Raw genomic sequence first — 72,089 nt, 5'->3', positions numbered from 1 at the left:
AAGTCATTGCCACCTGTATAAGGCATAATAATGGCATTAGCCATCTAGATATGTCAGGGTGTAATATTTCAGAAAATGGTATTAGCACCATCCTAGCTGAACTTATGAATGTACAGTCATTAAAACAGTTTAAATTCAATGATTTCATCACAAATGATTCCAGCACTAGTTTTTGTGACATTATCGCAAACAATACAGAGTTAATCCATATTGAAATAGCTCGATGTGAACTTCAAGATAACTGCTTTCAGAAATTTGTGGATGCTTTTCCTTTTTGTTTGGAGCACTTGGATATCTCTGGTAACACTATTTCCAATAATGTTGCACTTAAACTTGCTGGTTATTTAATGAAGTCTATTATGATTAAACATCTTAATTTCTCCAATTGTGCATTGACGGACAAAGGAGCACAGCTTATATTTGATTCCTTGCAGTCATGTAATTCTTTAATGCACTTTGATGTCTCTCACAATTCAATAACAGATGAAGCCAGTCATTCATTGGCCAAGGCTCTAAGTAACAACACTACTTTACAGTTTTTCAGTGTATGTAACTGTAAATTATCTGAAGTTAGTAGGCTTTGTATTATAGAAGCATTAAAGAAATTAACTGGTCTAATTAACATTGATTCAAGCAACAATTACATGGTATTTCAACTAACAGCCACTTTGGCTGAGGTGCTCATGAACAACAGTAAACTGGAGAATGTTGATTTAGAAGGCACAAAAGGTTTAGCAAAAAGTGGTAATGTAAACATCTGTAAAGAATTGAAAGGCAGTGAATTATCAAAACATCTTGGTTTGAACATTTCAAGCCAAATAGCTAGACTTTTCACTTCATTATTTATGAGTAATAAGAAGATGATATATTTTGGCTTGCCCTTTACAAAGCTGTCTAATACTACACTCTCTGTTATGTTTGATTCTATTGCAGCCAACCTTAGTGCTTTGACAGCATTGAATTTATCTTCTTGTATTGTTGATGGCAGCTTGGTTAATTACTTAGAAGCTGCTATTACTAGCAATAAGATGTTAAAGACACTCAGCCTGAATAAAGTATGTTTATCTCAGAATGGGTTTTACATTTTGCATCAATACTTCTCAATAATATACAATTTGTGTAGTGCTGAATTCAATGGTGTCACAGTTACTTCATTAAGTGCTCAGTCATTGGCATCTCTTCTCTGCAACAATCGGGATCTTAAGTTAAGTATCAAAAATTGTGTCGTTGCAGTTGAATTATATGACATTATCTGTAATGCACTTGAAGATGTAAGAAAATTACAACGCTTAAACTTTAACTTTACTCTGATAAATGATGAATCTGCAAATAAAATAGCTGCTGTTATAGCCAACAAAACTTACTTAGAACACATTGAGATGGCTGGTTACAGTATGTCAGAAGTAGCCTTTGTGAAAGTAATTGGAGCAATGGGTATAAACATCAGTCGACTACAGTGTATAAATTTAAGCTCTAATGCTATTTCTCATAATGTTAGTTTGCGTTTGGGAAAACTGCTAAAACAGTCTACAATAAAGAAAATTATAATGTCTAACACTCAATTAGAAGAGGATGGATTGACTGCCATTGTTGAGAGTTTGCAAAATGCACCAATAAAGTGTGTAGATATTAGTTACAATAAAATTGCATACAAATCAGCCTGTAGTATAGTAGACATGATTACTTCCAGTAGTTCTCTGGAGCAATTAGATTTGTCTGATTGTGCTTTAGCAGAAATGTCAACTGCAAAGATTGCATCTGCTTTTAAAGGATTAACGTCACTAAAGCATCTTAGTATGAAGTTTGATAGTGATGATACAGCCAAAGAAATAGCCAGTGTGATTTTAAATAACAGTAAACTGGAATACTTAAACTTGGCATCTTGTAATCTTCAAGATAAAGGGTTGTTAGCAGTTTTGAATGCTTCTAGTAAAATTACCAGACTGAAGTACTTCGGTATAAATGTCAGTTATGTTTCAACAAACATTATTAAGTCTATTATAAACACACTTTGTTGCAGTTCAAATTTAGAACACTTTGAGTTATATGGCGAAATTCCAGAAAATGACATTATCAACATCATTAAACAGCTTCAAGAAAATTCTTCACTAAATTTTTTAAATATAACTTCTCATATTAGTATCACAAAAAGGAAGCTCTTGAAATTGTTAATTTCTTGTATGCAAATCCTGCTATTGAACACCTATTAATGCCACGATGTACTCTTCAGTAAGATGGAACAAAAGAAATTATGTTAGCACTCAGACACATGAAGAATTGAAAAGTCATAGATTTCAGCTCTATCCCCCTTACTAATCCTGCTGTAGTAGAGAATATATCAAGTTTGTTCAACTGCCTTGTATGTTTACAGTTTTTTCATGCAAAAGCACTTTTCTTATTTGAAACTGAGTTTTACAAGCTCAGCAATAATTTTAACAAATTTGCTTCACTGAAATTCCTTTACATTGAAAGATGTGTTGTTAGTAGTGAGGCAGCTGCCATTCTAGGAGACACAGTTTCTTCCAATGCTACTCTTAAAGGTCTTAGTTTAGCATATTGTGATATACCAGAGACTGAACTAGTAAAGATTTTTACAATTTTGAATGGTTAGAATATCTGAACATAAATAATTTCAATATCAGAAACCTGATAAAAGAATTTTCAGCAATGATTTCTAAAATTATTAAACTAACTCATCTGGAAATTGCTGGATCTGTTTTATCAGACTCTTGTACTCAACTGTTTAAAATACTGAGTGCTAAGCTAAAGAATTTGAAGCATGTCAATTTCAGCCACAATACCATTACTAGCATTGCTGCTGGAAACATAATAAATGTCTGTAACTGGAACAATGGCCTTGAAACGTTTGAGCTTTCTCACTGTACTATCAATGAAATTGGATTGTGTACTATTGTTGACAGTCTTATTGAAATAAAGAAACTAAAATATTTGGATTTTAGCTTTCATCACTTTACACTTAATGTTGCTGGTAAACTTGTTCATTTGTTACAATCTTGTACTACTCTGGAAACCTTGAAACTAGCTGGTGTACAAGCAGATAGCAGATATAAGTAACTTTACAATGGTTACTTTTTCTTTGACAAAGGCAACATCATTGGTACATCTTGATTTAAGCTACAATTCTTTCAATGATGAAGCTGCTCTGGAAATAGTTAATACTATTAGCAATAATGCACAATTGAGGGAACTAAAGCTTTCTGACTGTGAATTCTCCATTAATGGATTAAAAGGAAGCATTTTCATCACCTAGCTTCTCTTAATTTTAGTTTTACTATTATGAATACTAAAGTATTAGTTGAACTGTTACCCTATCTCCAGTTTGTAAGCGATGCTATGCAATGGGAAGTTTTAATTCTTTCTGGATTAAAGCGAAAAGATTTTCATATATCAACGATACTAAATAATATGAAGCAAAGTTGTACTATGCAGCATTTTGATATCAGTTATGACAATTGTTTTGATGAAGCAATTGATTTAGCAGTATAGGTATTGTGAAAAAGAGTACTGACATACTTTTTGTAAACTTGTCAAGTTGCTGGCTCAGTTTAGATAATATCAACTAGATTCTTAGCCAACTACAATGCATTTCATCACTCCGCCAAGTTCCAGTTGTATAGATGAACAATTGGTTGATCAAATTTGTGCATTACTGTATAACAGTGTCAATTTGGAACATTTGAACTTATCAAACTGCATCTGAACTTCTAAAAATAGCACAGAAATTGAAATGCAATACTCTGCTACACCATTTAGATATCAGTTCTAATGATGTATCCTTTCAAGTGATGTTGAATGTATTGAACAGTACATCAAGTAACTCTGCTATCACATTATCATATTTGAACATATTTAATTGTAGACTGCACCAAAGAGAGGACAACGAGTTTACTGAAATGTACAGATCACCACCCTTAGTTATCTAAATTTTAGTTATAATGTTATTCCTAGTCAAGCAGCCTTTGCAATTGCCAGACTGTTTGCTAAAAGTGTTAATATACAACATCTGAATATGTCTGCCTTAATGATGCAAGATGATGATCTCGACAATATCATAGGTGCTTTGAGAGGACACAATTATTGCAATTCTTCACTGGAGTATATTGATCTTAGTGAAAATACTTTGACTAAAGAAGCAAGTAATGGCCTTGCCATGGTTTTGAACAACAATAAAATACACTAAAACGTCTTGATCTGAAAAACTGCCAAATTTTGGGAGGAACCAAACAGATCTTTGAAGTATTAACATTAGTCACCTCACTAGAGTATTTAAGTCTTAGTAAAATTAACATCACTGATCAAGTTGAAAGTAAATTAAGAGGTACTATAGCTAACAATCCTAACTTACGATTGTTAGACCTCTGTCACTGTACACTAAGGTCAGAATTTTTAAACCAAAAATTATCTGCTGTGTTTAATATTAGACCATCTTTGGATCATCTAAATATTAATAAAAACCACATTTCAACTAGCACTTGTCTTAAACTTGCAAAATTACTGCATACTGTTAAACAATTAGAATTGACCGGTTGCTTCAGAGACCCAGTAAAATTTTCTGTTAAGTTATTGACATTTGATAATGTTACAACTCTAAGATATTTGAATCTGAGTAGCAATGCTTCTGGCTCATGTGTAGAAGGCTTGATTCAGCTAATTGGTAACAACACTGGAGTACAGCATTTAGACGTATCAAAGTGTGAGATAGAAAAAAACTGGGATTAAAGTTCTATTTGATATACTTGGAGTGTAAAATTCATTGTGCTACCTTGATTTCAGTGATAACAATATTTCAGTGCAGCATCCTAATGCAGCTGCACCCAACATTGGAAATAGTGGACTTATGCATTTAGATTTATCCAACTGTAATTTATGTGAAAGAGAAGTTGATGCAATTTGTCTTGTGATAGCAAGGTGTTCCCATTTAGAATATGTTAATTTGAGTTCCAATAAAATTTTGAATGCTGTACAACAAGCAGCTACATACATTGCATCCATGTTCGAAAGTGGCAAATTGCACATTTGTCTGATTGTCATTTAAAAGAAACTGGACTTGTGGCAATTTTACAAGCAATAGATAATTTTAGTGCAATAACAATTACAGAGATTGACCTTAGCTGTCAACCTCTTTCAGATGAGGTTACAAATGCTTAGGACTTACTATCACAGATACCCTTTCTCTTACATACTTGAACTTGTCTGATTGCAGACTCAATGAACATTCTGGCATCACTAGAATTTTAAATTCTTTAGAAAATGTGAAATCTCTTAAAACTCTTGATTTCAGTTACAATGACTTTCCTCAGCATTCAACAACCATCCTTCGAGACTGTGTTGCCTTACAATCAATGCTTTGCCACTTAAATTTAGGTAACTGCAAACTGTCACCTTGTCATGTATTAGAAGTGCTAGATGCTCTAATGGACAAGATGTCTTTATGTCATTTGAGTATCAGTGGTAGCAAGATTGACACTTGAGCAGTAGATAAAAATACCACCTTAATTTCCACCAACAGAAGTACAAAGAAAATAAGACTAAGAGACTGTGGAATGCAAAAAGACAGTGCAATTGTAGTTGTAACTATAGTGCCCTAAAAGTTACCAATATACAAGTAGTTGACATCAGTTGTAATCCATTAGAACACATAGTTGATCATTTGTCAGAGTTGGTAGCCAGTCACAAGCATAAGATGCTAGTAAAAGATAAGAATCAAAATTCACTTAAATTGTTTACATGTATCATAGAAGCATTGCTACATTATGAATAATCATTGTTTGTTTATGACGTATTGTAGCTATTGTTCCTATTATACATTATAATTTTTGTATGTGTGCACACACACACACACATACTTGCATTTAACATTCATTGGAATTTTTCATTGTTAGCATAGAAGTCATTTTAATTACACATCAGATTATCTAATCCAAAACAACCAAGCAGTAAAAAAGAGTGCAGCCCACAGAAAGGCTATGGTGTAAAAAGATGTGAAATCCAAGGTGGCGGCCAAGAAATGGCTGTAATGGTAGGTTAATGGTAAAAATTTTAATAACGACAATTCAGGTGAATTTGGTGCCGCTTAGTTTTTTCCCTAGGAATGCTTCTTTGTTCGAGAAGGAAGGCAAATTCACTGAAAAACGATCGTCGGTAAATTCTTTCGTCACCGCAACGTAAACAAACGTCAGTAACTTTGGAATGATTTCGTGTATGGAGATAAAACAAAGATTTTCGTACTCCCTATGGACAAGCGAACACGATGATGCCCAGGACTTATCCATTGGCGGCTTAATTCGCCCACCAGCGAGGCGATAGAAACTTAACGTAATTTTTTTCTGGAGCTTGCGTTTTTTACCCATAGTTTTTAAATGCGTTTTATTACAAAAGTACTGTTGTGCGTATATCGACGGTTTTCCAAAATTCGGTCACATATGGTTAATTTACTGTATAATGCAGAGGAAACTAAAATTTCATTATCAGTTTATATATAGAACTGTATTGTGATCAGGTGTGACAAATTGAATACAAATTACTTTGTTCACAAAGATCTCCATTCTTACAATCTAAAATGGGATGAAAAGAGATCCTTGATAGCTTAATCGTGTGTTCTTTGTGCTTTTCCTCGATTAAATCACTTGTATTATAGTCTAAAGACAAGAAAAGGTTTGGTTTTGGGAATGAACAAATCACCCCATTTGTAAGTTAATTCAGTGGTGTCCCACGCACTGCGAAACTATACTGCATGGTCTGAAATAATTGAGTATATCTCCTAGAATAAAGATGTTATGGGTAAGAGCTCATGATATATATATGTGACCGGATTTGCGAAAAGGTACCTTTTCCACACATTTGACATACCAGCAAACAAAATGTCATAACTGTTGACTCCTTGCACTGATTGACTTTCTGTTTGTATCAAAATGTAACCAACTAATGTAGGCATATTCATGGAAAATTGCAGATACATGCTTGCAATGATACAAAAGTTACAACGTTTGGAAGTTGAAAGAATGGGTCAAATTTTATGTGTGAAAAAACTACCTTTTCGCAAATCCGGTCACATATATATATATGTATTTAGGAGAGTATCCAACGCCTGCATTACCCCTTCAAAATGCACTGCGTAATAATTGTGGAACATTATGTAATATATCCAAATATTTTAGTATAATTCCAGTAAACTCCAACACATGGCTTCTCCATGAAAGACTTGTTGATATGCGTTGATATATCAAAGCAAAGACCTGCAAGTACCTCAAGGTCCTTATAGCTCTTGAAGCAAGTTAACACCTTTGGTGATGATGACTATTTTGTATTGCATAATATTATTACTCAGTGCATTTTGAAGGGGCAATACAGCATTGGATACTCTCCTAAATAAATATAATTTATTATGAACTCTTGCTATGGGTGTGAACTTTCACAGCAAGAAGGCTTAATAGTTGTTTTATTAAAATGTACAAAAAAATAAATTTAAAAATATTGAAATTTTCAATTGAGCATGTGCCCAAACGTATGGGTTTCCAAAATAGGTCGCAATTAACCTGACAGTGGTTGCCTCTAACTCGGCTTATCAGACTTCACAGTCATACAATAACACAACATGACTCGAGTATCAATTCTAATTATAGAGCTCATTAATATGCAAGTGATTATTCTATAAAAGCTCCTATAGGCACTTATGGACTCAACATGGATGGACGAAATGATAGCCGTGGTGTTTTGTAGGTCTATGTAGGCTCTGTAGGTTTAGCTACTTTGTTTTCTGCTTGTTGCTTTTATATAAGGCCATACCAAATAAATTTTATGTTTCTCGGATTATTTTACCCTCACAGGTTACACAGCAGGTTGAAAAAAAAAGGAATGGCACATGCATATTAAAATACATACGTAGATTTATAACAATACTGTGTACTGACTTCCAGCAGAACATAGCTACATAGCTGCAATAAATTATATAATCAGTGTACATCTTAAAATACATAAGTTTTTTTTTACCTTATGCATGTATATATGCCATGTTTGTGCTGTATGCTCAACCAGAATATGTACATATGTGACTGGATTTTGGAAAAATGATCCAAATCGCACATTAGAAGTTTCAAGATAAATGGTTATAAAGAGTTCAAGCCAGCATAACTCTCCAAGGATAGCAAGCATGCATATGAAATTTACACTAAAGATGTGTCAATCTGTAACCTTTCAGACCACTTCCAGTACTTGTAGCTGCTTGTAGAGTTTCCCACCAAATAAGATAGAAAATCTGAGCTGTTGGATGAGCAAAGTAGTATCATGAATGCTCACAAAGAAGTGGAGGGAGGGGGTGGAGGGTAGGAGGTGGAGGGTGGGGGTGGAGGGGCGGGCAAGGGTTAGACCTCAAAATGGAGGCAGACCACGATTGGAGTCCAGAGACGAGATTACAGGGCTGTGCTGGCTCCTTAGTGATTGATATGTAGCAAAATCCACAGAAGAAATGTCTGGCCAACATTGTCAGGCTGTCCACCAGTAAACCACTGATTCTTTCCAAGCCAGGTCCTTCACAAGGTCTAAAACCGCCATTCCAGCTCCACACATCCCTCCAGAAAAGACGTTTGTTGAAACCAATCTCGAGTAGTTTGAGTGATACTGAGTGTCAAAACTACTAGTATGATAGTGTAGCTGTCCACTGGTAGTGCTAGCTAGATTTTGCCTGATGTGCGATTTGGATCGGTTTTGTAAAATCTGGTCACATATGGAGTGCCACACTATACCTGCATCAGCAAAACCTGCCGTGACTACAAAGCTGAAGAGACAGACTTTATACATTCCATTGATATATCTCTTCTCACTATTAATATCAATTTATATGTTTAAACTCCATTAACATGTATGTTTAGCATGTCGAATTACCAAAGCCAAGTAGTCACCCACTGTAAGCTATATTCTCATTACCTGACTCATCTTTCTTCTTGAAATTCCAGAGCGACTTTTCTAACCAGCGAACCAAATGTCTCTTCACAGGAGCACTTCACTATTGTTCTGTTTTTAACAATGACTACACCTTGTTACAAAACAACACTCACCCATTCGTGAAGCCATGGTGTCAGTTTCATCTGCCATGTGAGTTCACATGAGCCAATCACGTGATTTTTTCAGAAAAAGTGAAATTATTGACCCGCCGCATCCGAGAAATATAAAATTAATTTGTGATGGCCTAAATTAGGTTTAACTTTTAACTAGAGATTGGGGAGAAGGGGAATGCCATTAGGGTCGGAATAGAAAAAAGGCTGTTGCTATTGTTCCGACAGTCACGTGAATAAAAGTAAAACTTAGACAAAAAAGGTCCTCAAACAGAAAAAAAGAAAAAAGTTTTGAGCGAGAATCGAACCCGGGACCTCCAGTGCTTCAGCCCAGCATCCTAACCATCATACTACGTGGCTCCCAGCTACCTAATTCGCTTAGTTTCTACCTTATATGTCTCCGAGTGGAGTAACTTCTGTATAATATATATTGAAGGTGAAGAAGAAACCAAAGCTGAACCAGACCCTACCCCTTACAGTAAAGCTACTTTTCTCGTCTCCTAAAGTTGAATGCTCGGGGAAACCTACTAGACGCGTGCCTGGTGTAAGTTTTTTTTTTGTTGTTGTATAATATTGTGTACTTTGTATAGGGCACTGCTGAAAACCACTTCTTAGAACTGATGTAGTCTCCCTTCAAATCATTAAAGAGTTTTAACCTTTATATATACCTTTACTGATTATTCCAATTAAATGCCACTATCTCAATAGGTCTTGTTAAAATGAGTGAAGTAGCTATTGAGAAACCACAATGGTCAAAGAAGAAAAGGTTTAGGAATTTGGCTAGTATAGGAAGATCTGCAAAGCTGGCTAGAGTTCAGGATAATGTTAGCAATCCCGAGTTAGCACCTGATGGTAGTCTAGATGAATCATTGATTCTACCCAGAGTGGAAGTTTTCCCAAAAGACGAAGACAGTGAAGAAGCTGAAGATGTGCTGTTAACTAAATATACTGCCAAGGAAGTGTACAAAGAGTGGATTGCTTCCCAGTGCAAAGACTTACTGATGCTACTGAAGCTGGAATGGTTGTGGGATTTAATGAGAAAACTGTCCGTACTTGGCATAATGACCTTTATGGACAGGAGGCACTTTTTCACAATCACAGCAAGGAAGGCACAACCATCGTTGTGTATTAGATGACTAAGATTGCCGTAAGAAAGCTTCAGCTTGGTTGCATGAAAATGCTTACAAAAAAGAACCAAATGTCATGACTGCAGCCACTTTTGCAACATACTGATCTATTGCCAAACTCTCATCTTTCCCCAGGTTTCCCTGTTCAATAACTACATGCATCATTGCCAACATCCAAAGTGAGATCCGTCTTTTTGCAGATGATATCCTTATTTACAAAACCATTAAAGCACCACAAGACCATAAAATACTTCAAGATGATTTGTGACCGGATTTGCGAAAAGGTACCTTTTCCACACATAAAATTTGACCCATATTTTCAACTTCCAAACTTTGTAACTTTCATATCACTTCAAGCACGTATCTGTAATTTTCCATGAGTGTGCCTACATTATGTGGCTACATTTTGATACACAAAGAAAGTCAATTAGTGCAAGGAGTCAACAGTTATGACATTTTGTTTGCTGGTATGTCAAATGTGTGGAAAAGGTACCTTTTCGCAAATCCGGTCACATTTAAACTCACTGACAAGATGGGCAACTTACTGGATGATGGAATTCAATATCTCCAAATGTAAAATTTTACAGATAAGAACATACCATAACAAGAGCACTTTCACATACAAAATGTCCGACATTCCACTGGCTACAATATTAGAACACAATTACCTTGGAATCCGTCTCCACCACAAATTATCATGGGATCCTCACATCAATTACATCTGTAACAAGGCAAATCGACTCCTTGGATTCTTACAAAGAAATCTTCACAATGCACCATCAGAAATTAAAGAACACGTCTACAAACAATTGCTTTTACCATCATTAGAATACTGCTCAACCATCTGGGACCCCTATCATCACACTAGTATTAGTAAACTAGAAATGATTCAACACCGCGCTGCTCGTTTCATTTTGAACAAACCCTGGCACAGATCTAACCAAAACCATGATAGCATCACAGACATGTTAACCAGTCTTGAATGGCCTACACTTCAAAACAGAAGAAAAATTGCTAGACTCACCTTCCTATTCAAGATTGTCAGGAACTTACTAGCAATACCTGATCATTGCTTACCGTCACCAACTCCAGTGTCCTCCACCCGTGCTCAACATCCTCTCAAGCTAACTCAATTGCAAACAAGAGTTGTTGTGTACAAATACTCCTTCCTCCCTCGAACAATTATTCAATGGTACTCAGTTCAAATTCCTAACATCGACACAATAGATCTTGAAACATTTAAGAACGTTGTAAGTAATATAATATGATATGTGATTGTAATGCTCATTAGCGTGTTGCCCCTAGTGGGCTTTGCTAATTAACAATAATAAATAATAATAATGCACAGCTGCAAAATGGTTACATAATCTTGGGTTTTCTCCAAGAATGTATAAAAAGGGTGTATACTTTGATGGCCACGAACGGGAGGATGTTATAGAGTATCAAAAACTTTATCTTTGAAAGATAAATACTGCAATCAACTCACTTACCTCCACCATATGGTTTGGGTGGAGAAACAGAAGAATTAATTGGAAGTAGCACAGCAGAAAAGCGTCTCGTACTACTTTACCATGATGAGTCTAGTTTTCATTCAAATGAGGGTCAGACATGGCAATGGGCTGAAGAAAATAGATTAACACTCCGTCCAAAAGGCCAGGGTCGTGGATTGATGATCAGTGATTTCATCGATGAACACCATGGATTCCTGAGATTAACCCCTGAGGAGCATGAATTAGTAAAGTTGTCACACTCTGGTCTACCAAAAGCAGCTACAGTAATTTTCAAGTTTGGTGCTCAAGGGCAAGGCTATTGGAATAATGATCAGTTCATTACTCAAGTTGAGCTTGCAATAAAAAATGCAGTGTTTAAGTATCCTCCATCAAACAATACCCTTCTTTTTCTTTTCGATATAAGTTTTGGCCATTGTGCTTATGCAGACAATGCGCTGATTGCTCACAAAATGAATGTGACCGACGGAGGGAAACAACCATTGTTACGTGATACTGTATGGGATGGTAAATCACAAAGAATAGCGACAGAAAATGGCCAACAAAAAGGAATAAAACGAGTGCTTGAAGAACGTGGAATCAACACAACTGGCTTGAAGAAAGAACAGATGGTCAAAGTGCTTGAGGAAATGAGAGATTCCAAGTTTCAAAAGTCTAGAGTAGAGGAACTTGTACTCAGTGAAGGTCATAGGGTAATGTTCATTCCCAAGTTTCACTGCGAGTTGAATCCTATTGAACGCGTATGGTGCCAAGCAAAAAAATACACACGAGCCAATTGTGACTACAGTTTCCAGGGCTTGAGAGTACAATCGATACAGCCCTTGATTCTGTTAGCGTTGATCTGATGCGAAAGTTTTTCAGAAAAGTGAGGGAATATCACAGAGCCTACAGAGAAGGAGCTGTAATTGGGAAAGACTTGAAGAAGATTTTAAAGCAATACAAGAGCCATCGCCGTGTGCCAGAAAATAGCCTTGATAGTAACCCAGCATAACTTTTATATATTTCATAATATCCTGAAACCCTTTAGTATATCTTTTACTTATCCTTTATTCTCATTACATGTAGTTTTAGAACCAGTGAATATTCCTACAGCATGAAATGTCTGTTCACATGGAGTGGTTCAAAATAATCAAAATGGTAATAAAAACAGAACAAATACGTTTAACAATATTTTTTCTAACAGAACTATAGAGTGGGTCAATAACAACCTCTGTAAGAAAGTTGAATGCAGTAGCTAAATTCTTTATTTATTTATTATTACTTTATTGCAAGTATGCCAAGGGTCTGCAAGCAACTGGTGCTTGCAGCCTAGTGGCTAAAATGTTTGTAAATGATATTTTGACGTTATATTAATCAGATTGGTTAGGAAAGAGCTATGTGCATCCAATGAACCTTAACTTTCTAGGTAATAGGAACAATATCCGTGAGAACATATATTTAAAATATCAAAGTAAAATCTTATTGTGTTCATGAGTTACACTTCACTGAATTAATGACAAATTTATGGACGTTTATGGCTTCTCGCACTGTAGTATACAACTAGTGTGCTTGATACAAAGGCTCACGCCCTAGGCATGACTCTCACGATTTAGCCTTCAATCTCACGCTCTCAAGCCCAACATTTGTATTCTCACGCCTACAAGTAATTCTCACGCCTACAAGTAATTCTCACTCCCCGAGTTTTCCTCGGAATTTTCCAATGCTGACTGCTTTGCTCAAAGTTTCCTGAGGCTAAGAAGTTTGCGGCGAACGCCAGATTATCTATATAATTAATGCTTCAGCAGTCACGTGATCTCTCGTTCAAACTTTAGCTTGGTAGTCTTACTGTAATTCTGAATGGCGGTTCGGGTTGACTAATTCCTTTTAAACAACGACTGAGTGTGCAAGCAGTGTACTGGAACTTTGAAAGTTCACTGGGAATCCTGGTGGAATATAAATTATGAAGTTCAGTGATTCTGTTTACTTTTATTTCCGGGGGTTTTGTTGCTGCAAGATAGCTATAACCTGTGTGGACATAATTAGAAGCTAGGTAGCTGTTGAGCTGGCAAGACATCTCGTAGACACAGAAGATTATTATTGAAGTGTGTACTCCAACGGATCACGTGGTTGTCATGGAAATCGTAATGTAATGTACAGTAGCTAGCACACACACCTCATATTTTACACTAGTAGCTAGTAATACACAACTTCTCAATCGTGTAACTGTATGTGCAAACACTTTCAAATATAACTACCCATGCTATTATAATGTCATGACATCCTGAAGTGCTGGTTATAATATAACTGTTGAATTGCATGTGTGCGGCAGAAGGACTGCATCTCCATTGCTCACCTTTGTCAAAAGTCTCATTCCCAAGAGAGATCCAAGGTTGGAGCCTCTGTTGATAGTGAGAAATCTTGTGGACTGCCGGAACAGTAGCCCTGACAAAATATTTCCGGCTGCGGAACAATAGAAACTTCGTAGAAAAAATATGTGTGCGGTGAAATCCGATCTATGGGAAACGCCTAGCTATCGCTTTAGTATTACGACGACCGCTAACCACATTGAATTTGTGGTAGCCGTATGGCTGTCGCATGGCTGCCGCATGAGAGAGATATAAGTAGCCACGCCCTAAACGCCTATAGAGGACACACCCAAAATCTTAGAAATGAAGCCCTTTGTCTGGCTTGTCATTTTTTTGTTGTTTAAAGATGTATTGTGCATCCCGCTAGCTAATTTTTATCCTTTTGGCGAGGGAGAAACTGATTCAGTTGTTCCAAGGAGTGATGATGGATCATCAATGCTGATTACGCTGAGGTCGAACTTCCCTTTCTTTGATAAAAATTTCAGGAAAATTTATGTACGTACGTAGCTTATATAATATAGCTAATATAAATACACATGTAAAATAGCTATAGCTATAACTATGGTGTGTGTATTTGCATGTACATGCATGAGTGTGTGAGTGCATCAGTGATGTAGTCAACTGGGAGGTAATGGGAAGATTGCGTGTGCCTCACTAGTTTGGCACCACGTGCTAATTCCACAATGGTACTAACAAAACAAACATATATCAGCTGAAACAATAATTATTCTACTAAATATACAGTCAAGTTGGAGGGGCACGAAGCTGCTGCTTTGGTGTCAGAGGTCGCCTATGTCCCAAATTGACTATAAAATATTTAAATATCACCAGCCAGATAGCATACATCCTTAGATTCCTTCCATCTTTGCAGTGTAGACTAAGTAAGCATCCAACCGTGTCATTATAGTGAGGAAGATCTGGTTTCTCTCGTCGTAGGTGGTAGTGCGTGACCTAGCTAGCTAGGTCAGTTTCTAGCTGCTGTCAAAGAAATGGTTTAACTTTTTATTTTCTAGGTGTTATTTAGGCTTTCTATGCTCTGCAAACGTGCATAGCTATTGACAAATGTTTGGCTATATTGCTTGCACAAGATTTCTTTCTTCAAAACATCATCGTAAAAGAAATTGTTTTGAACGCACCACCATCTACGACGAGAGAAGCCAGATCTTACTCGCCACATGGTGACACGGTTGGATGCTATGCTGGAAAGACGGAAGGAATCCAAGGATGTATGCTATCTGGCTGGTGATATATATTGAAATATTTTATCACCAAATTGGGACGTCGTCGATCTCTGCTAAAAAAATCAGCTGCAGTTGCGTGCCATCTGGTTTGATATATTTAAAGTACAAGTGGTTAGTGTTGCAATTAATCCATCCTTAGTAAAGTAATTTCGATTGTACAAGTAGTGGGCTGCGTTATTTTTCGTAAAATCACCATAATATTTCGTCGTCACCAGCCAGATAGCATACAGTTTAGAATTCTTTTCAAAATTGCATTATAAGCCGAGACCATGCTGTGAGGAAGATCTTGCTTCTCTCGTGGTAGGAGCCAGAGCAACTCAAACACATTTTTCATGATTTTGTAGAAACAAAATGAGCCATTGTAAGCCACCCGGCTATATAGACGTTTACTCATCACTATACATGTTTGCACAGCACAACAACTTAAGATAACATACAGCTAATAAGAAAGTTTAATTTTTAGATCTAATTTTTATAGTAACAGAGTAATCAATGACTGGGATTCATTACCCCAATCTATTGTTGATTCTCCCTCTGTCAATGATTTTAAAACACTGCTGGACAGACACTACAGTAATTGCTTATTTGATTTTGTATAGTAATTAGAATAGCTAAGTACATAATAATTATTAATTTTGTTTATGGATGTACAGGCATAAGCCTTTATCCTTAAAATACAAATACAAATACAAGTTCGACTCAGACATTTGCAAGAAATTGTACTTACAATTCCAGCATTTTACTGCAAATCTGATGCAAAATACGCGAAAATACGAAGTGCCGATTTCTAAATCTAAAATACTCGCGACTTCTAATTTGCAGTAGTTCAAATGTCAGTGCAACAAGCAAAGTATCCTGCAGTGGCAAGGAAATAATTTGGTGACAGTCGATATTTTTCATTAGGGACCCTAGCAAAGAGCACTTATTATTATTATATTATATTTTATTTTATTTTATTACTGTGCAAGATCTCAAAATAGAGTATAAGAGATAACTGTAGTTATAAAATTAGTCAAGTAAGGATTTAAAATGTTCTACACCTGATGAATACGAGGAACGATTGAAAGTACTTAACTTGCCATCATTACATTATAGACGTTATAGAGGTGACATGATTGCTGTCTACAATATGCTACATGATAAGTATGATATAGACTATTCAGATTTTTTACTTTTTCACCCATTACCCATACCAGGAGCTCATCGAGTCCGTAGGACGAGGGAGCATGTAACTCCGTAAACGGCGAAATTCAAACATGGCGTCGCAATTTATTAATAGTAATTTAAACAATAACCGTATAAGGATAAACACATACCGCGCATGCTCGCTAAACCTATTACTACTGGCACAATAGTTATACTGTAGTCTTCTTGCTCCAGCAGTGAGCGATGAAACTTGATTCCGTCAGTGTTTACTGCAGATAATCTGTGCTGCCGCCGTGGACTGATAGCCGGCCCACTTACATTACGCGGTAAGCAAGAATGTTTCCTAGCAGTCTCCAAAACATCTTGTCACTATTTCACTCCGTTAGTTAAGCCTTTTCCTCGACGTTTCCTTCCTTGCCATTCCTTTCTTTCACGAATTAATCCAGGCGCTGCATATTTGTGGCATGATTATTACGTAATTCTTTACCCTACGATACAACCTTTACTATATAAGGAATATACTATGTTAATAAAAGTCTGCCATGTTTGAATTTTGCTGTTTACGTTGTGAGTATGCGGAGTTACATGCTTCCTCGTCCTACGGACTCGATGAGCTCCTGCCCATACCAGAGGTCATACATTTAAGCTATTTAAATATTTTTCCAGAACAGATGCCAGGAAATATTTTTTTACAAGAAGAGTTGTTGAACCATGGAATAATTTACCCCAAGAAGTAGTACGTGTAGCATCAGTTGATGATTTTAAGAAATTGATTGACCATTATTCATCTAACACTATGCATAAATGCAAGTAATTAGTCTACTTGTACTTTTTTACCTGTTGATCAAGTGTAACAGGCTGTTTAGCCTTATAAATTACCTGTAATAAATAATAATAATAATAATAATAATAATTAATTACAAATTCTGGGAGATTGTTCCGTTGTCGAATTGCTGAAGGAAAAAACGAGTAGTGGTAGGAGTTAAATCTGGTGGGAGGTAGTAAAAAATCTCAGTTGGTGCCCTCTTATATTATGAATAGATGGTCGGGGGAAAAGGATATTATTATTACTAGGACTGGGTCACACATAACCAAGTAAATTGTTTACGTATAAGACAACTTCTATTTTGTTTCTCTAACTGATGTATAGTAAGTACAGTAGGACCCAAGCATCTGTGTGCCAGTTCAATTATAAAAGTGTTAAGATAAGTGAATGCATTTGTATAAATCAAGCCCATTCATTTATATAGTAAGTTCCGTTCAACTGCTCTAATAGAACATACACTTACTCTAATAGAACGTTCACCTAATAACAGAATACTCAAATAGAACAGTCACTTACACTGTTTGGATAATAAAGAGTTCGTATAATCAAGTCTTACTGTATCACCTGGTTATGTCACCATTGCATAGCATTTATGGTAGCCTTTACCTTGTATAAATAATTTGAGTTTGGTAACCTTCCATGTATATGGCAATGTTATGTACAATGGAAAGGCGGACAAACTCAAAATATTTATTGCTACTATATAGAGAATCTTACACTTTGCTGTATTGATTACCATATACTTCACAGATTAGCATTGAGCAGAAGGTTCACAGATGATGGCACAAATCCCTCTCCTTTCAACCCAATAAGTGAGATGTTGAAGGTTGGCAATCATTTCTTTAGTGTCAACACTTTTCCATTACAACTGCTGGGTTGACTTAACTAATGGCAAAACAAACAGTAGATGTGTTCCCAGGACCTCATCAGTTATCATACAAAAAAACTACTGGCCAGACTATTGCTATCACACAATCATCACCACCCACTAAACTATGTACACATATGGGCACAAAAATTCACACACACACACACACACACACACACACACACACACACACACACACACACACACACACACACACACACACACACACACACACACACACACACACACGCACGCACGCACCCACACACACACACACCATAGGTTTAGCCATGGCCAGGGTGGGCATGAGCAGGCATTGCCCTACCATTGCAGTTCTTTTCCCATCCATCAACCTTTGTCCAGCCATCACAAGCAACTAACTCAATGTTAGTTATGCTACACTAAATTCATGGCAGAGCACACACAAACCTGTGACAGCAATATGGCACGTACCACATTATGATTTTACCAAAGGCCTGAATTCATGATTAACATCACATGATATATTTAGGAGAAATCTCACGGAAAGCTCTGTTTACACCTCAAGTAAATTTACGTTTATTTTGTACATACTGTAACTCTTCATTTGTAGCATTGTGTAATGGACTGAATATATAAGAGCGAAGTGTAATGGCCACCATTCAATCTTGATTAGTTGGCCTTGACATTTCAGTTCAACTGTGCTTTAGTCTACTACAGAAAGTGCTGCACACCCAAGTCGCATAGACTGCCAGTGGAAAACAAGAAAATTCTGCTCCATACATTTATGATATATGCCATGAGGGTCGGATGGAACAGGAAATGGAGAGAAGATCAAGTCATTGTGAAGAGTTCCAACTGTATTTATATAGATACTATATCTGTGCAAAGTGTACATTTGGTACAACTCAGTGGGACCAAACTTAATTTGTTACTAAGAAGTAGGTCTGAGCCAAATATATTCAAAATTTTGCCAAAAATGTTTTCATGAATTTCCGAAAAAAATATTTACCTATTATGCACTTCATGCAGTGTCCCTTCCTAGCTTAACAACATTCCTTACTAAAATTTTAGAATATTTTAATCAGCGAATGCTATATTAGAGCATTTCACTACATACTGACTGTTCATTAGAGAGCATTGATCAAAGGAGGTAAGCCAGTGGCGGATCCAGGGGGCACGTCCCCCCCACACACACACCCCTTCAAAAAATTGCATACAAGATTGAGATACTCTGATATAGCAGTCAATTACACTAATAAAGCAGTCACACACACACACACACACACACACACACACACACACACACACACACACACACACACACACACACACACACACACACACACACACACACGCACGCACGCATACACACACACACACAAGCAAACATACCTATCTACACACAAGCAAAACATGTAGACAAACACTTTCAAAAGAAGTACGCACATGTGTTTTGTGTATGTGCTAAAAGGTATATAGGCCCAAAACATAGGGGTAGAAAATAGTTGTTAGAGCAGTGGCAGAGGAAGTAGTTGATATGAAAGGGGGCTGACCAGAGTATAGAATTTCTGGCAGCAGGGGTCTGGGGGGCACAGCTCCCCCCTCAGAAGTTGTAGCCATTATAGCTTTCACAACGTCTCAAAGTTCACCAAAATTAATTTCTAGGGTAAAATTTGAAGCATTTTAACTAAAACATCAACTTTTAATCAAAACAATTTGAGGTTACGGTATAATCACAGGCAATCATTCGAAATTTTTAATGCCTATCGATACTTGTTGAGAAGACCATAAAACCAATCTACTGAGTCAAGCAGTGTGAAAGGTTTAAAGTGAACACAAAGCCCTTCATATTTAATGTTTTTATGTCACTACAGTACAGTGTAGTTTGAGGCAGGTGGAACACTATAGGTTGTTGTAGCAAGACATGTAAGCCAGCCCGTACATTGCTCAGCTCCAACTATCACTACCTTGTTTTCTGTCGCCAAATGCAGCAAAAGCTGTACGCTTTATATATGGGCAGTTCTGGGGCATAGTGATGCTGTATACAACAGATATGTTGGTGATTTGGATGTTTGCCCACAGATGTTCATAGTTTAGAAGCCCAGAGAGCCTATACAATTTCACTGTTCTTATCTAATACTTAAGAGAGAGAACCATCAATGATGATGAAAATAGTACATACGTATCTTATACAGTAACTGAAAGTGTGTTGTGTCCTCAGGCACACATGACCACAACATGGAAGACCATAAGGTGGGTATGGCAAGGAGTGAAATTACAACAAAACATACAAAAAACTGCTAGCTTTTTAAAGGAACTGTAAAGATGACTATTTTATTAGAGTAGCTGACTGCTCTATTAGAGTGTCTCGATCTTGCAAGCATTGTCCAAGGGCCCCACCATCTATATGGTTCCATTAATTAAATAATGACCAAATTTTCGTGTTTGACATCGTCCTGTGCTACCTTTTAGGCCCCACCCTTTTAGGTAATAACGAAAGTTGCCCGGTTAACCTAGGGGCAACGGCTTAAAAGAAATTCACACAGTCTAAGTACAAAACCTTCTACTCCAGCCTGTTGTTTTCGCATAAGTCACTCGTGTATTCTTTCTTTGTTTGGTCGAGTGTCTCTCCACCAGTATCTCGATCTTTCTACAGAGTACGCTGCTCTATTTCCATCCGGTGACAGTTGTTGACCTACCTGATTTTCAACCTGTAGTTCAGCCTAACTTTCAATGGGGGAATCTTGATGGAAGCTGTTCTATCTCAGAATTGGATAAAGTTTATTTGGAAGTGATACATTGGAAGAAGAACAGTTTTGCAGTTCCACGGGGTTCAGCTGGTAAGGCTTTTGTACTTGAACTGGCTCGTTTGTTTCGTGCTGTAGGTGAGGGTTCTTCCCTGGAATCTGTCGCCCTCAAGGCAATTGTTGTGGTTTGTATATTACTGCTCCAGAAGCCAAGCCGCACATCTAAGGACAAGGATAACACTCTCCTATTGGAGCAGCGGCTGAAGCAGTGGAAGGATGGGAATCTACTGGAACTGGTTGCTGAGGGAAGAGCTATACAGGGTCGTCTCAAGAGCCTTTTGCCAAAACTAAGTGAGGCACAACTTGTACGTAACTTTTCTAAGCTAATGTTTGAGGGTAAAACCAAGGCTGCTTTACGATTAGTCTCAGGTTACCAACGTGGTGGAGTTCTAAACTTGGATGACATAGCTGATTCTGCTTCTCCCGGCCATTGTGTTCGCGATGTTCTACGGGCTAAACATCCTCTAGCTCAGCCTTTGGATCCTAAGTGTCTTCTACAGCATTGGGCTGACCCACCATCCGTACACCCTATTATATTCTCTTCTCTTAATGCTGCTGTTATCAGGTCTGCTGCTTTGCGAACATCTGGTGCGGCTGGACCCTCTGGGATCGACCCTCGTGGTTGGCGTCGACTTTGTACCTCATTTCACTCTGCTTCAGGTGAATTGTGTGTTGCAGTGTCCTAATTTGGTCGTCGCTTATGTACTGTTTTCCTCTCCCCAGATTTGCTCTCACCTTTATTGGTGTGTCGCCTCATTGCTTTGGATAAAAATCCTGGGGTGCGGCCTGTTGGTGTGTGCGAGGTTATGAGACGTATTGTTGCTAAGGCTGTGCTGGTCATCCTGCGGGATGACATTCAGGAGGCAGCTGGTTCACACCAACTTTGTGCGGGGCAACTTTCTGGGGCGGAGGCTGCGGTTCATGCTGTCCGAAAGATTTTTGAGGAAGGAAGCACTGAGGCTGTGTTGCTAGTGGACGCCTCCAATGCCTTTAACTCGCTGAACCGTTTGGTGGCTCTACACAACATCAGACAACTGTGCCCGCCACTTTCCACTATTCTGATCAATATTTATAGGTCTCCAGCCTCTTTGCTTGTTTCTGGGGAGGTTATTTTATCAGAGAAGGGTACTACACAGGGAGACCCACTAGCTATGCCTATGTATGCCCTTGCTACAGTGCCTTTAATCAATCAACTTCATGGGATAGTGGACCAGGTCTGGTATGCTGATGATGCTTGTGCTTGTGGCAGTATACAGGACTTGCTCATCTGGTGGAACCAGCTCTGTATTAAGGGACCTGCTTTTGGCTATTTTGTGAATGCTCCTAAAACTTGGTTAGTTTCTAAGGAAAGGTTCCATTCAATTGCTACTACTCTGTTCTCAGATACTGATGTTCAAATTACTTCCGCAGGCCTTTCCTACCTTGGGGCTGCCATTGGTTCAAACGCTTATGTCCAGGAATTTGTGAGGGACAAGGTTGTTGGTTGGTCAGCAGAGATTACACGACTTGCCAAGTTCGCACAAGTTCAGCCGCATGCTGCTTATTCCGCTCTCACTCATGGCTTGTCAAGCCATTGGCTCTACCTTTGTCGCACTACTCCAAACATATCAGAGGCTTTACAACCCCTTGAGGACAACATTCGGCTGATACTTATCCCTACTTTGATGGGATGCTCTCCACCAAATGACACAATCCTTAAGTTATTTGCCCTTCCACCTCGATATGGTGGTTTGGGTATCATAAACCCAACTCTTATTGCAGCTGAGGAGTATTCAGCCTCGTGTCACATTACTGAGCCTCTTTCACAATTCATTCTGGACCGGGGTACCAATTCGGCTATTGTTAAAACAGAACAGCTATCTCGCAAGTCCGCAATCCGCAATTCCAAATCTTCCAACTATTCGGATAGATCTTCCAGTTTGCGTACCCACTTGGATCCCTCCTCTCAACGCGCTTTAGATCTAGCCTCAGCCAAAGGGGCCTCCAACTGGCTTACCACCGGGCCCCTACAGGAACATGGCTTTGCACTGCATAAGTCCGCGTTTCACGATGCCGTGGCACTACGTTATGGGTGGTCTCCTCAGCGGACTCCTGCTCACTGTGCATGTGGGACTTCCTTTTCAGTGGAGCATGCTTTATCCTGTCCCAAGGGTGGCTTACCTTCTATCCGACACAATGAGATCAGAGATCTAACTGCTACCCTGTTGACTGAAGTATGCTCTCAGGTAGTTGTTGAACCAGAGCTCCAGCCGGTTTCACAGCAGGACTACCCTGCTTCTGCCAATATCCAAGATGGTTCCCGTATTGACATCGCCATGAATGGTTTTTGGGGTGGAAGAAGTGAAAGATGTTTTGTGGATGTGCGGGTGTTCAACCCTCTGGCTGCTACTAATGCGTCCTCATCACTGGTCTCCTGTTATCGGAGGCACGAGAACATTAAGAAACGTGCGTATGCTCAGAGAATTCGTGAGGAGGAGCATGCCTCTTTTACCCCCCTGGTAATGTCTGCCTCTGGTGGTCTGGCTCATGAGGCTTCTGTTTTTTATCAACACTTGGCTCATCAACTTTCAAATAAGTGGGGCGATGATTACTCTGTTGTCATGGGGTGGTTAAGGTGCTGTCTATCTTTCTCTCTCTTGCAGTCCTCCTTACAATGCATCCGCGGAGCCCGCTCATCCATCGGTCACTATGTTAAGACTCCCCCAATTGTGGAGCTGATTCGGGCAGAGTCTCAGTTTGCCGTGGACTAAGAAAGTCCCGGTTTGTCCAGCACAGGTCATTTATGTGCTAGGGGTGGTAGGCAAGGGCAGTCCATCAACCCGGGATAAAAAAAATTATAAATTAAAAATATAAAAATTACAAAAAAACTCATTAACGAAAGCACTTGGGAAAAAACCCATAGTTAATTTTTACGTTCGTGTATCGTCTAACACAACCCCGGTGAGCATTAGTTTGTGCACTTCGCAGTTAGTCCTGTACATTAATTGTGACTGGATCTACGAAAACCGTTCTTATCGCCCAAGACAGGAAGTTTGATTTTTTCACACAAACACAAAGCTTAATGAATGCACTATCAAGTTTCACTACCACAGTCGACCAGAGTAAAGTGGTCTGCTTTTGCTGGCTGCTTTTCTAGAGCACAGTGGCGAGCCGTACGAGTGGTCTGGGGTCTTGATGGAGCCCTGGCCAACCAGGAGATGGCTGTGTGTGGCTGTACAGCTCTGTGGTGTTGGACAATGACCTGTGCTGTAAATTTCCTTTCATTTTAGCCAGTTCTGAGCCCTGAATGGCCTATAACTTGGCCTAATTCATCCCAGCACGTCTCTTTCAATTTTTGAACACCATCTTGCCCGCCTTCCTGGGCCCCCGCCTCCCACCCTTCTGGAGCTCGCCTGATACAGACCACCTCGGTTTAAAAACTATTTAAAATGGCGGGAAACTTAGCTGTTGACTACTTCAGTGGATGATCAGGAAGGTAAGAAATTGTTGTGAAACGTGTGAAAATTTAGTATGCGTAGCTACCACCATTGGCCAGCTACAACACACAGAATATTTAAAACCGACGTTTCTCGATACTTTTAAATGGGCGATAAGACCGGTTTTCCCAGAGACAGTCACAATTAATCAATTAATTATTTATGACGTCATTTCTTCTTATTTTTTTTTCTTAGTTATGTAATTAATACTTTACAATACAGTAAATGTATTGAGGGTCAACCAACAACCCGTGTTGGCAGCCCGAAAAAGTTAAAACTTAATTTACTTAATTACAAAACTAAAGTGCCAAGAAATTGCTAGATAAACCTACGTTATAACAATTACTACATCTGCAACAAAAATGATACGTACAAGGATTGTCAGCTGAAAAATGAAGTGTGAAGTGTTGATGTAGATACTTGTAGATGTTGACTTTAAAGACTGATAGTGGCTGGCTTAGATCGATGGATGGTAATTTATTCCACAGTCTTGATATTCTGTTGAAATAGAAGTTCCTGGTGTACTTGTTAGAAGTGTAGACATGGTTGAGTTTATTATTAGAGGATGATCTGGTGTTTGCAGTGCTAAAAGAAACATGATCATGTATATTAAAATTTTTGGAAGGCTGCTTTAGAGCTTTGATGAAAAACATGATGTCATAGAAATCCAGTGTATACATTAAAGGCAATGGATCTAGTTTGAGGAGACGAGTCTGATAGCTAGATTCATAGTCTTTAAGGATGAATTTAGTTGCTTGTCGCTGAATCTTTTCTAGGGTAATAGTGTCTTTGATCAAGTATGGATTCCACAGCTGAGAGCAATAAGTTAACTGAGATCGAACAAGAGTTATGTATAGAGTTTTTTTGGCTTTAACAGAGTGACAGTTACTAAAAGCATGCCTTAGGAGGCCGAGATATCTATAAGCCTTGGAAGTTATATGTTTGTAATGATTCTCCCAGGAGAGGTTGTCAGAAATTTGTATACCCAAATCACGATGACTGTGCAGCCGAGGAAGTGTGTTACCATCAAGTGAATATCATCTGTGTTTATTTCTACTTAATCATTAACAATCTTGTACAAGTATATCAATTTTGATTCATTTCTTCTCTCTGCTAAAGTCTTAAAATCAATTCTTTCCAACATTTCTGTAACACTAGCATAAGGTGAGCAATTATTAACATAAACCTCACTGATGGTCTTTGGACAGCACCATCGCTGCCAGTTTCCCAAACCCTGAATTAAAATTGCCTGGATTTCCCGTGTTCCAGTCTAGTGCTCTCAACTATGCCGGGGTACTGATGAAACCCGGAATGGAACGGAACGGAATGGGATCAATAGGGCACTCGCCAAATTTAAAAAAATGGGACTGTACACTGTTTTCAACGTCTTAACACTAACTAGAATTGTGCTAGAATTAGTTTGCTTCTGCTATTGACATGCTAGAAGTCATTTGCTCAATGGCTCTATTTAATTCCCACTGCAAGAATGCGTTGTAAAATCGTCTCAACTGAACAACGATCATTTAGCTAAGCTTTAGTACCCACTATGCTGCTGACTACACAACTCCAATACTTTCATATATATGTACGTCACCCAAGAAGAAGCCTATAAGAAGATTGGGGTATGTCTACGTCACTAGTTCTAACTATAATTTTGAGTATAGCTACAGTACTTTAAATTCACGAAATTATTATTTTGTTAAATGATTACAATACACTAAGGCCATCACAAATTAATTTTATGTTTCTCGGATGCGGCGGGTCAACGATTTCACTTTTCTGAAGAATCACTTAATTGGCTCACGTGAACTCACATGGCAAATGAAATTGACACCTTGGCTTCACGAATGGGTGAGTGTTGTTTTGAAACAAGGTGTAGTCATTGTTAAAAACAGAACAATAGTGAAGTGCTCCTGTGGGGAGACATTTGGTTCGCTGGTTTAAAAAGTCACTCCTGAATTTTAAGAAGAAAGATGAGTCAGGTAATGAGAATATATAGCTCACAGTGGGTGGCTACTTTGCTTTAGTAATTCGACATTCTAAACATACGTGTTAATGGAGTTTAAACATATAAATTGATATTAATAGTGAGAAGGGATATACAGTACAGCTCACGGGTAACGTCGCATGTACACGAATGACGTGCGTAACGTGCGCTCGTGTGACCCGTGTGGATGCAGTAAGGCTACAGTAATGCTTCACGATAGCTAAGTTTACTCGAGAGTGTCACGAAAGACCATATAACAGGTCTCACCTATGGTCTACGGAGGCGGCACTGGCTCAGTTCCTCCAGCTGTGAAGTCTCCTATTGCAATGCCTGTGTTGTAGCTGCCAAATACTTGGTAACTTAGCTACTGACTTGACCTAGACTCTGTCACGAACTACAGTCAATACTGTAGCTAAGCTGGCTAGCATTAAAGTTACCGTAAACCTAGATGGATTGGTCGCCAAGTAATGCCACAGATCCCCAGTTAGTTAATTGTTCTAATTCGTATTTTGTTTATCTACATAGTTAAACGAATGGTCAACCAAAGTTTCAACTCCAGAAGCCAAGAAATTTAGAAGTTACAGCGCTACGAAGGGGCTTATAAGTGCTAACAGCAAAAAATCGATTTGTACAGTGACAATAAACTACAGGCACTTAATAAAACGATCATAACATACGGATGCAGTCCTCTACCAAGATGAAACTTGTACCACCGAATTCTCCATGAATACTCAAATCAATTGCTGGGTAAGTTTTGTCTTCCAGACCTTTCCTACGTCCACGGGGGACCGGCGAAAGCGAACCAACTCGATAGTGAAACGCTCGTCCAGCGCAAACAGACTAACGCTGATATATTATGTCTCCTTGAGAGTAATGACACAAAATAAAGATTTTGGAACTTCTCTTGCTTTTGGGATCACGATGCTACCAAGGTATTTGGTGTTATCACTTTCTTTCAGTGTGAAACAAGCGATTTAGAATTTACGGATTTTTTCGTTTTCGTAAATATTCCACCCATTGCGTTCACGTGCGTTTATTGTATGCATTCTATACTGTATAATTAGCTAGCTAGGCTTGCACGAACATAATTATGGGACCCAACACAAATATTTATTGTATTATTGTATTAATGCTGTACAGTGACCAGCACTGAAGGTCTGCAGCAACATGTGCTGCAGCCTTAGGATTACCTAACCTAATTTCAAGGACTTAGACTTAGTGACTTGTAGCTGAAAAGGTGTAACAGAAAAGGGGTCAAAGTAAGGAAAAAAATCCCTCCAACCCCAGGAATCGAACTGCAGGTCACCCAATGTCTAGTCGGGGCCACACTTAGTCTCCTCCAGGAGGGATGGATTTTCTTCCTTAATCCTAAAGTATTCATTTATGTGATTTAAGTGTTGTATGAAGTTACTAAACTCAGTAGCGAGTGTTCTCATGAGTGGCGAGTTTCTCGCGCGGTTAGTGCATATCCACCCGATATTCCACAGGTATTGTACAGTACATTGCAAAATAATGATCCCGCGAGAAGATGCGAGCATTACTCGCATGTGTATACTCGCGAAGTTACCTGTGAGCTGTACTGTATCAACGGTATATATAAAGTCTGTCTCTTCAGCTTTGTAGTCACGGTAGGTTTTGCTGATCCAGGTATAGTGTGGCATTCCATATGCACTGCTCTGTTGTTTTTATTTGCTGATATCTTTTGGTAGAAGCCACTTATTGAGGTGCAGTTTGCACTAAAATGATTCTAAAAATAGCACAATATAATTCCATGCCAAAAATTTAAAGAAATGTAAAATTTTTAATTTAGTTGGAAATCTGTACTGTTAACAATTTCAGCTGGAGTATAGCTAATTGGGATCACAGTTTTTTAAAACTTCCTTAACCTCTGAAAATTCTTAGATCTGCCACTGTTGAGCACATAATTTATTCGCAGTGGATATTCGTTCAGCAGCCGGACGCTATTTCTTTTTGATATTTGACGGACGTGTCACCCATAACTCGAGTATCAAACACACTTGTTGTATGAAGGTAAGTTTTTGGGTGAGTTCAAGACAAGCTAGGGTTGGAGTGACCGAAGCAAGCGTCCCAGCGAAGCCGGGCCTACCCTAGCTCACCTCGAACTCACCCAAAAGCCTCGCCATAAACTTACCTGTGAAAATCATCGTGCTTAACAATCAAACATTACATTAACCTTAAGATTAGGGATCGGGTTCAGCTTTGATTTTTTCACTAGATATTCTTCTTATATAGGTTTCTTGCTGGGAGCAACGTAGCACAGTAGTTGCGATTCTTGGCTCACACACTGGAGGTACCGGGTTCGATTCCAGGACAGATTTTTGTTTTCTTTTTTTTTCGCTTGAGGACCGTTTTGTCTAAATTCTTTTTTATTTACGTGACTGCTGGATGGATATCCACTGCCTAATTATTTATCTATATTTTCTCACTGAAACTACCGATCAGTCTCTATAACAAGCATTTTTGCAGAACACATAATTTATTTGTCTATATTTTATCCCCTTGATAAATACAATGTAGCTACTGTGTGAAAATCAACATGGATTCCAATCCAAGTGATCATGTGAATCACAGTTACTGGACATAGTAAATGATTTTAGCAAAGTTTGAATGCTGGGGAGCAGATTGATCCTTTATTTGTAGACTTTGCAAAAGCCTTTGATACAGTACCACATGAATGACTCAGGGGCGTAGCTAGCCAGAAGGTCATGGAGGGGCAGGCATACCCCACGAAACACTCAAAATCATTCATGATTGCAAAAAAGGCTAATGACCCAATGGTGGGCTAGCCAACATACGGTGTTGTATTATTACAGCTTAAAGAACTAGCTACCTAACTATTTCAGCACTGACTGCTTCCAATCGAGATAGCTATATTCGTCGAGCATCATCGCACATGCCACAACTGTACTCCAACAAATTCATCCACAGTCCGATAGAGCTAATACTTTAGTGCAAATACAGGTTACTTTACGTTAGCCACAGCCTGTGCTGCAGTCCTAGCACACTGCTGACAGGATTACGTATTCATTCACTTTACTCGGCGAAATTGAAATGCCATGTATTGCACGAAATCCCTCCTGTCTTGCTAGCAGAACTTGTAAGCTTGACTCATCCACCTGACTGACTGACTGACAAAGTAAAAACAGACTGCACTGCCGTACGTTCAAAGGTTCAGTGTGATCGACTCGATAAAATAAACTTGGTACATTTATTTAGCTAACACTTTATCACCACGTAGACAGTAGGTTCGTAGCGTCATCTGCTCTTTTTTGTCACTTGTGACTCCTGCCGCGGAGAAGCAGGTCACTCTTTTTAGATTCAAAAATATTCTATCACGCGAGTAATCTAGGCTAAATATAGAAGTATGTCTCTAATATTTTCGTTCGATGGATTCACGAGCGAGTTGAATGTTGTGGGGTTTTACTCTTTTCACCACCTTTCATAATCCTTACGTAATATTAAGCTCAAAAGCATCCAGACTTCCTACTGTAGTTGTTGCTTTCTCTCTTCGACTTTAGGGCACGCATCTAGTAGTTGCCGCGAGTAGTAGACTTTAGGGGAAGCGTCCAGTAGTTGCCACGAGTAGTAGACTTTAGGGGAAGCGTCTAGTAGTGTTAGCGTTAGGGTTAGGGTTAGAGTTCAGCTTTGGTTTCTTCTTCACCTTTAGGGTTAGGTTCTTCTTACTATATACAGCTTATTTCGTTAGTCACATTTATAAGATACATTTATAAGATACATTTATAAGATACAAAAGAAGGTAATCAAGAGAGCTAGCAGCGGTAGCATAATCGGTAGCACACTGGACCATCACACTGGGATCCTGGGTTCGATTCCCCTTCAATACTGCACTTTTTTTTCGCCTTTTTGGTTCACCGATTTTTGTCTAAGTTCTGTAGGGTTATGAAATAGGGTGAAAAGAGTGATACCCGAATGTTGTGTGTGCGCATTCACTAGCAACCCCTGGTGATACCGAGCAGCAGTGTACATAATTTACAGTCATTTGCGTGTCAGTTTAACACTGGTAAACTTGTGACGAAGGTTTTAAAAAAATCATTTAGTGATGGGGGGCAAATTCCCCCTCCTGCCCCCCCTTAGCTACGCTTCTGATGACTCTGCCAGAAACTGTCACATTACAGTATTACAGGATATGTAATAAATTGGATCAAGAACGTTTTGTTTGATAGATCTCAAGTAGTTGTGATTAATGGATATTGTAGTGAACCATGTCCTGTTTTGTTTGGAGTGCCACAAGGTACTGTTTTAGTACCCCTACTGTTTTTACTTTTATCAATGACATTGTGCAAAACATCAAGTGTACCATCAGACTATACAATGGCAGATCCACGATGAGGTATTTCGGACAAATGCCCCTCTCTTCCTTGTGGAGTAGCCATAACTAGCTACTTCTTTTGATTAAAATATTTAACTTTATGTCAGGCCATAATCAACTTATAAATCATGAAAATATGTACAATATACTAGAATTTATTACCGTAGATTCCCTAAAAAATCGGCATCTCTAAATATTCGGCAATCCCCTTGCTTTGAACGCAATGTGCTCTAAATTTCGGCAAGTACAGAAGACTTTCTAATTATAAGCGCACTAATTTTTAAGCACTTGGAGTACTAATTGACGATAGTAGGGTCTGCAACTCGAAAAATCGATATCCTTCAATCAACTACCTAACTATTGTTATGTGTTAGGCTAAGTGTAACTTGAATAACACCAGCGTAGCAGCCAAGTTTGTAACTTTCTTCTGGTAGAAAACGATACAAATGTCTTAAAATCTGGTGATTTTTCGTTGCAGCAGTTCTTAGGGTTCTTCGTATGCCACGATATTCACTCTCAACATTGCTCAAGTAGTCTATTTTTTATTTTATTTATTTATTGATTAGCAAACACCCAACAGGGTTTTTACGCTAATGTACAAGGTACGTACACATAAGTGCCTAGTTTAAGTTACAATAACATAAGTGCCTATAATTTAAGTTACAATAATGATTAGTACTAAGTTACAATAAGTGCTAAGTTTCAATAGGTGCTAGGTTACAACTAGTGCTAAATTACAGTAAGTGGTATTTATTATTATTTATTAATGCTTTACAGCACAAGTGCTGAAGGTCTGTAGGACACCTGGTCCTACAGCCTGCTCAAAGACTTTAGCTAAGTTACAATAAGTGCTAGAATTACAATGAGTACTAAATTACAGTGAGTGCTAAGTTACAATAAATACAATAAGTGCTAAGTTACAGTTATAAAGTAGGAGTAGTTAATTGTTTAAATGTTTCAAGATCAATGGTAGATAGATTTGGGATACATAGATCGTTTCAATGGGGAATAGTTCTGGGTAGGAATGAATAGAGATACGTGTTTACTGAAGATTGTATATGATTAAATTTCTGATCATGATGGGCTCTGGTAGCAGTTTGATTTAATGATGGCAGACAGCGATTTGGGACCAATAATAAATGATTAACTATCTTGTACAATAGGATGAGGCGTGATTGCTTTCTGCATTCTTGTAAAGATGGCCAATTTAGTTCATTTAACATGTCTGTGATACTGTCACGGTGGTGTCTGTTCCAAGGCTTATTTAAGACGAAACGAGCAGCTCGATGTTGAATCATTTCAAGTTTAGAAATGTCATTTTGGTGGTGTGGGTCCCAGATGGCACAACAATATTCGATAGATGGTAGCAGAAATTGCATATTCTTTGAAGTGTTTATGACAGGAATCTAAATTTTGCTTTAGGAAATCAAGTAATCGATTTGCTTTGTTGCATATGTAGTCAATGTGATCGTGCCATGAAAATTTATTGTTCAAGTAAACTCCAAGATATTTAATTTTTTCTACTGATTTCAAGGGCACTCCATTCATTTGATATGTAAATATTTTGGTGGTATGGTGTGTGGTAACTTGTAAGATGTTGCATTTAGATACATTAAAGTCCATCTGCCATTCATTTGCCCATTTTATAAGAGTAGTTAAGTCATCCTGCAGAATCTTCTGATCACTTGGTGAGTGTATAGGCCTATAAATTAAAATGTCATCTGCAAACAGTCGCAACTCACTATGTATGTTTGTAGTTATGTCGTTGATATATATTAGGAAAAGGGCAGGTCCAAGAACTGAGCCTAGGGGGACACCAGATGTTATGTCACAAGATATGGAATAACGGCCTTCTATTACTACTTGCTGTGTTCTGTTGTGTAGAAATGATTCAAACCATTCCAGCAAACTTCCTCTCACTCCATAATACTCCAGTTTGTTTAGAAGTCAAGCATGTGCAACCTTGTCAAAGGCCTTGGAGAAGTCTAGTACTGCCAAATCTACCTGTAGTTTATTGTTTATTGCTTTGGCTATATCATTGACAGTCACAAGCAGTTGTGATTCACAGGAGTGATGTTCTCTGAAGCCGAATTGATTATCTGTTAAGATGTTGGTTGACTCTAGATGTTTCATTAATTGGCTGACAATGATGTGCTCCATGGTTTTGCAGATTACCGAAGTTAGTGATATTGGACGGTAGTTTTTGGGATCTGATTTGTCTCCTTTTTTATAAACTGGTGTGACATATGCATGTTTCCATTGAGTTGGTAATCTACTGTCTATCACAAGGCCGGAGGAGACGGTCCGGTTGGTCAGGCCTGAGCCGGACCAATAATCTGGAGTTGAACCAACTAGCTGACCAGCTCGGACTACATTACTCTCATACAATCTTTGGATGATCACATCTACATGTAGCTACGTACATTTTACAGATGTTATTGAAAATGCATGACACAAGTAGTTACCTAGTTTCTCAGCTCAGCCTAACTAAAGCGCAGAACTACACGTATAGTACCTCCAATTACCTTACAGCACAGCATAGCATTCGTATCGTTTTGTACAGAAATGATTGTGGGTTCTACGTACAGTATCACGTGTGCTGACAGTTGGCATTTATCACGTATAAGGTAGGCGCCTTCTTTGATTCTAAACCAGCACACTTATATCACAATTCAATCTTCATAAAATAATCATCAGCATTCCTTGGCTTGTCTCTCTTGGCTTCTTTTACTGGGCGAAGGGCTGGCAGTACGTGACAAACCAGATGACTCATTCCGCGGCAAGAAGCTGTACACCCATACTTTACATGGTGGCCATCTGGATGAGATGTTGAGTCCTCTTCAACTACCTACTCGTCCTGTCGAGATACTGAGCAAACTCTCAGTCTCACCCACATCGCGCCATTTTCGAATACTGATTGGTATCGCCAGTATATTTACGTGATGATCCGTTCACTTCATACAAACCAGTATAGTAGTATACTGTATTTTTTAGCTGTGTGAATTCACTGTATAGTAATTATATCAGTCCTAGCTAAAGGGGGCCATGCTGCATGGGTTCCCTGTGAAATTTGGGAGGAAAGTTGCAAGTTGCTAGCTAGTTTTACTTTAAAATTTAGCATCAATTTTAAAGTTTGAGGCATTTTCAAGCCTTTAACTTGCAAAAATTCGGCAGCTCCTGGGGGTTGCACCCCCAGACCCCCTTTGAACTTCTAATTGCTAGCTATAACTAAATGAACCATACAGCAAAGTTTCATGCTGTCTCCCCATAACTATGTCAGGTCTACAATTATACATAGTATAGAAAGTCTGAGGAACAACAGATATGCTTGAGCATATTTATATAGCTAGCTAGCAGTGAAATATCAATAAAATTACATATTTGAGTGTCTAATTTTCAAAAATTTCCTGTAGGGGCATGCCCCCAGACCCCCCTAGAATGCTCATGCTTTGCACTTCGCAGAGTGTGTTTCGCACACTGTGCAACAGCTCCTCTCTCATTGGCATGTATATAGTAGCATATTCAACATCATAGTCAATGGCCTGACCAACTCAATTTTCCCTCCTCCGGCCCTGTATCATCAACTCAAAGTATTGGTGGTTTGATTTTATTGGTCAGTTTCGAAAATACCCATGAAATCGCTTTCATTTCCGAATAGGAATCATGCAGTGTGCTCCTTTTGTAAATATTTGTGTTAATTGTTCACTCAGGCATTGTCTGGGCCAGTGCAGGTGTGTTTTATACTGTGATGGCATCATAGGGAGAGTCTCAGATTGCTGGGCTAATGGAGATGCTGAACCTAATGCATACGAACTGGTTGTCACTTGATTCCAAGTGATGATTATGGTTGAAATTTCCTTGATTTGAATTTCGATCACGTGAGTGCCTATTTCATGCATTGGATTACTCTATGCGTTTACTGGGCGAGATAGCCGTATTGTTAGGTGTTTATAAGCTTCGTATCCTTGCTGTTGGAGACTGTCTCACTGATGTATCAATAATTCTGGTAATTGTTTGCAAAAATCGCGTCATTTTGGCCAAATTTCAGCATATAGATGGCTCAGCCAGATGGCTAACAAGCTTCAATTATAACCATAATCCGCATGCAGGTACATTACCTAGTACTGGTCATTGCTGACCGACGGCGCAGTTTCTGCTCTGCTTGTCGTGTGCTCCAGAACAAGAAACATTTAGTCTGTCGCCAAAAAGCTGCACAGATCATGCTGCCACCGGAAACTGACTAATAAAATCAAACCACCAATAGCTACTTTGAGTTGATGATAGACTACTTGAACAATGTTGAGAGTGAATATCGTGGCATACGAAGAACCCTACGAACTGCTGCAACGAAAAATCACCTGATTTTAAGACATTGTATCGTTTTCTACCAGAAGAAAGTAACAAACTTGGCTGCCACGTTGGTGTTATTCAAGTTACACTTAGCCTAACACATGACAATAGTTAGGTAGTTGATTGGAGGATATCGATTTTTCGCGTTGCGGACCCTAACGAAGGTCTCCTGAGTACCCAGTATTATTATTATTATTATTATTATTGTTTACTGAGCAGTCAGCCCTGCTGGTGTGCTCAGGAATCACATAAACACAAATACATTGGGTACAATAATATGATTGGAATCTAGTCGTAAATAGATCAGTATCTGCAATTTCAATTGTATCATTTGGTAGTATGTTCCAGTCGTTTATTGTTCTTGAGAAATAGCTGTTTTGGTATGCCGTAGTGGATGAGGTAGGTAAGATATAGTGAAGATGGTGATATTGCCTTGTTGGTCGTGTTTTTGGTAAGTAATAATGAGGAATTTGGAGTGATTATTATTATTATTATATTGTTTAATTAGCAGAGCCCTCCTGGGGCATAAGCGTTAATGTACATTAAATTAAAAGTGATCGTATAATAATTATTTGAAGCTGACAATATACACTGAAACCAGCAGGTCACTTCTTGTGGAAGATTGCTCTCTACACAAAATGGCACATTCAGAGATTGTATTTAGATGGATGATATAGTAACGCATTGTGACTTCAATACTCGTGATGTGTCACTGCTAGGCAGCAACCATATACACGGCACTGCCACATCACACTTGCTCGCACACACAATTTTGCTAAAGATTTTACAAATTGATAACTAAGGGGTGTGGCAACTAGCTGTTTCGCTCGCAAGACTGTGTGGCAGCTGTTTCCCTTCTGTACAAGTGGCCACCAAGACAGGTCCACTGTGGATGAAAGCCAGGCATTAGATATTTGGTATTTCATGTGTTGAAGACATTCCAGGGCTTCTGGTAGTCTCAAATCTCACCACAGTTTAACTCAGGCAGTGTTGTGGTCACCACTAAACTACTGGAATGCTGTGTTATGTTCATCTTATGCTTGGCTACTATATTGTAGAACTGAAATGGATACTCTGAAAAATATATCCTATGGATAATGACTTCATCACTTTCTTCATCAGGACCAATAGTGAAACTTTTTACACTTGGGGCTGACAGTCAACTGCCTATGTCTGAAGCAGTGCTTTTGGTGCTCTAACAGATTGGCTGCCCCCTTGCTGCCAGCACTCACTGTCTCATACACTGTCATACACTAAATCCATCTCTATAGCCAGTTAGAACAGCATGCTTCTTACCTATTTTTAAGGCCGCATAATGCAGCCACCTCTTTAAAAGGCAAGGTTAGAAAATTTTGTCCCTACGGCCTGAATAATGACCAGTTTTCACTGTACTATTAGTGATTAGTGATCATGGGGGATTATTTATTAAGATACTAAGATATACAAACGCTACAACCTCTAAATATAGCAGTAAAAGTTTTACCCTGGTCCAATGTCTCGTAATAATCGTGACTCCGTGAGAGACTCTACTGTGACAAATACATGTTTATCATGATATGTACTAATCGCCTTTTTACAATTACAGTTTTACAACACAAATACATGTATAGAGTAAGCGATCTATTGTCGGACACCATCTATAATCGGACACGTTTTCTCAGAAACTACTAAGCCGAATCCTCTGAGCTTTGGTGTGGACAAACTTTACACTTAGCCTAATAATATACTAAAAGATGAGCCTGGTAGCTTTTGTGGTTGCTTTGCTATAGCCGATTAAAGTGACTGTCCGAAAACCTCTAATATCGGAAGTTTACCTCTTTTATCGGACACCGCCTAGCAATCATCCACTAAAAGACGAAATTCCCCATAACCACCACCATCTGTTAGGGTAACACATGTACTTTCAAAGCAGCCATAGTTTGTTTATTCCTTCCATTCATAAGCGGAGCTACTATAGTAAATGTGTGGGTGTGTAGCGAACTCTATAATCGGACAGAGTGATATTTTGTTTCACGTTGTTTTAGGAGTTGGAAGTTATACCTTTAGTCAAAATCAGCTTGAAAATGAAAGGTGTATAAAAGATATAGTTGTACTTTCTTTCAGCGGCGGAGGAAGTAGTCGATATGAGGGGGGGGCTGGGCTGACCCAGACTAAAAAAAAAAGAAAAAAGGTCACAACCAACTGACAAGAGCTTTCCACCGCACTACAGCTACCATTTCTAGCTAATAAACAACATAAAAATCCTTACATAGCTCGCTACACACTGACTACTTTATTAGAGTGACTGCTCTATTAGAGTATCTCGATCTTTATCACGGTTTTCAGCCCCACTCCAAGAAAGATAATTTCGGTGTGATATCATTCTGAGGGGGGCTAAGCCCCCCCTCAGCAGACCTAGGGGGGCTTTAGCCCCCTAGCCCCCCCCCCCTTCCGCCGCCTATGCTTTCTTTGAGACATAAAATTTTACCATCATTTTCAATTAGCTATGGAGGGCTGCTGTGTTGTTTCACACACATGACACATAGCTATAGTAATTACACCGACATTCAGTATAATTAGCTAGCTGATTAATTAGTAGATTAAAAAACACTGGATTTATAACATGCATGTATGTACTATAATGTAACTGTTATGACAAGCCTATAATGTAGACAAAGTAGTTAACTTCAAACTATAGCTGCATGCATGAGCTTAAAAATCATTGACTGCAGAAGTGGCAAATGTAGTGATAGTCATCCTTTTTGGCTGTTGTTCTTGGTATTCCAGCACATAAACAGTGATGCCATTCAGTGCATTTCTCACATGCAACCCAATTTCTTGACGTTGGGTGAGAGCAGCTCCCAGCGGTACACGAGTTTTGTTTTCCACCTGCAAATTTTACACGTGTGAGAGTATTATATTAATAGAATCAATAATTTATTTAATTATTGCAATGAATATACCATTTATAACTCTATATTATAAGGCATTGAGTTAATTACATTTCTTGCTCTTGTCAGTTTCACAGGTTTTGCTGATTGGTGTATCATGGCTTTCAGTTTGGCTACTTAACCAAAGATTATATCTCGGATCCAGCTGTAAATCATATCCATTTTCCAACCTTTTCTGAAACTTCTTGATCTCTTCCTCTGAAAACATGGATGCATCTTGTACTGTGTAACAATAATATAATAATATTGGTAATATACTTTGATTTTAAACTATATGAGCAGAGCATTTTATGGTGGCATGATAAAACCTATATAATTATTATGGCTATATATAGGGTATAGCATACACAATGACTAACACACAGTTTAACTACATATTAGGGTTACATGCAGGTGCAGTACAAAGTAGTTTGGGAGAAGGATATTATTTTGCTTAACTGTCAAACCAAACAGCCATTCTTTGATATATAATAGAGCTCTGTAACAGTGCATACAAAATGCTCTAAATGAAGTCATTCAACATTGGAAAATTGACATTCAAATTATCTATACTATCTGCTGTATTGGGCCTAATGTATTTCGCGGACTGGACTCACGGACTGGACTCACGCACTGAGCTGGAAACTGCTTTTAAACAATAATCCAGGAATTATCCATCTCTTGCAACACTGGAGACACCACTATCGAGCTACAACTGCTGATACTGCTCTTCCTTACAAGTTAACAAACTAGCACTTGCACTAATTTATTAGAATACACTTATGATACACGAGTACTATAGTATGTTCACGTTGAGCTGGATCCTGAAAAACAGATAAAAATCCAAAGTGGATTTTTTCTCAGCAGAGTTAACATTTCAGCCAACCAGATGATTATTGATAACAGCAAAGGTGTCAAAAACAGACACGTGTGGTTTGGCTCCATTACAAGTTCAGGAAAGGGCTGTAATGGACACTACACTTATAAGGCTTCCCCATAGGAAATGTATTGTGAAAATTTTGACTGGCCATAAATATTATGTCAAACATTTGAACAAAAAGATTTTGAAACAATTTTAAGGGGGTTAAGCAATACTACAGATGAGCCAAATTTCAAGATCGTGTGTAATTGCATCCATAAGTTATTAAATGTTTTTGAGGGTTTAGCTCAACAGGAACGTAGCTCAACAGGAACGTACTATAGCAGTGATAAAGTGTGATAGAGGCTATTGTTGTAGCTAAGCTGTGCTGCTCCAGTATTTAGCACTGGTGTTGGGACTGTAGTTATGAGTCAGTTCATTTGCATAGCCCCATCACCTCGCTAGTGGGCGGTGCCACCTAGCTACCCTGCTAAGAATTATTACTGGCTCATCTCTACAACCTTAGCACTAGTGATAATGCAATAAAGGAAAAACATCTAAGCTACAACAATAGCCTCTACCATGCTTTATCACTGCTAGTACTCGTGTATCGTAAGTGTATTCTAATTAATTAGTGCACCGCTAGTTTTTTACCTGTAAGGAAGAGCAGTATCAGCAGTTGTAGCTCAATAGTGGTGTCTCCAGTGTTGCAAGAGATGGATAATGCCTGGATTATTGTTTAAAAGCTGTTTCCAGCTCAGTGCGTGAATCCAGTCCGCGAAATACATTATGCCGCTGTATTGTGCCCAAACCTGTTGCTTTAGTTTTCCTCTGCTGTTTCTTTGCAGATTGTTGCTGTTCTTTTTGCATCTTCCGCTCTTACCTTAGCCTTTTTCGCTCTTCCTTTTTGTTTATTTCTTCATCCTTCTTTTGTTTTTTCTCTTCCAAAAATTTGAGATTTTCACAGTTGGTCAGTACCCTTCCACAAGATACTGACTTGACTGATGGCAAAACAGGGTTAGGCAGCACTGGAAAGAACTTTTCAATTGCTGGAGTGGGAGCAGGCATTAACATCTTCACTGTACTACTAGTGGTATCAGGTTCTTGTATTTGCTGATCAGGATGGTACATTTTTACCCACTGTTGGTACCGATTGTCGGCTTGTGGATTTTTTGCCTCTAATTCATATCTTTCTTGAAATCTCTCAAGTTCCACTTCAGTAAAGGTAGGAAGCTTTCTTGGCTTTTCCAATGCACTAGGCATTGGGCTGCAAAGTGGAATGAAACCTAGTTCATCTTTAGCAGCAGTTTCCTTTGGATGAATAGTTATGGCAGTTCTGTCAATTGGATGAACTCCGGTTGTCTTAAATCCACCTATTATGTTACTTGTAGACATGGATTGTTTCCATGCTTCATTCAGTAGCTTGGAAAAGACAAATCTGTTGACAGCCTTTCCAGTAGTTGTAGTGTATTTATGACAAACTTCACTCCATTTTGCCTTCAAAGGACTAAAACATCCTTTATCAAGGGGCTGGGTCAAATGGGTGGTATTTGGAGGCAAGACAAATAAAACCACCTTTTCTTTAGCAGCCATATGTATGGTGTCTGGAAAGTAATGTGATGAATGACCATCCATTAATAAAAGAAGTGGTCTGACAGTTGGTGCATACCGTAGAAAGTGATGGTGAAACCAAAGTTTAAATAGCTCTTGATCTATCCATCCTTTGTCAGAAAGACCATATATCGTGCCAGGTATCTCACCATTAGTAAGCTCAGGACTCAGAACTTTCTTATCCCAGATAACCATGGATGGAAGACTATGCCCTCCTGCACTAACACAGGCTAGCACAGTAATCTGTGCCTTATTACCTGAATTGATTGCATGAGTTGTATGTTCTCCAGAACAGTGAACTGCTTTCAATGGTTTTGGTGCTAAGGGGAAGCCACTTTCATCAGCATTAAACACTTGACATGGCTTGTCCAGTAAGTCATACTCCGCCATTGTCTTCTCTAATAGGTCAAAGTAGCCATCTATGATTTCTGAATCTGTGGCTTCAGCTCTAGCCTTGGATAATGGAACTGAGGCTCTTAAAGTAATACTAGGATTCCGTGTGCAAAATTTCTCCCACCAACCATTTGATATCTGTCGATCAACACCTCTACTCTGTGCAATTCTTTGAACCAACTCAATCATATCCTTCCTTGTCTTTGGGTACCCTATTGCTGAGCACCGTCTCACAAATGCTACGAGTTCAGCCTCTTCTGTATCACTGAGTAGTCGTTCTGGACCACTTCTGCTACCTGGTTGAACTCTGCCGAGTACCCTATCACCAAGAGTAGACTTTGGTACACTGTAATCCAATGCTGCCCTCCGGATGCTTGACTTATGAATAATAACTGCTCTCAAAGCCTTTTCCATATTTTCTTCTGTCCAATTCTTGTAAGTTCCAGGTCTATCATGCTGATGACTTAGAGTGTTGTGGTCATGTTGAGCCTTGGATACAAATATCCGTTGACGTAATGGACCACATATGAGCTATAATATTGGTGGGGACTATTCTACGGAACGGAACGGAACGGAACGGAACGGAATGATGGACTAAACCACGGAACGGAACGCTTTCTAAAATTGAAGCTTGCAACTTACCATTGCTGAAACTTCCCTTCCCTTATAAGTTAGCAGTGGCATCTCCAGTGGGTGATTAAACATAAGATAAAAAGAATTAACGGATCGATTGTGGGTTTTTGTTGGTTGTCATTAGTAACGAAGTATTGTTGTGGGATGAGCTGTATCAGTGATGTTCATCCATACGGAAGGGAACTTTATGTGAGCTGTTTTTCTTATTTAGACTTTAGAAAACAGTCTGGGCCGGTCTTTCAAGTCATAAGTCAGTGTATCATGTACCACGGTAGTGGTACATAATAGGGATCAGGCAGAAATTTTTCAAAACACTCTAATAGAACGCACGCCAAAAGCAGCCTTCCGGGCTTTAGATTTTATTTCTAAAACATTCTAGACCTTTCTTTTGTGTTTACAACACTAGCCAACAAGTATTAAAAGTAAGGGAAATGGTTTTAGGTGTTTTTTAAAATTTTGATAATGGTTAGATTCTCCATCTTCTTCTTCTTTCTTTCTTCTTTCTTTCTTTCTTTCTTGTTTCGCGCGCCTACAGCTCGTAGGAAGTAGATATCAGCCCTAAAAACGTATGGCGTATTTAAAAAACATGCGTACCCAGGTCTGTGTGGTATTAAAATCTTCCCTCTCTAATGCGATTGCGAGATATAGAGCAAGAATCACTCTTCGAGACGCCATTCGATCGAGAAGCCATACAGATGATAATATAGAATTGTTTAAAATTCCATTGCTTTAGCTCACAGGACTAAAATGCATCAAGTTGTATCACACTAAACATTAAACATAACTATTGTTCACTGAAACTCGGGTTTTAGACTTCCTTCATTACGAGACAGTGAAGGGGGTGTGGCCCGCACCTCATCACTTAAACTATTACTGTACGCCTTTCGTGTATACTTTCTATTATATTCTTCAGCTGTTTACCAGCTAAGAGTCGACATAACAAGGCTTGTAAGCTATTGGAACACACTGGTAAATTTCGAATTGAAAAGGGGTGTGTCCCTTCCGTACGCGATTGAAAAATAAAAAGCGGGATACTCCGTATACTCAGCACTTTAATTGGAGTCGACCACGTTTTGTCAAGCGTGTGTTTTACTCGTGTTGAGGAAGAGGAAGAGGAAGAGGACAATGATTAAACTTAATTATGTAATTGTTTATTAAACTTATTTATGTAATTGTTTATTGCCAGTTGATATTACAATGGGTTTCTTTATTAAACAATCATGTACTGTTGAACGTATATTTAAGAAGTAGTCCATGTGCATGGACATGAAAAAAATCATGAAACTAGTGGGGCAAAAAAATTATTAATTTTCAACAAGTAGAATAGGGATCAAAGATTTGATTTTGAAAAAACTGCGTAAACAAGAAGTAATAGGGATGATAATCCACAAAATTCTATGCATCATCAGTTCAAAGCAAGTTATTTGAATAGTGTACACTCAATTTGCGATTCCTATTTCAACTTGTGGTTAAATTTTGTTAAAATGTTGAAATAGGAATCGCAAATTGAGTGTACACTATTCAAATAACTTGCTTTGAACTGATGATGCATAGAATTTTGTGGATTATCATCCCTATTACTTCTTGTTTACGCAGTTTTTTTCAAAATCAAATCTTTGATCCCTATTCTACTTGTTGAAAATTAATAATTTTTTTGCCCCACTAGTAAATAAAGCAAGCAGGAAGATACTGGTAACAGGAAAGAGCCAGCTGAATTAAAACTTGAAGAATTTTGTGCAGTGTGTGAGGAGCAAATATTTTGGCAGACCGCAAGGAGGGTATATTCTGCAAACATCACTGAAGTGTATGCATGGAGTTATTTATATATTAACAGCTGGTGCAGTGGACTAATGCCGTATTCAATAGTGAGCTGATTTTATCTGTTGCACAATTCAAGGATGTGTCTGACTGCTAGCCTTGAATCAGGCCAAATGCCAAAACTCCAAGATCAGCCAAATCTCTATTATAAGCCGCATGTAAAACCATGCCTGTAGCCACCAGGCAAACGTGATTTGGACCAGGATGTGTGTGTAATTTCAATGTATCTAGTCAGACCTGAAATGGAACACTCACATTAATTACATACCACCTAAGAATCCTAGGATTTCTTAAGTGTAACATTTCACATGCTTCACTTCAAACAAAACAGGTTAAATTTGTTCGTCTATTTTCAAGTGATTCCCAGTCCAGCTGGTCCATGAAATTACAATGGGATCACATGTATTTGTTACAGTGAGGGCTGTCCTGTGTTGGATCTACTCTAGAGTTGAGATTTCAAGGTAGACTCACTGCCAATGTACTGACACTAGTACTGTTGTAGCATGTTTAAGTGGAGGACAAATGAAATAGTAATGCTAGATTATTTATGTATTTTTCATAATGAAATTGATATCCCATTTTGATTTGTACTTCCACTTTGCAACATATTCAAGAACAAGAAGCTACCACACTTAATCTCCAACCACTGTCATTAATTAACCAAGATCTCACTAGTCTGTAATTCACCCTACTGTAGTGATTTTATTGATTCATCTGTATGTTTTCTTCATTTTCCTTTGAAGTTGTACCAAGAGTTCATAATAAGGTGGAGTGTCTAACTTGAACGCATTCACCAAACACCCTGCTTAAAGTAACACCTCGGCCTTATTTCAGAACAAAGGCTTTACCTTCTTCAGCAACACTAATCAACAGTTTTCTATCCCCCAGTAAAGGTGTTGATTTGATGAAAGGTGAACTTTACGCAGGGTGTTTGTACAGGCCATACTGAGAGTTAGACACTCTCTCCCATACAAATCAGTATTACGAACTCTTGGTTGTACAGTATAGGTAAACAAAGATAAGTTTCTCTCCCATCTTATTCTAGGATTTCTATTGACAAGGAAAATTCAATTATTTGCATACAGGCTCAAAGTTGAGAAAATATAAAGAAAGTGAATTAATATTATACAGTCAGTTTGCTTTTGGATATTTAATGTCTCCAACCACAACAAAAATTCTATGAATCCATGCATCTCATCACTGGTCGTCTGAACATTCTGAAAGTGATACCTCACTCAATCAACCATATAATCTGTTTATTAGACTGAATAAAGTCATGATTACCTAAACAATCACTTAATTAATGTTTTATAATTATCCTATTCCATTTTCCTGGAGGTTCCACTGATAAAATGCAATTTCAGCAATGATAGCAAGTTGATTCAGAAAGCATTCCATTCTGTAAAATAGACCCCATCCAGAATTCAACTCAGTACTCAGGCTGAGATATCTGACAATAGTCCACTACTCTGTTAATGAATCATTGATGTTCACACAATGTAGCCTCCTTGAGGTATCTGAATGTTTGCTCCTCACACACTGCACAAAATTCCTTTAGATTCTGCTTAGACTGAGTTGATTCAGCTTGTCACCATACTTGTTTCTTTTGTAGTGTAGCTATACACATACTGATTTATGCCGATTAGAAAGGCTGGGCCTCAGACTGTACATTCTAAAGTCAAGTAAGTAAAAATAACTCACATACTAGTAAAAACAAGTCATGCATTAGTTCCCTACTTGATATATCCGAAGATGAACACACTGAGTCAGCTATTCCCACAATTAGTACTTCGTTACTAATGACAACCAACAAGAACCCACAATCGATCCTTAAATTCGTTTTATCTTTCTTGGGGTAACGTTTGATTACCTGCTGGAAGTGCCACTGATAACTTGTACAGCAATGGTAAGCTGCAAGCTTCAATCTGAGAAGGCATTCCGTTCCGCAGTTTAGTCCATCATTCCGTTCCGTTCCGTTCCGTTCCGTAGAATAGTCCCCACCTATAATATTATAGTAATCACTATTACAGTTTATCACTTATGCTACAGCGTAAAATAATGCCAATTATTTATGCTACAGAGTAAAATAATGCCAAGTGCACACCGTTATTTACACAGCATTAATTAGTAGCTAGAGACTAGCTAGCTAGCTGTTGTTTTATTGTATAATAACTTATTAAACCACTACAGTAATATAGCTACAAGGCCAAGAGTTACGTATGTACAACAACTATATATAACTTGGGAGTCATACCTGCTCTGGTATCTACTGCTCGAACAACAAAGTGTTTTTGAACAGAAAGTCCCGCAAAAAATACGAAAATTTGGAAATCCAGGCGTCCGATTATTGAGGTCACGACACACCCGAACATTTACGATTGTAGCTCCGCTTATGAATGAAGGAAAGGAAATAACTATGACTACTTTGAAAGTGCATGGCTTACCCTAATAGATGGTGGTGGTTGTTTGGATTTTCGTTTTTTAGTGGGTGATTGCTAGGTGGTGTCCGATAAAAGAGGTAAACTTCCGATATTAGAGGTTTTCGGACAGTCACTTTAATCGGCTGTAACAAAGGAACCACAAAAGCTAGCAGGTTTATCTTTTAGTGCATTATTAGCCTAAGTGCAAGGTTTCTCCACACCAAAGTTCAGATGATTCGGCTTAGTAGTTTCTGAGAAAACGTGTCCGATTATAGATGGTGTCCGACAATAGATCGCTTACTCTAGTTAAACTCACCAATTGCGACTAAATCCCTTCAACACGAAAAGACAAGTAATGAGACAACCTTGGAGACAACAGCCACACAAGCCTATTCTGGTGCGTTTATTTAGTAGTAATATAAATTTTAAAGGCGTTTATTTACAACAGGACATAATTACGCGCCCCTCTATTGTCTCTGTACATACTTGCCTTTTCTTTACTATTCTCATTTCATTTCACAAGATCTCTTGGCAGGGGCGTAGCTTCTTCACTTGAATTAGTCAATGCTTGAAGTAGATCGAGATACTCTAATAGAACAGTCACATTTCTACAAGTGCCATATTTTTATATTGTAAAGTCTGTAAGTAGCTAGTAATTTAAACTATACAATCCGATGCTAAGCAGAAGTTGTAACTATGCTAAATATTGATTGCTGTGTTACAGCTGTTTTGTGACTGCTCTAATAGAGTATCTTGATCGTTTCAATGCAGTACAAGATGAAAGGCAAAGTGTTGTTAAGGGTTTACTAGTTAAAATGGGTGTTAGTTGACTGCAGTTGCATGCCACTAACAGGGCCGTCCAGAGAAATTAGAGGGCCCAAGGGAAAAGACTTTAAGAGGGGCCCAGGGGCAAGGAAGGGTCTAGATCCTGACTGCTCTATTAGAGTATATCGATCTTTCTTTAAACAGGTATTCAAGTGGCCCCTTTCGGGCTGTGGCAGGGGGCAAAATACCCCAGTTACCCCCAATGTTGGGGGCCCTGGCCACTAAAATTACAGTTATATTTTAATATTCTGTCACTGTAATCTGGGGTTTCTGTCAAAACCATGGAAACTCACTTACTGTTATCAACAGTGCATTGCTTATTCTAACAAAAAGTATTGAAATTTCATCCCAAAACAGCTTATAGCTGTAAAAAAAGTGCGCGTCCAAGTAAAGCAGAGTTAACTGTGACGAAAAGTTATGATATCATAATGCGGCCATGTGCGAGGTGTGCAAGTTGTAAAATTAATATTAGCTAATCAGATAATACAATGTTATTGTTAAAGTGTTAATGAGAACTATGTGATGCTGCTAGTTTTTAAGTGTGTGAGCATCTTCATAAATGCCACATAAATTTAATTCTCAATAAAGCATATACAGGAAAGGCGGCTAAACTCAAACTATTTATTACTATCAGAGAATCTATACACATTCCTTTACTGAGAATTAAATTTATGTGGCATTTATGAAGATGCTCACACACTTAAAAACTAGCAGCATCACATAGTTCTCATTAACACTTTAACAATAACATTGTATTATCTGATTAGCTAATATTAATTTTACAACTTGCACACCTCGCACATGGCCGCATTATGATATCATAACTTTTTGTCACAGTTAACTCTGCTTTACTTGGACGCGCACTTTTTTTACAGCTATAAGCTGTTTTTGGATGGGATATTTATTACAGAACTCTCTGCATGGCGGTTTTTTTGTAACTTAACACTTTGCAAGGTAAATTCTTCTAGCTGATCTCTCTACAGAGTGATTTGTTTGTAGCTGAATTCAGTACAGGTGATTTGTTTGCAGCTGAGCTCTTTACAGAATGGTTTCTTTGTAGCTGAACTCTCTACAAGGCAACTTCTTCTAGCTGATCTTTCTACTGGGTGATTTGTTTGCAGCTGAATTTTCTACAGGGTGGCTTGTTTGCAGCTGAACTCTCTACATGGTGGTTCTTGTAGCTGAAATCTCTACAAGGTAAATTAATCTAGCTGATCTTTCTACAGGGTGATTTGTTTGTAGCTGAACTCTCTACAAGGAAACTGCTACTAACTGATCTCTGTACAGGGTGAATTGTTTGTAGCTGAGCTCTCTACAAGGTAACTTCTTCTAGTTGATCTTTCTACAGGGTGATTGGTTTGTAACTAAATTTTCTACAGGGTCATTTATTTGCAGCTGAACTCTCTACATGATGGTTTCTTTGTTGCTGAACTGTCCACAAGGTGAATTCTTCTAGCTGATCTCTCTACAGGGTAACTGAACTTTGTACAAGGTGCTTTTTGTAGGTGATCTCACTGCAGGTTGATTTGTTTGTACAGTACAGCTCACGAGTAACATCGCATGTATTTACGTGCATGACGCTAGTGAGGTGCGCTGGAGTGACCCGCGTGGATGCAGCAAGGCTACAGTAATGCTCCATGATAGCTAACTTTACTCGAGAGCGTCACGCAAGACGAGACAACAGGTCTCTCCTATGGCGTTGTGAGGCAGCGCTGGCTCAGTTCCGCCGGCTGTGAAGTCTATTGCAATGCCTGTGTTTTAGCTACCGGATACTTGGTCACTTCGCTACTGACTTGACCTGTCACGGACTACAGTCAGTACTGTAGTTAGCAGTAGCTAGATGGATTGGTCGCCAAGTAATGTCACAGAACCCCAGTTAGTGCATTTTTCAAATCATATTTTCTTTATCTAGATAGTTAAGAAATCGTCAACCGAAGTTTCAACTCTAGAAGCCAAGAGGTTTCGAAATTACAGCGCTACAAAATGGTAACAGCAAAAAATGGTGGAGACTATTCTATGGAACGGAACGGATCGGAACGGAATGATGGACTAAACTACGAAACGGAACGCTTTCTCAAATTGAAGCTTGCAACTTACCATTGCTGAAACTGCCCTTACGAGTTATCAGTGGCACCTTCAGTGGGTGATTAAACATAAGATAAAAAGAATTAAAGGATCGATTGTGGGTTCTTGTTGGTTGTCATTAGTAACGAAGTATTAATTGTGGGATGAGCTGTATCAGTGATGTTCATCCTTGGTTCATCTACGGATATACCAAGAAGGGCACTTTATGTGAGCTGGTTTGCTCATTTTGACTTTAGAAAACAGTCTGGGCCGGCTTTTCAAGTCATATGTCAGTGTACAAATAAAGCAAGCAGGAAGACACTGGTAACAGGAAAGAGCCAGCTGAATTAAAACTTGAAGAATTTTGTGCAGTGTGAGAGGAGCAAATATTTTGGCAGATCGCAAAGGGGCTATATTCTGCGAACATCACTGAATTGTATGCATGGAGTTATTAACAGCCGGTGCAGTGGACTAATGCTGTATTCAATAGTGAACTGATTTTTTTCTGTTGCACAAATTCAAGGATGTGTCTGACTGCTAGCCTTGAATCAGGCCAAATGCCAAAACTGCAAGATCAACCAAATCTCAATTATAAGCCTAGCTATGCAAACCATGCCCATAGCCACCAGGTAAATGTGATTTGGACCAAGATGTGTGTGTAATTTCAATGTATCTAGTCAGACCGGAAATGGAACACTCACATTAATTACATACCACCTAAGAATCCTAGGATTTCTTAAGTGTAACATTTCACATGCTTCACTTCAAACAAAACAGGTTAAATTTGTTCATCTATTTTCAAGTGATTCCGAGTCCAGCTGCATGGTCCATGATATTACAGTGGGATCACATGTATTTGTTACAGTGTGGGCTGCTCTGTGTTGGATCTACTCTAGAGTTGAGATTTTAAGGTAGACTGCCAATGTACCGACACTGTTGTAGCATATTTAAGTGGAGGACAATTGAAGACAGTAATGCTAGATTATTTAAGTATACAAATTTTTCATAATGAAATTGATATCCCATACCTCCACTTTGCAACATATTCAAGAACAAGAAGTTACCACCCTTTTAATCTCCAACCTCTATCATCAAATAACCAAGATCTCACCAGTCCTTGTTTTTTTTCCATCTACAATTTTGCTTTGGAACAATAATTATCTAAAGGCTATAATTCATATTTAGTATTTAAATCTGTAATTCACCTTGTTGTGGTTTTACTAATTTTATTCTTCATTTCCTTTGAAGTTGTACAGTATAGATAAACAAAGATAAATTTTCTCTCCCATCTTATTCTAGGACTGAGAAAAAATTAATTACTTGTAGCTATACAGGCTCAAAATTGAGAAAATATAAAGCAAGTGAATTAATATTATACAGTCAGTTTGCTTTTGGATATTTAATGTCTCCAACTGTAACAAAAATTCAATGAATCCATGCATGCATCTCATCGCTGGTTGTCTGAACATTCTGCAAGTGATACCTCACTCAATCAACCATATATTCTGTTTATTAGACTGAATAAAGTCATGATCACCTAGACTTTTCCTGTCACCAGTAACTTTCTACTTAATTTCTCTGTGGATATTACGCTCTGAAACTGAAGAAATTGAGTGGTCTTCTAAACTATTTATCTTGTCAAGATCACCAGAAGCAACTGACATCCAATCAGCTACTGTATTGTAGTAACAAAACTTGCCTTGGTCATGCAATAAATGAATTGAAGAGACCTGCTTGATATATCAGGTAATAGAACAATGTACTGCATGAAACAGCTATTAATATTTTATTATTATCCTATTCCATTTCCTGGAAGTTCCACTGATGAATGCAACTTCAGCAATGATAGCGGCTAGACAAGCTGTAAGTTTTGATTCAGAAAACATTCCATTCTGTAAAATAGACCCCATCCTGGATTCAACTCACTACTCAGGCTAAGATATCTGACATTATGTAGTCCACTATTTTGCTAATGATTCATTGATGTTCACACAATATAGCCTCCTTGAGGTATCTGAATGTTTGCTCCTCACACACTGCACAAAATTCCTTTAGATTCTGTTTAGCCTGACAGAGTTGATTCAGCTTGTCACCATACTTGTTTCCTTTGTAGTGTAGCTACATACTTCCGGAGTTATGCCTATTAGAAAGGCTGAACCTCAGATTGTACATTCTAAAGTCAAAGTAAGCAAAAACAACTCATATATTAGCAAAAACAAGTCATGCATTAAGTTCCCTACTTGATACATCCGAAGATAAACAGCAAGAACCCACAATCGATACTTAAATTCGTTTTATCTTTCTTGGGGTACGTTTGTTTACCAGCTGGAAGTGCCACTGATAACTTGTACAGCAATGGTAAGCTGCAAGCTTCAATTTGAGAAAGCATTCCGTTCCGTAGTTTAGTCCATCATTCCGTTCCGTTCCGTTCCGTAGAATAGACCCCACCCAAAAAATCGACTTGTACAATGACAATAAGCTACAGGCGCTTAATAAAACAAACATAACATACGAAAGTAGTCCTCTACCAAGTTGTACCATCGAATTCTCCATGAACAAGCAAATCCATTGCTGGGTGAGTTTTGTCTTCCAGGCCTTTTCTGCGACCATGGGGGACCGGAGAAGGCGAACGAACGTGAGAAAAACCATAGTGAACCGTTCGTCCAACGCAAGGCAGACTAACGCTGATATATTCCGTCTCCTTTGGAGTACTGAAACGAACAATGATTTTGGAACTCCTCTTGCTTATGGGATCACGATGCTACCAAGGTTTGTGGTATTATCACTTTCCTTCATTGTGAAACAAGCGCTGTAAAATTTACGGATTATTTCGATTTCGTAAATATTCCACCCATTGCGTTCTGCTGGTCCAGCGTGCGTTTATTGCACTCTAACATTAGCTAGATACGAACATACAGTATGGGACTGGTCTCAAATGTTTATGTGATTTAAGTGTTGAATATATGAAGTTACTGAACTCAGTAGCGAGTGTTCTCATGTGTGGCGAGTTTCTCGCACGGCTAGTGAATATCTACGCGATGATCCACAGGTATTGTATAGTGCATTGCAAAAGAATAATCCTGTGAGAAGACATGAGCACTACTCGCATGTGTATACTCGCGACGTTACCTGTGAGCTGTACTGTAGCTGAACTCACTAAAGGGTGATTTGCTTGTAGCTGAACTCCTTACATTGTGTCTAGTTTCTAGCTGATCTCTCTACAGGGTGATTTTTTTGTAGCTGATCTCTCTACAAGTTGATTTGTGTGTACTCTTCAGGGTGATTAATTTTGTTTCTAGCTGATCTCTCTACAGGGTGATTTTTTGTAGCTGACCTCTCTTCAGGGTAATTTTTTTCCATCTGATCGCTCTACAGGTTGATTTGATTGTAGCTGAACTTTCTACAGGGTGATTTGCTTGTAACTGAACTCCTTACATTGTGTCTAGTTTCTACCTGATCTCTCTACAGGGTGATTTGTTTGTAGCTGGTCTCTCTACAAGTTGATTTGTTTGTAGCTGATCTCTTTGCAGGTTGATTTGTTTGTAGCCAATCTCTCTACAAGGCAATTTGTTTGTAGCTGAACTATCTATAAGGTGATTTGTTTGTAGCTGATCTCTCTGGAGGTTGATTGGTTTTAGCTGAACTCTCTACAGGGTGATTTGTTTCTAGCTTATGTCTCTACAGGTTGATTTGTGTGTAACTGATCTCTCTACGTGCTGATCTGCTTGTAGCTGATCTCTCTGCAGGTTGATTTGTTTCTAGATGATCTCTCTACAAGTTGATTTGTTTGTTGCTGATCGCTCTAAAGGTTGATTTGTTTGTAGCTGAACTCTCTGCAAAATGCTTTGTTTGTAGCTGATCTCTCTGCAAGGTGATTTTTGTGTAGCTGACCTCTCTTTAGGGTGATTTGTTTCTAGCTGATCGCTCTACAGGTTGATTTGTTTGTAGCTGAACTCTCTACAAGTTGATTTGTGTGTAGCTGATCTCTCTGCAGGTTGATTTGTTTGTAGCCAATCTCTCTACAAGGTAATTTGTTTGTAGCTGAACTATCTATAAGGTGATTTGTTTGTAGCTGATCTCTCTGGAGGTTGATTTGTTTTAGCTGAACTCTCTACAGGGTGATTTGTTTATAGCTTATCTCTCTACAGGTTGATTTGTGTGTAACTGATCTCTCTACATGCAGATTTGTTTGTAGCTGTTCTCTCTGCAGGTTGATTTGTTTCTAGATGATCTCTCTACAAGGTAATTTGTTTCTAGCTGATCTCTCTGGAGGTTGATTTGTTTTAGCTGAACTCTCTACAGGGTGATTTGTTTCTAGCTTATCTCTCTACAGGTTAATTTATGTGTAGCTGATCTCTCTACAAGTTGATTTGTGTGTAGCTGATCTCTCTGCAGGTTGATTTGTTTGTAGCCGATCCCTCTACAAGTTGATTTGTGTAGCTGATCTCTCTGCAGGTTGTTTTGTTTTAGCTGAACTCTCTACAGGGTGATTTGCTTGTAGCTGAACTCCTTACATTGTGTCTAGTTTCTAGCTAATGTTTCTACAGGGTGGTTTTTTGTAGCTGAACTCTCTACAGGGTGATTTGTTTTAGCTTATCTCTCTACAGGTTGATTAGTATGTAATTGATCTCTCTACAAGCTGATTTGTTTGTAGCTGATCTCTCTGCAGGTTGATTTATTTCTAGCTGATCTCTCTACAAGTTGATTTGTTTGTTGCTGATCGCTCTAAAGGTCGATTTGTTTGTAGCTGAACTCTCTGCAAAGTGTGTTGTTTGTAGCTTATCTCTCTACAGGGTATTTTTTTTGTAGCTGAACTCTCTGCACAGTGACTTGTGTGTAGCTGAATTCTCTAGAGAGTGACTTAATTGTAGGTGAACTCTCTACAGGGTGCATGACTTGTTTATAGCTGAACTCTCTTCAGTGTGACTTGTAATGTTCTGAACCTCTACAGTGATATATTTGTAGCTTAACTCTCCACAGGGTGACTTGCTTCTTGCTGAACTGTCTATAAGATTAACTGTTTGCAGCTGAACTCCCTACAGAATAACTTGTAATGTAAGAGAATTCTATAATGGATTAAATAAATTAGCCGAATGCTCTATTAGGGTGACTGTTCTATTAGAGTATCTCGATCTCGCATTTGTTGCACGGAGTTGACTTTCGAATCATAACTCAGTGGTTTGTAATCCAATTCTTCTGTACTACTGCAAGGACTTTCTATGAAAATTATTCCAGCTATACACCGATTTTCAGCTTATTGCTCTAAGCGGTTTGCCTAGTAGGCGTGAAAACTAATACTTTTTAATTCATAAAAATCGATCGCGTAATTGTGACACAGGTTGGGTTTTGTGTCATATTTCCGTGGTCTTTATCTCGATTCCTTTCAAACCACCAAAAGACACTCCTACGATGGTTACTCCATCTGCATAGCAATTTTCAACACATTCCATGAAGCGGTTTACCCTGTAGGCGTGACAACAAATCGATCTTGTTTTACGCGAATAATCGGTCATAATTCCTGAACCATTCATCGGATTTGCACCAAATTTGAAGCTAGGATTCGCCTTTGGACTCCCTTTCGGTGTGCTAAATTTCAAGGCGATCGGAGTATGCGTTTGCGTTTTATAGCAATTTTAGCAAGTGTGCGAAAGCACGAAGATGAAAAATCGCAAAAAAAAAACAAGAATAAAAATCTAAATTTTAGCAGCTCGTATCTTGGAAATAGCTAGAGCGATTTCTTTCAAACTTGGATTGTAGACTCCCCTGGCTGGTGGACAACTCTGTATCAAATTTGGTTATAATCGGATAAGGGATCACCGAGATACAAAGGTGTGAAAATGACGTTTTCTTTCTTCCTGTAAATATACTCGCGGTGTGGCGCGCCGGCTTCTTGGGCCGCACGACACACTACCGTGTGTCTTGATATAAGTAAAAAATTAAAGAATAGGTCTTCTATTAATACTTTGAACATTCCTGAACTGAAGCTAACTCTTTGGACTGCAAATAAAGATGCCGGACCATTGGAAGGGATGACAGCAGCCTCTGACAAGATGGAATAATCAGAATCATGTTGTAATATTCGTAGAGTTGCCACGTGTTCACTCAAACAATATTGAATGCCATTTAATCAGAATCACAAGATATACATGTGCACATGATTACAATGATTTAAAATGTTCAGTTACAATGAATAATAATACAATAACTAATAATAATTATACTGCTGTTCAATTGTTATATCTCCTCCCTTCTTAGTTATCTAGCTTCTCTATCAGTCTGGAGAGTGGTGTGTGGCTCCTTGCTTGCCGTTACAGCTCAACATCTGTATTTGCTTCTTCTGCATTTGTTGTTTCTTGTTGGTCTACTGGGCATGATAATTGTCCAAACATTGTCTCTCTCAATTTGATATGATCCACATGTCTGTGTACCACCCTCCCATCTTCCAATGATATTAAATATGACAATGAACCTTGCACTTTACTGATTACTCCTGGTACCCACTCTCCCTTCCCACTAAAATTTTTGGTATACACTGTCTTGCCTTCCTTGAACTGTCATTGCTTATAGTGGACATCATGATGCTGTTTCTGTTTGGACTGGGAATGCCTTACATGATCTTTCACATTGGGCTGAAGTAAGTCAAGGTGTGTTTGCAAAGGTCTGCCAAACATCAGCTCTGCAGGGAAGGCACTGGTTGTAGAGTGTAGTATCACTCTATACTTAAACAAAAAGTGGGAACCTTAGACTCTATGGAACCACCCTCTTGCATTCTCTTCATAGCTGACTTAAAACTCTGGATTGCCCTTTCAACCAGTCCATTTCATCCAGTCTGTTTGAGGCTGCATGATATGGTTCATTTTCAGATGTTGAATGCCATTCTAGAAATTCATAACTAATAAATACAGAAACATTATCTGAAACTAGGGTCTCTGGCAGACCAAGAGTTGCAAAGGTGTCACGTAGTTTCTAAATTGTGACTAATGCTGTTGCAGACGTAATTATATGAACATCCAACTATTTGCTGTGGGAATCAATGTTGAGAAGGAACATTTGATTTAGAACAGGTCTGGCATAGTCCACATGAACTCATGACCAGCAATTGTCTGGCCATTCCCATGGATGCAAGGGGGCTGCTGCTGGAGTATTTCTATTCAGTTTACAAGCATTACAAGATTTTACCATGCTTTCAATATTACAATCAATTTGTGGCCACCACACATACTCCCTGGCCAAGCGCTCCATTCGATCAACTCTTGGGTGTACTTCATGCAGCAACCCAAGGACCTTAGTCTGTCCCCTTGAAGGACCACAACTCTGTTATCACGAAATACACAGCCAGCTTCAACACTTAACTTTGATCTTAGTCCAAATTAGGGCTGCAAGTCGAACAATGAATACATCCAACCTTTCATTAACTGTGCTCTGACTTTTAATAAAATTAGGTCTGTCTTGGTGAATAATGGTACTGTCATTGGTGTGGAATTTAACTAATCTAGTAAGAAGATAGTATCTGTTGGGGTTGGAACAACCTTAGGCTGATGTGGTAGTGGCAACCTGCCGAACGCATCAGCATTTGAATTACATGTACCCGGCTTATACTAGCGATTTCCAACCTCCTGATTTTTCACACATACTTTTGCTTATCAAAATACAACTATTCAATAAATGTTTTACGAGCTGCTGTTCTAGTACGTGATAGCCAATGCTTCGTACTTCGTAATGCAATTTGCCGAATTAAATTTCATCAAATATTTATTGAAATACGCGAAATCAAAGTTCTAAAATTAAAATTCCCCATAGGAAGCCCATACAAAAAATCTGTACAACGTAATGTATGGGAAATACGGGATTTTACGGCACCACCTGTTGTCAAAAGTTATCGAGTTTTCCGCGAGTTTCTGTGACCTGTGAGGCTGAAAGAAGTCATCCTGGGCAAAGTGGATACGCTGATTTTGAATTTACCATCCGTTTTTTGGTGAAGAGACGTTTTCCGGTCGCTCACGACGAAAATATGTCTTGTAAAAAGGTATACCACCATCTAGGACTGTTAAGAATTCTGCGTAACAACCACCCTGGTGTTCAAGCCACCCATCCGCATCAGTCCAAGTATAGTTTAACAGTAAGCAGTTTGTTGTGTTGTGAGGAATAGCTTTTATGCTTTATAGCATGCAACATCATGCATAACTTTAAAAAAAATCAATGTTAGGCACACGATACATACCTTGTAAAGCTTCTCAACTACCTGTTGTGATATTCTGATGTACTACTGCTGTTATTATTAATTATTTTGCAGCTGCAATGGTTGTAATTCTTGCCAGAAACAGCTTATTGTTGTTCTTTATTAAGTAGTGATGTCGTCATATTATATAATAATTTGTATTATCCATACATTTAGTGTCGCATATAAAATGAAGTAGTATCTAAAAATGCTACCTTACCATAGCACTGAACATTACTGATCATGTATGTTGCAATCTGATTGTCATGTTTTTACAAAGTAATTGTTAACTATGACCTGTGGTGCCAAAGGTCATATTCTGTGCAGTATTAATTATACACAGGTACCCCACTTACATTTAGAGATAATTAACTAGTGATATTGTGTGACAGGATGCATTATTCTTAGCAAATTACTGACTCAACCATTAAATATTACAACTGGTCATTCTACAGAGAATCGGTCACTTTAGAAAGGTTTTACTTATCTCATGCATTTTACTACATTGAATGGTTATGTGGTGAAAATTTCATGTCATTAAGAAATTCCTGTTAAAAGTTATGGCACTTTGGATATTATGCCTGGTGCCATGCTAATGTACAGAAAAGCCATAAAAATGTCGGACACAAAATCACCGCTCTAATGACTTCTTTTGCTTGTATCTCTTGATTGGAACTACCGATTGAGGTGAGGTTTGCACTAAAATGATTCTAAAAGAATGCACAATATTTGCCATACCAAAGAATTTAAGGAATGTAAACTTTTTAATTTAGTTGGAAATCCCTACTTATACTTAATTTTATAGCTGTAGGCAGACAGGATAATGGCCCATCGTTGTATGGAAGCAGATGTGACATTTATTTTATCTTTGGTTTTGTAATTAGGTTAGGCTAGGTTTATTCAATGATGTAATGAATTGTGTAATGCTGTCACGTGTGTGTGTAAGTTATCAGTTGAAGCGATTAACACGTTTGAGTGGTTTGAAGTGCTTAGTGGCGTGAATATCATTGGCTTGTTCCAGTTCATTTCGTTGAGAGGTTGTCAATTAGTACCAAATTCGTGACAAGTGGCGCCCAACGTGGGGCACGAGACTCGCTGAAGCCCCCTACATGCAGAATCCTTTGTGCTGGGGAATTTAAACGGCACCAGTAGAGGTCAAGTACTGATAAGACGTGACGTTGTGCTCAACGAATCGTAATGGTCGATTTTCTCCCTGGTTTTCCGGAGAGTCGCTCAACTCTGGAGGCCGTCGACATAGTATGTGGGACTTTGCAAGCGAAGTTGATAACCAAGGAACTGTCCAGTGGCACCAGTCGTTGTGTTCGGGTCAATGGGGACCTTTTGACTCCATGTGACCTTCAAAGCAAAGCGGGTAAAGCTTCTTCTAAGAACTGGAAGACAACCATTTGCTACCAAGACCAGCCCATTTCAAATATTTTGGTGTCTTATCGTGATGAGATAGGCAGGCGTTATTGCCGTTTTGAACCAAATGCGACACTCCAGGCCAGTTCGAGGGCCAGTTTGGATCCACAGAGTTCAATTCTCCGGGAGGCAAGACCCTCATCCGTCGCACAGGTTGACGAGGAGGAAGAACCTAACGCCCCCTACTTGACTTCTAACAACTCCAACGACATTTTAATGAACAATTCGTCAGTTGTTGACCTACCTGATTTTCAACCTGTAGTTCAGCCTAACTTTCAGTGGGGGAATCTTGATGGAAGCTGTTTTATCTCAGAATTGGATAAAGTTTATTTAGAAGTGATAAATTGGAAGAAGAACAGTTTTGCAGTTCCACAGGGTTCAGCTGGTAAGGCTTTTGTACTTGAACTGGCTCGTTTGTTTCGTGCTGTAGGTGAGGGTTCTTCCCTTAAGGCTATTGTTGTGGTTTGTATATTGCTGCTCCAGAAACGTAGCCGCACATCTAAGGACAAGGATCACACTCTCCTATTGGAGCAGCGGCTGAAACAGTGGAGGGATGGGAATCTACTTGGACTGGTTGCTGAGGAAAGAGCTATACAGGGTCGTCTCAAGAGACATTTGCCAAAACCAAGTGAGGCACAACTTGTACGTAACTTTTCTAAGCTAATGTTTGAGGGTAAAACCAAGGCTGCTTTACGATTAGTTTCAGGTTACCAATGTGGTGGAGTTCTAAACTTGAGTGAGATAGCTGATTCTGCTTCTCCTGGCCTTTATGTTCGCGATGTTCTGCGGGCTAAACATCCTCCAGCTCAGCCTTTGGATCCTAAGTGTCTTCTACAGCATTGGGCTGACCCACCATCCGTACACTCTGTTATATTCTCTTCTCTTAATGCTGCTGTTATCAGGTCTGCTGCTTTGCGAACACCTGGTGCGGCAGGACCCTCTGGGATAGACGCTCGTGGTTGGCGTCGACTTTGTACCTCATTTCACTCTGCTACAGGTGAATTGTGTGTTGCAATGTCCTCATTTGCTCGTTGTTTATGTACTGTTTTCCTCTCCCCAGATTTGCTTTCGCCTTTTTTGGTGTGTCGCCTCATTGCTTTGGATAAAAGTCCTGGGGTGCGGCCTATTGGTGTGTGCGAGGTTATGAGACGTATTGTTGCTAAGGCTGTGCTAGTCATCCTGCGGGATGACATTCAGGAGGCAGCCGGTTCACACCAACTTTGTGCAGGGCAACTCTCTGGGGTGGAGGCTGCGGTTCATGCTGTCCGAAAGGTTTTTGAGGAAGGAAGCACTGAGGCTGTGTTGCTGGTGGACGCCTCCAATGCCTTTAACTCGCTGAACAGTTTGGTGGCTCTACACAACATCAGACAACTGTGCCCGCCACTTTCCACTATTCTGATCAATATTTATAGGTCTCCAGCCTCTTTGCTTGTTTCTGGGGAGGTTATTTTATCAGAGGAGGGTACTACACAGAGAGACCCACTAGCTATGCCTATGTATGCCCTTGCTACAGTGCCTTTAATCAATCAACTTCATGGGACAGTGGACCAGGTCTGGTATGCTGATGATGCTTGTGCTTGTGGCAGTATACAGGACTTGCTCATCTGGTGGAACCAGCTTTGTATTAAGGGACCTGCTTTTGGCTATTTTGTGAATGCTCCTAAAACTTGGTTAGTTTCTGAGGAAAGGTTCCATTCAATTGCTACTACTCTGTTCTCAGATACTGATGTTCAAATTACTTCCGCAGGCCGTTCCTATCTTGGGGCTGCCATTGGTTCAAACGCTTATGTCCAGGAATTTGTGAGGGACAAGGTTGTTGGTTGGTCAGCAGAGATTACACGACTTGCCAAGTTCGCACAAGTTCAGCCGCATGCTGCTTATTCCGCTCTCACTCATGGCTTGTCAAGCCATTGGCTCTATCTTTGTCGCACTACTCCAAACATATCAGAGGCTTTACAACCCCTTGAGGACAACATCCGGCTGGTACTTATCCCTACTTTGATGGGATGCTCTCCACCAAATGACACAATCCGTAAGTTATTTGCCCTTCCACCTCGATATGGTGGTTTGGGTATCATAAACCCAACTCTTATTGCAGCTGAGGAGTATTCAGCCTCGTGTCACATTACTGAGCCTCTTTCACAATTCATTCTGGACCGGAGTACCAATTCGGCTATTGTTAAAACAGAACAGCTATCTCGCAAGTCCGCAATCCGCAATTCCAAATCTTCCAACTATTCGGATAGATCTTCCAGTTTGCGTACCCACTTGGATCCCTCCTCTCAACGCGCTTTAGATCTAGCCTCAGCCAAAGGGACCACCAACTGGCTTACCACCCGGCCCCTACAGGAACATGGCTTTGCACTGCATAAGTCCGCGTTTCATGATGCCGTAGCACTACGTTATGGGTGGTCTCCTCAGCGGACTCCTGCTCACTGTGCATGTGGGACTTCCTTTTCAGTGGAGCATGCTTTATCCTGTCCCAAGGGTGGCTTGCCTTCTATCCGACACAATGAGATCAGAGATCTAACTGCTACCCTGTTGACTGAAGTATGCTCTCAGGTAGCTGTTGAACCAGAGCTCCAGCCGGTTTCACAGCTGGACTACCCTGCTTCTGCCAATATCCAAGATGGTGCCCGTATTGACATCGCCATGAATGGTTTTTGGGGTGGAAGAAGTGAAAGATGTTTTGTGGATGTGCGGGTGTTCAACTCTCTGGCTGCTACTAATGCATCCTCATCACTGGTCTTCTGTTATCGGAGGCACGAGAACATTAAGAAACGTGCGTATGCTCAGAGAATTCGTGAGGAGGAGCATGCCTCTTTTACCCCCCTGGTAATGTCTGCCTCTGGTGGTCTGGCTCATGAGGCGTCTGTTTTTCTATCAACGCTTGGTTCGTCAACTTTCAAATAAGTGGGGCGATGATTACTCTGTTGTCATGGGGTGGTTAAGGTGCTGTCTATCTTTCTCTCTCTTGCAGTCCTCCTTACAATGCATCCGCGGAGCCCGCTCATCCATCGGTCACTATGTTAAGACTCCCCCAATTGTGGAGCTGATTCGGGCAGAGTCTCAGTTTGCCGTGTACTAAGAAAGTCCCGGTTTGTCCAGCACAGGCCATTTATGTGCTGGGGGTGGTAGGCAAGGGCAGTCCATCAAGCCCGGGAAAAAAAAATGATAAGACTGAACTGTGTATTCTCGTAGTTTTATTTTTAGATTCATTCACGCCGTAGAGATCGAGAGCAAGCATGAGTGAAAACTTGGATTGATTGAAGACCGTTAGAGGATCACACCGTGGAGTCGTAACGAAGCTAACTAAAGAAACCGACACTCTAACGGCCACAGAACCACTAACCACTGAACAGATCGACCGTTTAATCGTGATACGACAACAGTTAAATGCTAAGGAACAGACATTACAGACCCTTAATCGTGATATCTTGAACCTGTGTTCATTGGAAAAATTTGAAATAGAGGTAAATGATGCTGAAATTGTGGTAGCCAAGATAATGGACTATAAGCGTCGAATTGACGTAGCCTTACAACCGCCGTCTGTCGCACCCCACACAGTTAGTACCACCCCAGCTGTTGTTGTTGCATCACCACCTGGAGCTGTTGCAAAAACGCGTCTACCCAAATTGAGTTTGGCTAAGTTCAAAGGTGATGTCACCGCGTGGGTATCCTTTTGGGATTCATTTAAGTCTGCAGTTCACGAAAACAGCGAAATATCAAAAATTGACAAGTTCAATTACCTGCATTCTTTGCTTGAGTGTGCTGCTGCCTTAACCATTCAAGGGCTCAGTCTAACAGAAGCCAACTATGATTCAGCTATAGAATTATTGAAGAAGAGATTTGGCAACACTAAACAGATTATTGCTACCCATATGGAAGAAATCTTCAGACTTCCTGCTTGTATTGTAGATCGTACCTAGCCTTAGAGACGGTTATATGACAAGATGATGGTTCATATACGTGGGTTGAAATCCCTGGGCATTGAGACTACCCAGTATGGCAGTGTACTCATTCCTGTCCTCATGTCCAAGTTACCAGATGGAGTGCGTCTAAGAGTGGCTAGAGAGAATCGAGAGGAAACCTGGGAGATTAATCACCTGATGAGCACTATTCTTAAAGAAGTTGAAGCCAGGGAAACTAGTGAAGGGGCCAGAATCTTATCACAGAAGAGTGTTGTTCACCCTAAGACACATGTTGGTGGCTTTAATCCTACTGCCAACTCTTTAGTAACTAATAACTACACTGTCAAAAGTGTGTATTGTGGTGAGGCACATTACTCAGCTTCATGTAAGAAGGTAGTCAGTGTGAAAGATCGTAAGGAAGTCTTAATAAGAATGGGGAGATGCTTTGTTTGTTAGAAGTCTAATCATAGGCCCGGGACTGTGAATCTCACAGAAACTGTTGTTATTGTCATCGTAGACACCACCAGTCCTTGTGTGAACCACAAACAACAAACCAACGTGACCATAATGTGGAACAGGTTACACCAGTTGAAGACACCACTGCCAATACTATTAACACTGTGAAGAGATGGCAATTGGTTTTACTACAGACCGCACAGGCGAAGCTACTAATGGAAGTGGAACCAGCATTGAGAATGTGAGGATACTCTTTGATAATGGTAGCCAACGTTCCTACATCACAGACTCTTTGAAGTCAAGACTGGGATTATCACCCATCAGAAAGGAGAAGCTCAACCTCAACACCTTTGGTGATAGTGAGTTTAAAACGCAGAGTTGTGATGTTGTTAGAGTGTATTTGCGGAAACCTGGGAGTGAGAACTTGTATTGTATTAATGCATTAAGCTTTCCAACTATATGCTCTGCACTACCCAGTCCTGTTGACCTTAGTGCTTACCCCGTGTTGAATGAGCTTGAATTGACTGATTGCGAGGTCTCACCAGGCAGAACCATATTGACATTCTCGTAGGCTCAGACTTCTATTGGTCCGTTGTGACCGGGGAGATTATTCGTACTGAAAGAGGACTTATAGCTGTTTGTAGTACATTGGGTTGGCTTATATCAGGACCTGCTGAGACTGCTGTTACTGAGGAATTGGCCCATACTCATTCCAATCTTGCTATTAGTTATTTTAATGAATCGAATTCTTCTGAATCCCAGGATAACCAACTTGTTACTGCTCTTAAGAAATTTTGGGAAGTTGAGACTCTTGGTATTGATGTATTGAGAATGCCCCTTCAGATGACATTTTTTTACAAGGGTTTTAAGGACAATCGCTATGAGGTAGGCTTACCTTGGATAGGGGACCATATGTGACCAGATTTTACAGAACCGAACCAAATCGCACATCAGGCAAAATCATAGTAACACCACCAGTGGATAGCTACACTATCGTACTACAAGTTTTGACCCTCAGCACTACTCAAACTACACGAGGCTGGTTTTAGTAGACGTCTTTTCTGGGTGGTGTGGAGTGCCCAAATGGCGGTTTCAGGCCTTGTGAAGGACCTGGCTTGGCAAGAATCAGTGGTTTACTGGTGAACAGCCTTATAATGTTGGCCAGACGTATTCTCTGTAGATTTTGCTACATATCAGCCACTAAGGAGCCAGCACAGCCCTGTAATCTCGTGTCTGGACTCCAATCGTGGTCTGCCTCCATTTTGAGGCCTATCTTTTGCCCTCCCCGCCACCCCCCAGCCTCCACCCCCCAGCCTCCACCCCCCAGCCTCCACCCCCCAGCCTCCACCCCTTTGTGAGCACTCGTGATACTACTTCGCTCGTCCAACTGCTCAGATTTTCTATCTTATTTGGCGGGAAACTGTACAAGCAGCTACAAGTACTGGAAGTGGCTTGAAAGTTAACAGATTGATGCATCTTTTGTGTAAATTTCATGCGCGTGCTTGCTATCCTTGGAGAGTTATGCTGGCTTCAATTCTTTAAAACCATTTATCTCGAAACTTCTAATGTGCGATTTGGATTGTTTTTCCAAAATCCAGTCACATATTAAGCTTTCTGATAATCGTGATCCTTGTTTTAGTCGTTTGAAATTACTTCATAAAAGGTTGCTTAAGAATCCTGGCATTCTTCATGAATATGATTGCATTATACAAGATCAGTTAGAAAGAAGTATAATTGAGAGAGTCCCCATGCAACAAACTAACAAGGAGAAGGGTTCTATTCATTAAATGCCCCACCATCCTGTTATACGGAAAGGGCGGAGCACTACTAAGGTCAGAGTAGTATATGATGGATCTGCCAAATCAAAAGAGTCTGGAATGTCTTTGAATGATTGCTTACAAACAGGGCCTAACCTTATTCCCAGATTATTTGACATTATGGTACGATTTCGTAATCATTTGATAGCATTAACCACAGATATAGAGAAGGCCTTTCTCATGATTGGCATTTGTGAGTCTGACAGAGACATGTTGTGTTTTCTTTGGTTCAAGGACCCTCACCGTGAAGATAGTGAAGTCGTTCAATTTAGATTTACCCGTTTAGTTTTTGGGCTGCGACCATCACCAGCCATTCTAGGAGCTGTAGTTGCTCACCACACTCATAAGTACCATGACAGTCAGCCTGAACTGTGCCAGTGTATAGAGCGGTCCTTGTATGTTGATGATCTCATTGCTGGGGCTGATACTATTGGTAATGCCTTTAAGTTATACAAGACAGCTAAATCAGTGATGTCAGATGGTGGCTTTAACTTGCGCAAATGGAATTCCAATTCTCCTTCTTTGTTAGCAATGATTAAATCAGAGCAAAATAATCAGAAATCCAAATTGGAGGTTGACAGGGTGAAGGGATTAGAACCTGAGCCAGACAAGCTACTTGGAATTCAATGGTTTCATGAGCCTGATGAATTTAGATTCTGCTTTGGGGATTTACAGGCTCATGCAAGAGGCTTGCCATCCAACAAATGAACAGTACTGCATGTGACTGCTGCCATTTTTGATCCAATGGGTTTTCTTAGTCCGTTTGTTATTCTTCTGAAGGTAATGTTTCAAACGCTTTGTGTTAACAAGTCCCACTGGGATGATCCTCTCCCCCCAGACCTAGCTCAGAGGTGGAATCAATTATTAGAGAGCTTGAATACCTTGAATATGGTTGTGGTACCCAGATGTTATTTTGAATTAGGGAAGCGCCCAGAAAGACTTGAGCTCCATGGGTTCAGTGATGCTTCAGAACATGCCTATGCGGCTGTATTGTACTTAAGAACTCTCTACTCTGATGGAAGTGTATCAGTGAGATTAGTAGCATCCAAGACCAAGGTTGCTCCCCTTAAGAAACAAACAATTCCACGACTTGAGCTATTGGGAGCATTGATTCTTTAGAGGCTTACTAAGGTTGTCCAAGGCTTGATTTCTAATCTCAAAGGTCAGTTTTTTTGAGTGGATTCCATGACTGCACTTTGTTGGATCCGTAATGACAAGGTATGGAAACAGTACGTGCAACACAGAGTTGATGAGATCCGTCAGCTTAGTGATCGAGAGTTGTGGAGACATTGTCCTGGAAGATTAAATCCGGCTGATTTGCCTTCAAGGGGCACCATGGCTTCAGAGTTGATTGACCAAGTATTGTGGTGGCAAGGACCGGACTTCCTGAGTGAATCAACTACAACCTGGCCAACCATTGAAGTGTATGACCTCAATCATGAAGCGCAGATAGAGATGGTAAAGAACATAACCCCAATTACCCTTTCCTTGGTCTCCATGAGTTCAACCTTTGTGTGTCAGTCTATTAAGGAGTTGATTGATTGCAAGAAATCTGGAGGCTTAAATCGATTATTGCGTGTAACCTCTTATGTGATTCAGTTCATTAAGAAGTGCAGGAAACAAACCGAATCATTTGATCCTTTCATATCTCGTAGTGAAATGAATCAATCAGAGATATTATGGATTAAGTCTGTGCAACGTAGTTTTTTTGCTCGTGAAATCCAATATTTCTGTTCTTGCTTAGGTCCGTGTCCTCTACTAGTGAAGCAATTTGGGCTGTTTTTAGATAACCAGGAAGTTTTATGTTGTAAAGGTCGACTCAACAATTCGTCTCTGTTTCTACTGAGCAAGAAACCAGCTATATTACCACATGATGATTATTTTGTACAACTGTTGGTTTTGTGGGCTCATCAGAATGTAAAGCATAGTAGTGTTGCAGATACTCTAACTTATTTACGAGAACGTTTTTGGATCCTGAAGGGATGCCAAGTCGTCAGAAGAGTTGTAAAGTCTTGCACTGTTTGCTGTAAGCTTGAGGGACCATCATACTCTTCAGTTACAGCACCAGACTTACCAAATGAACGAATTTCAGACCGGCCGCCATTTACTCACACAGGTGTTGACTTTGCTGGACCCCTGTATATTTCAGAGAAGAATGTCAGTGAGAAAGTATACATATGTCTGTTTACTTGTACGTCGACGAGGGCTATTCATCTTGAGCTCACCCCAAATATGGGAGTAGATTCTTTTTTATTGGCTATAAGAAGATTTGCCAGTCGACGAGGGCTGCCAGCAACCTTGATGTCTGATAATGCTAAAACCTTTCAGTCATCACCTAAAGAACTGATCAAGATTTCTAGGTCAAAGGAGATAAGTCAATACTTGACCAATAATCGAATTACATGGAGTTTTATGGTTGAGAAGGCACCATGGTGGGGAGGATTTTGGGAGAGGATGGTACAAGGAGTGAAGAGATGTCTTAGAAAGACTGTGGGTCATACCAGTTTAACTTATGATCAGTTACAAACCCTCCTTATTGAAGTTGAGGCATTCATCAATGCTGGCCCCCTCACTTATGTACAGGATGATGTTGATGGAATCAGCTATACTCTTTCTCCATCCCACCTGATTTATGGACGACGGATTGCTGAAAAACCGAATGACAGTCATTTTGATTTATCCAGTACACATGAAACACTCACCAAGAGGTACAAGACACAGAGACACTTGTTGAACCAGTTTACCAAGCAATGGAGGAAAGAATACTTGACAGGACTGAGGGAATCACATCGAGTAAATTCACGATGAACTGGAACTTCTATGGAAGTCACTGTTGGAGATGTTGTTGTTTTGAAGGATGATAGCACAAAGAGAGCCTTTTGGAAACTGGGACTTGTGGAAGAGCTGATTGTTGGAAGAGATGGCAAGATTAGAGCAGCATTGGTACGTGTAGGCAGTGGTGATACGCCAACACGTTTGTTGAAACGAAGTATTTTACACCTGTACCCAGTTGAAGTCAAGAACTCAACAGTGCCTGGTGAATGAACTTTTATGTTTTGTAATTATAATTATGTAGTTAGATGTTTGATCAACTGTGTTGCCTCAAAAACGGGGATTGTGACATTTATTTTATCTTTGGTTTTGTAATTAGGTTAGGCTAGGTTTATTCAATGATGTAATGAATTGTGTAATGCTGTCACATGTGTGTGTAAGTTATCAGTTGAAGCGATTAACACGTTTGAGTGGTTTGAAGTGCTAAGTGGTGTGAATATCGTTGGCTTGTTCCAGTTCATTTCGTTGAGAGGTTGCCAAAATCGTGACAGCAGATGCCATCTGTGGGATAGCTCTTGACAACACATCAAACAAGTATGATAATATTTATGATCTTTGTATGTATATGACAAAGGTCCTCTTAAACAAATATTGATGAAATTTTTGCAAGCTGAGTATGATAGCCAATGTCTCCTTATCCAATTGAGAATACCAGCATTCTGCAGGGACCAGTGTGTGCGACACAAATGCAGTTGACCACTCGGCACTGTCATCAAAACAATGAGCCAGTACAGCACCCACTCCAGATGGGGAAGCATCACAAGATAAAACTAGCTGAACATCTGGATCATAATGCATCAAAAGTTTGCACAGCACTAGTTGCAATTTAATTGCTTCAAAGCCTGTTGCTACTGTTTTCCCAGTGCCACTTTGCTCCTTTGCTAACAGCTTGTGCATTGGTGCCATGGTTGTAGACAAATGAGACAAAAATTTCCCATGATAATTTATTATATCCAGAAAGGCTCTTAATTCTGCAACATTTTGTGGGGTAGGTGCCTTAGTTGTTGCTTCAACTTTGGATTCAGCTGGTTGAAATCCATCCTTGCTAATGCGATGCCCTAAGTAGTCAACTTCTGGGGTTATCTTGTTCCTTTAAGATGCATACCTGCATCTTTCAGCTGTGTGAGCACTTCACTAAGATTTGCCAAGTGTTCAGCTAGTGACATACCTGTGACTAGAATGTCATCTAAGTACACACTCACATATGATAGGTCCTTAGCAAGTTTTCCATTACTTATTGAAAAAGGGTCAGCACTGTCACAATGCCGAATGGCAAGCGATTATACTTAAACAACTCCTTATGTGTATTGATGGTAGCTATCAAAGCAGAGTTTTCATCAAGTACCAGCTGTTGGAGGCATGTGACAAATCTGGCTTTGTGAAATGTACCTTGCCTGTTAGTGCCACAAGCAACTCTTTGATTTTAGGCAGTGGATACACTTCTGACTTTAATGTTTAGTTCAGGGTAATTTTATAATCCCCACAAATTCGAACCCTACTATTCCTCTTGGCCACAGGCTAAATTGGTGTTTCCCAGTCTGAAAAATGTACTGGGGAAATCATCCCTGCAGCTTCTAATCATTGCAATTCTGTTTTAACATTTTTCTTCAGAGAGAATGGCATGGGACTAGCTTTACAAAACTTGGGCACTGTGTCTGGATTGAGGTGTAATTTAGCTGTCATGCCTAGTACTGTCCCTAGTCCCTCTTCAAAGACTTCTTTATGTAGAGCAAGAATTTTCTCCACCTCTGTAGTTGATTCTATGTTATACACAAATTGCCAGCCTAATTTAAGGTGCCATAGCTAATTTCTGCCTAGTAAGCTAGGCCCTTCCTCTTCTACCACCAGTAAGGGCAAACACTTCTCTTGGGAATTGTGTCAAACTGCTACAGATATAATGTCTAACTCTTTAATAGATTCACCTGTATATGTTATAAGCTGTGCTGAGGTAGGCTGGAGAGGTCTACATGATGGTAGCATCTTGTAGACTTTCTCACTGATAACTGAGAGCGATGCCCCAGTATCCAATTCCATCAATAGTGGAAAACTATTAATTTCAACAGCAATTTGGATAGGATTCACCTTGGATGACGGCAGTGTGAACATTGTATCAACATCACCATCAAGTCCGAATTCACCATTGTCAGTTATATGGTCTACATCATCCACTTCCGAGTCTGTCTCTAAATAATTGTGGGCGTTCTAACTTGGTGGAGTTTGTGTATGGGGCAGCTGTTCCCTTGGCCAGTTGACTGCTAAAACATTTCTTTGCCAGATGGCCTTCTTCCACAATTATGACAAATGGTCTCTCTTTATCTACAGATGTGGGGGTAACATTGCCCTCCACAGCGATGGCATTTTTGTTGTCCAGTTTTTCTTGTGACAGTATGAACAGGTGCCATCGATCTTAGTCCTTCTTGCAAGTCTTTTGCATCTTATATTGCTGTTATAAATGTTTGTGATAGTTCCAAGGATTTCTTGAAGATTAACTGTGGCTCAGATAGCAACCTGTGTTGTAACTGTTCATTATTGACTCCGCGAACAAGTGTATCTCTCAGCATATCATTCAGAGTGTTACAAAACTCAGTCCTGCATCAATTCCCTCAATCTGGTGACATAAGTTGTGATCTTCTCTCCTGGTTGACAAATGAAAGTATTAAATTTGGGAGAAAATGTTCCCTGTTATTTTCTTTGTCAGATCATTGTATGACGGTTCCGTTAGCTTGGATGGTGCCAACACACTGTGAATTGTTTTATATGTTGCGGTTCTTGAGCTTAGTAACACTACACGTTTCTTCCCCACAGTTGTGACGTCATTTGCCATGAAGTAGCTTTCCAATTGTTTCAAGTATGCCTCCAGTCTTCTGCTATACCCGAGAATTCAGAAACTGTTCTGTGCTGCTTGGCCATAATCCCATCTTTGTCACCAAATGTAATGTTTGTAGAGCCACCACATGTTCACTCAAACCAGTGGCGTAGCCAGGCCTCCACGAATGGGTGGGCACACTCACCCACACACTTCACCCCATGCAACTATACTAACTAGCACAAAATGTGAGTTCATCCTTAGTAGACTCTACATACATTTGGTTTAAAAACTGTTTCAAAAGTGCATAAATGTATCTAGCTAGCTAATAATATGCTATGCTGCTGTTCCTACAGCTTATTCCACTAGTCTAATGCTACTGCATGAATGATATAGAAACTAGAAATTGAAACTAACTTATTACACCTCCTTGTCTGGTCTCTTAACTTGTCTGTACTCGTACACAACTCTTTATGTAACACTTTCACACCTCAGATCAAAGGAATTCTTTATGCTACAAATGTGATGTGGCACACTTAGCAGTGCAACATCTAGATGTCGCACTGCAAAGTGTGCTGACAACTCATTACTGCATTCCACAAACTGTACAGCTTTAATGCTTCTTACTATTGAATACTGTAGTAAAATGTATATGAAACCTATATGAGCAACATCCACTTTACATTGTGGGCTTCAGTGATCTCCTGTGGTCTACAATTGAGCCCTCCTGTGGCTCTCAATTGAGACCAACCGAATCCCACAATCAAAACTGTCTCATGGTGATAAGGTTTCTTATACATTTTGAAAACCTTACATAGTAAGTAATAGTGTTATAGTAAGAGCTAATGTGAAGCTTTGATATAGTAACCATAATGATATATTCAACCACCACAGAGGATCCTGGACAAATGCCAGACCACATTAAAGGCACCCTCAACCACATCAAAGGCATTTAACTTAAACGTGAATTTAGCAGCTTAAAACTACTGTAAAAGTAACTTGAAAGGGTTAGAACTACTTAAAAAGCTACTTTGAAGTGTAACATATTAGTTGCAACACTGTAAGTAGTGCATTACCTGATATGTATGCACTCGCCCTCGGGCGCCGCGTGCCCGAGGGCGAGTGCGTACATATCAGGCAATGCACTCCCCACAGCGTTACAACCGCCACATACTCCATCCTGACTCTTGAGATAATTATATGACTTAATTCAGCCATCAATTGCAATTATTTGCCTCCAACCGACTTTACACCATTTTTTGTCTATCGCTTTATGTAAGTTCACCCCGCCAACAAAAGAACATCTGTGCCGTTCCTCACAATTCAATATTCCAGATGTGAAAAGATAGACTGGATTTCTCCTTCCTCGTGTTCCTCTCTTCCCCACCTAAAATTTGGATTACATGATGTGCATTAAATAGAAAACACTGAAACTACCCGGATCACATAATGCAATTATTGAACTTATATTAATATCAACTGCTGATTTACAACAAAAATATCACACTACCAAGGTATGCACTATTTGTCTCTTGTTCGTAATAACAAAAGCGAGTGGGCGCCGCTCTCCTAGGGTAATACATGCCCACCCAGGCCCACCCCTGGCTACACCACTGACTCAAACAATATCGAACACCAGGATCACACAAGTGTACATGATTACAATGATTTAAAGTGTTCAGTTACAATGAATAATAACTAATAATAATTATACTACTGTTCAATTGTTACACATGAGTCTGAAGTAGGGGTCACCAAAACGCAATTGCAATCCAAGTTCCTGGAGTTGATAATCAGAAGTGGTAGTTATACAGGACAAGAGGCTCTAGTTTGCCTGCTTAGATATCTGCGAAATACTAGGATAGCACATCCCGGATAATATAAAATAACACATGTGGCACTCCTTGGAAGGCTCAATCATTTCTTAAGGAAACAAGTAGCTATGTATACCATTTTGGTGATGGTACACTTTGTAATAGCATCTACAGACAAGTGGAAGCTTAGAACAGA

General features: G+C 39.3%; 3 protein-coding genes and 1 long non-coding RNA gene across 4 annotated transcripts; 2 read left to right on the top strand and 2 right to left on the bottom strand.

The window, feature by feature from the left end:
- Positions 1–10,363: 10,363 nt before the first annotated feature.
- LOC136244406 (uncharacterized) lies at positions 10,364–11,362 on the bottom strand. Its single transcript, XR_010695232.1, has 3 exons — positions 11,018–11,362; positions 10,867–10,949; positions 10,364–10,406 (listed from the first exon to the last, which is right to left on the bottom strand). It is a non-coding gene; the product is annotated as an uncharacterized lncRNA (long non-coding RNA).
- Positions 11,363–39,732: 28,370 nt separating this feature from the next.
- On the bottom strand, positions 39,733–41,295 carry LOC136248013 (tigger transposable element-derived protein 1-like). Its single transcript, XM_066039830.1, has one exon. The coding sequence runs from the start codon at positions 41,269–41,271 to the stop codon at positions 39,733–39,735; it is 1,539 nt and encodes a 512-aa protein (XP_065895902.1). The 5' UTR covers positions 41,272–41,295.
- A 23,116-nt stretch (positions 41,296–64,411) lies between these two features.
- LOC136248012 (uncharacterized) lies at positions 64,412–65,149 on the top strand. Its single transcript, XM_066039829.1, has one exon. The coding sequence runs from the start codon at positions 64,412–64,414 to the stop codon at positions 65,147–65,149; it is 738 nt and encodes a 245-aa protein (XP_065895901.1).
- A 477-nt stretch (positions 65,150–65,626) lies between these two features.
- LOC136248011 (uncharacterized) lies at positions 65,627–67,249 on the top strand. The gene has a single exon (XM_066039828.1). It carries the CDS (start codon positions 65,627–65,629, stop codon positions 67,247–67,249), a length of 1,623 nt encoding a protein of 540 aa, XP_065895900.1.
- Positions 67,250–72,089: the final 4,840 nt, after the last annotated feature.

This window comes from Dysidea avara, chromosome 2, assembly GCF_963678975.1.
Source record: "Dysidea avara chromosome 2, odDysAvar1.4, whole genome shotgun sequence".
NCBI lineage: Eukaryota > Metazoa > Porifera > Demospongiae > Dictyoceratida > Dysideidae > Dysidea > Dysidea avara.
This window is presented reverse-complemented; position numbering and strand designations above follow the sequence as displayed.

Coding starts and splice junctions, on each gene's coding strand:
- LOC136248011 (XM_066039828.1), top strand. CDS start 65,627: ATGACTGCACTTTGTTGGATCCGTAATGACAAGGTATGGAAACAGTAC.
- LOC136248013 (XM_066039830.1), bottom strand. CDS start 41,271: ATGGAAAAGGCTTTGAGAGCAGTTATTATTCATAAGTCAAGCATCCGG.
- LOC136248012 (XM_066039829.1), top strand. CDS start 64,412: ATGCCCCACCATCCTGTTATACGGAAAGGGCGGAGCACTACTAAGGTC.